The sequence below is a fragment of the Mustelus asterias genome, chromosome 6 (assembly GCF_964213995.1).
Source record: "Mustelus asterias chromosome 6, sMusAst1.hap1.1, whole genome shotgun sequence".
Classification (NCBI taxonomy): Eukaryota; Metazoa; Chordata; class Chondrichthyes; order Carcharhiniformes; family Triakidae; genus Mustelus; species Mustelus asterias.
In genome coordinates this window covers 66,796,718-66,868,806 of record NC_135806.1, presented here as the reverse complement: position 1 = coordinate 66,868,806, position 72,089 = coordinate 66,796,718, and positions in this window count along the sequence as shown.

The following is a 72,089-nucleotide window of genomic DNA, read 5'->3' as shown; positions in this document are numbered from 1 at the left end:
CTTTCTGCAGGAGAGAATTCCAAACACTAATAACCCTCTACAAGAAGACATTCCTCCTCATCTCTGTTTTAACTGGGAGACCCTACAAGGGAAAACACCCTTGCAGCGTCAATCCTGTCAAGCCCCACAGAATTTTGTGTATTTCAGTAAGATTGGGGTGGTGATGGAAAGCAAGATGTCAATAGTCACACCACCAAAAGCTTGCTTATATTGTCAGACAGCAGGATGAGTATGAGTTGGGAGTTGAGAGGGATCATAAGACAGGTTTATAATTGTCCTCAATGTTCTCAATGAAGCTGGATGCTGTAGGTACCATCACAGCGGCCCTCATATTGCAGATTGCCATCTCCTCTGTGGAGATCAGTAGATGTAAGCATTCTTATCCTCTGCTCTGCTCCCTTCTGTTGTCTCCCATCATGCAGCAGAGAGGGTAGAATTTCAGTGTTTTTATTAGAATATCAGTGATTATGTTGCACTTCTTTTTCTTTATTCTTTCATGGGGTGGGTGTGTTGCTCGCAAATCCAGCATTTGTTGAGGATTCCAAATTGCCCTTGAAATGAGTGGCTTGCTGAGCCGTTTCAGTGAGCAGTTAAGAGTCAACCACATTGCTGTGGGCCTATAGGCCAGACTAAGTAAGCATGGCAGATTTCCTCCCCAGAATGAATCAGATGGACTTTTATTTAAAAAGTAAAGTAAAGTTTATTTATTAGTCACAAGTGAGGCTTACATTAACACTGCAATGAAGTTACTGTGAAATTCCTCTAGTCGCCACAATCTGGCACTTGTTCAGGTCAATGCACCTAACCAGCACGTCTTTCAGACTGTGGGAGGAAACCGGAGCACCCGGAGGAAACCCACACAGACACGGGGAGAACGTGCAAAATCCACACAGACAGTGACCCCCAAAGTTGGGAATCGAACCCGGGTCCCTTGCGCTGTGAGGCAGCAGTGCTAACCACTGTGCCACCATACTGCCCATGAAACTAATCGGTGATAGTTTCGTGGTCACTATTACTAAGACTAGCTTTCAATCCCAGATTCATTAATTGAATTTAAAACACATTAGCTGCTATGGTGGGATGTGTTGGATGATATGTCTGCAACGTTTCTGCAATGTTTCCACTCGTCTCTTACAAAGGTTATGGCAGGAGAGCAGAAGAATTCTGTGGGACTTTTATAACCAGACATTCATGTACAAATGTTTTCAGAGATAACAAGTGGATAATCAGACATCACTAGGACACAAATGCACTATTGTTAAGAAATACGTACCTTTAGTTCATAGGTCAGGAACTCTGGCACCCCTCATGTCTCTGACTTCCCGGGGGCCTCAAAGGCCTCCAGTGCTACCAGAGAGACCATCACGCCTGGTCTCCATTACTGGGGACTACATGTGATCCCGGCTGGTGTGGCCCTCCACCGGCGGGGTCAGAAGCATTAGTGGGCCTGGACTATACATCTGGGCTCGCTAAAGAGGTGCAAATCAGTATTTGCATATTGTAATCAGCTTTGCACTGGGAAACAGCTAATGAAGGGGGGTGGAAGGATTCAGGACAAAGTAAAATTCAAGAGCAATAAGAGAAATGTAGAGCAGAGTAGCAATTTGGAGAAAAGTAGAGCGGGCCAGGATTGGACTGAGAACTTCACAGTGGTAAGAGGGCATTCGTAAATAAGGAGACATCAGGAAAAATTGAGAATGAATGATAAGATTAAAGGTATTATTCATGTGTGTGTGAAACATTCACAAAAAAAGAACTAATAGCACCGATAGACAGAAATTAATGGGTTTAATGGAGATTACAGAGAGGCCTTTGCTGAGTGACCAAGTTTGAAAACTAAATTCAAAAGCAAAATGCTGCGGATGCTGGAAATCTAATATAAAAACAGAACATTCTGGAACGAGTCAGCAGGTCTGGCAGCATCTGTGGAGAAACTGAGTTAACAGTTCAGGTAATCTTTTCTTCGAACTGAGAAAAGTTAAAAATGTAATAAGATTTAAGCACCAACAGCCTGTGATAGGGTGAAAGGAAGCAGCGATTAAGCATGGAAAAACAGTTGAAATAGAAGGAAATCAGTCCAATGGGGCTGAATAGGCTGACATTAACTGTTCATGATTATGCCTTTCACACCTTCTTTATACATATATTTTGTTTCTTTAATTGTCCCATTACTATTCCTTTTGATCTTGCACCATGAACCCATTTGTAATTTAATTTTAGCCCTACCTTCATCTAGTCCCACTATTGCTGAAACACCCAATAATCTTTTTTAAATTTCTAAATTTGATGATAATACTTTCCTTGCTGGTCTTTCATATTTCCCCCTCCCTCGGCAAACTCCAAATGTCTGTTGTTTGCATCTGGTCTTACATTAAAGCATGCTCTCCCACAATCCAGACTTTCACTCAGAATCCACTGGATGGCTGAGGAACTTCAATCACACCTTCATTTTTGTTTGTTGTGCATGTAATTGTAATTTCAGAATGTAATCCTACATTTAATTCACTCTTCTTATAGGTTTAATAGATGACCAGAGATGGGTCTCAAATGCTATCATCGAAATTTGACAGTTATTAAGTTGACCATCATCTGTCATGTCCAAGGATCTGATACAAACCGCTATACGTTCCTCTGGCATAACCAACTCTGCACATATATTAAAGCAGAGAGTTGACTCATATCCTGTGTGTTTTTTATGCTAATGCATTGCATCTGAAGAACTCGAACCTTCCTGCTGATAGTTATAATTTTGTTGGATCTTCTGTATTGACAGCCAACATATTCAAGAAAATCAACTCTTTAATCTGCAAATTTGATAAAACACAGGATTTGAAGTTAGGCAGACACTTTCCCTTTTCTTTCTTCTCTCGAACTGTTATATTATCCTTGTCTGGAATCTGCTTAATTTGTCCTGAGGCCCCTGTCAATTGTGCTAGGCACCAGTGTACGTGGAATGAACAGACAGCCTTTGGGGCATTTCCATCCCATTGAAGGAACCTCAGAAAGTAACCTCAACCATGAAAATGCATATTTTATGTTCAATTTTCTGAGACCTTATGCACATAACAGATGTTATGTATCTAATGCGAAAAGAATAAAAATAAATCTCCCAAGCCCTAGATTAAATCACAATGCAGCAGTAGTCAGTTGTGTCTCCAATTTTTGTGTAGTGATTTGAGTAATGTCTCCATTAAGTCCTGAGGCAATTGTTTCACATACCAGATGGTGAGGTACAACCATTTCACGACACCTCAGCCGTCAGTTCTCATAAAGCTCTTGTGGTGTCCAAATTGAGGGATTTTCCCCATTTCAGATGTTTTGGTGCATTCCTTCCTTCTTCACACTTTAAAAAAAGTTTAAAATGTATTAGTGTCACAAGTAGGCTTACACTAACACTGCAATGAAATTACTGTGAAAATCCCCTAGTCACCACACTCGGATGGATGCCTGTTTGGGTACACTGAGGGAGAATTTAGTGTGGCCAATGCACCTAACCAGCATGTCTTTCAGACTGTGGGAGGAAACCGGAGCACCCGGAGGAAACCCACGCAGACACGAGGAGAACGTGCAGACTCTGCACAGACAGTGACCCAAGCTGGGAATCGAACCCAGGTCCCTGGCGCTGTGAAGCAGCAATGCTAACCGCTGTGCCACCATACCACCCCATTTGTGAAAAGGCCTGGTTGTCCTGTTGAGTGAAATGCAAATGTTAATTCTTATATGAAGCAAAATAGCTCAGATCACAAATTAGGCTTTTTATTAAAAAGGATGGATGAATTATGTGATAAGCTAATCTTACAGTCCTTGGCCAGAGCACAAGATGTGGGTAGAGATCCGGTTAGGGACCAATAACATTTTGTTTAAATTAGACAAAGTTTGAGATTCAAGATGCTTACTGAGTGAATACAGCTGGAAGCTTCCATGAGGTTTGAACAAACAAAAGTAAACTTTACAAGTTTAGAAAGATAAAACAATTTGCAATATCTAGCTTATATTCTTACATTCAGGGTAAGTTTAAGGTGAATGTGAATTAATAGGCAAATTGTATTCAGACACACCACACCACACAATCGATGACAAACGTGACCAAAACAGATGTGAACCAGCCAATGGCATAAACTTTTCTCCTGAGGGTTTTCAATCTCCACATTTGAAGATCTTGCCTTGGAATTCTCTCCAAAAGTCATTCTTACTTGGACATCTTCCTCAAGAACCCACCTCACAGGGTTACAATTTCACCTTCCGGGATTCCTTTCCCCGAGAGCTCCAATTGCACTCAAGCTCCACTTTGCAAGCACAATTTCAGATCTTCGGTCATGCCAAGCAGACCACTGCTGCTCCAGAGGGGCACTCTTGCCCCAACCACATTCAGCATGAAGTCACCAACATTTGCCTGTCTTCTTGGATCTTCAGGGCTTCTCTCGTGCTCACTTTGCTTTTCCCTGAAGTCGGAGCCTATTAAACTGTTCCAGTCTTTAACTTCATATTTGTTCCCTCTGGCTTTTGTAACCTCTTTCTGTATCCACCCCCCCTTCCCCTGCCACATTGATTTGGCACCTTTAGCCTGCCCTCTCTTTGGTACACATAAGATGGAGTTCCCTACCAGGATATCTGACCTGCCTCTTCACATCATTTCCCTTCAGGCACGTGCATATGCCCAGTTCCTGGCTTAAAGAACACAGAATGACCGAATAGCACATGAGCAGCCATTTCCCAGTCGGCACACACGTGCAAAAGGCTCAAGGTTCATCGGAAATCTTGGCAGCGTAAACCTGATACTGCCCCCTGGGGAGCCTGGTACTGCAGGCCTGGTACCCTGGCACTGTCCACTGGGCACTCTGTCACTGCCAGGCTGGCACACTGGCAGTGCCCAGCAGGGGGAGGTGGTCAGGGCTGGCAATCAGGAGGCCAGCGACCGGAAGGGGGGAGGAGCATGTCAACCAATCTCCCAGTATGCGCAGTCGCCCCCTCAGCAATCTGATGCCAGTCTCTCGGGCGGAATTAGGCTTCACCTCCCCCCCGCGCATCAGCGTAAATCCCCTGATGGCCTCTGTGCTGCACAGAGTGCCGCAAATTCATTTAACTAAGCTCGCCCAAAAATGCTGGGCACTGCATTTTTTGGAGGGGGGAAGATCAGGCCCTATATGTGCATTCTACTGCCTGTTTTTTGGAAAGATATATGTACACCACTTTATCAACCAACTTAGCTGTCAGCCATAGCTCAGTTGGTAGCACTTTCACTTGTGTCAAAAGGCTGTGGGTTGCAATTCACTCCAGAGACTTGACCCCAATAATTTGCAGGGGAATATTGACCTAACACTGTGCTGTCGGTGATGTTAAAATGCTCTCTTAAGGCAGATGGATAATATTTCATGGCACTATTTGGAAAGGAGCATTGGAGTTATCCTTTGCATCCTGGCCAATATTTTTACCTCAATATATATCATAGAAATAGGTTATCTCATTATTATCACATTGCTGATTTGCAGAAGATTGTTGTGCAAAAATTGGCTGCTGCATTTCCAAGCTGTTTGGATACAGCTCCAACCCTGGCTTCTACCTGGCACTGTGGAAAATTGCCCAGGTATATTAGAATCATACAAAAGCTACAGTGCAGCAGCAGGTCATTCAGCCCATTGAGTCTGCACCAACTCTCTGATGGAGTATCCCACCCAGACCCTTTCCCCGAACCTCTTGTATTTACCCCGCGATTCCCCCCTAACTTACACATCTTGGGACATTAAAGGGCAACTTTAGCATGGCCAATCAACCTAACCCGCACATCTTGGGACTGTGGGAGGAAACCGGAGCACCCGGAGAAAACCCACGCAGACACAGGGAGAATGTGCAAACTCCACAGAGATAATGACCCAAAGCTGGAAATGAACCCAGGTCAGTGGTGCTGTAAGGGAGCAGTGTTAACCACTGTGCCACCGTGCCGCCCATTTGTGTACACAAAATGTAGGACAAATCTAACCTGGCCAATTGCTTCCCCATCAATCTGCTCTCGAGCATCAGCAAAGTAACGGGAGGTATCAAATGGTACTTACCTCAGAAATAACTTTCTCACTGATGCTCAGTTTGGGTTCCTCCAGGATCACTCAGTTCCTGACAACATTGCCACTTTGGTCCCAACACGGACGAAAGATCAGAACTCTGGAGGTGAGGTGAGAGCGACTGCCCTTGACATTAAAGCAGCATTTGACTGAGTGTAGCATCAAGGAGCCCTTGCAAAACTGGAGTTAATGGGAATCAGGGAACGCTCTCCATTGGTTGAAGTCATAGGAAGATAATTATGCTTGTTGCAAGCGAATCATCTCAGTCCCAGGACATCACTGCGGGGGTTTCTCAGGATAGTGTCCTAGGCCCAACCATCCTTACCTGTTTCATCAATGACTTTTCCTCCATAATAAGGTCAGAAGTGGGGATGTTCGCTAATGATCGCACAATATTCAGCACCATTTGTGACTCCTCAGATTGTGGAGCAGTCCATGTGCAGAAGGACCTGGACAATATTCAGGCTTGGGTTGATAAGTGGCAAGTGAGAAGCGCCAGGCAATGACCATCTCCAAGAGAGAATCTAATTATCTCCCTTTAGCATTCATAGAATCCTACAGTGCAGAAGAAGGCCATTTGACCCATCGAGTCTGCACCGACCATGACCCACCCAGGCCCTATCCCCAAAACCCCATGCATTTACCATAGCTAGTCCCCCTGACACTAAGGGGCAATTTAGCATGGCCAATCCACCTAACCCGCACATCTTTGGGCTGTGGGAGGAAGCCGGAGCACCTGGAGGAACCCCAAGCAGACAAGGGGAGAATGTGCAAACTCCACACAGACAGTGGCCCAAACCGGGAATTGAACGTAGGTCCCTGGAGCTGTGAGGCAGCACTGCTAACCACTGTGCCACCATGCCGCCCAATGGCATTATCATCATTGAATCCCCCACTATCAACATCCTGGGGGTTCTCATTGACCAGAAACTGAACTGGACTAGTCATAAAAATATTGTAGCCACACAGAGCAGGTCAGAGGTTGGGAATTCTGCAGAAAGTAACTCAACTCCTGACTTCCCAATGTCTGTCCACCATCTACAAGGCATAAGTCAGGAGTGTTATGGAATACTCTCCACTTGCCTGGAAGAGAGCAGCTCCAACAACACTGAAGAAGCTCGACACCATCCTGGACAAAGCTTGATTGGCACAGCATCCACCACCTTAAATATCCACTCCCTCCATGCACAGTGGCAACAGTGTGAACCATTGACAAGATGCACTGCAGCAACTTACCCAGACTCTTTCGACAGCACCTTCCAAACCTGCAACCTCTGCTATCTAGAAGGATAAGGGCAGCAGTTGCATGGAACGCCACTGCAAGTTCCCCTCCAAGTCACACACCATCTTGACTTGGATCTTTATTCTCATTCCTTCATTGTCGCTGAGTCAAAATCCCACCGTAGATGGACATGGAATGCAATGGTTCAAGAGGGATGCTCACCACCAACTCTCGAGGGCAATTAAGGATGGGCAATAAATGTTGGCCCAGCCAGTGATACTCACATCCCATGAAAGGATAAAACAAGTCATTACAACAATGATTACAATTAAAAAGTAGTTAGTTGGCTTTAAATCGCTTTGGGATGCCTATAGCTGTGAAAGACACTCTAAGGTTTTTCCACCCCTGTTTCAGGAACAGTGGGGCCAGCGAAGAATCGAGCGGGAGACCCAAAACAGTTCTTACACTGACAGCATTTCCCTGCTCGATTGGCCCCACCTTCGCCAATGATCAGGGTTCCTTACTTTAAAAGTCAGGATCCCCATTTACATCTGTTTGAATATGCATGTTTGAATATACATATCAGGCATTTACACCCACGCTGTCCCCCCCATGTTAAACTGTCCATTCATGTTGGCGTGAGGGCATGTCATCGTGAATCATGCCAAGCCCTCCATGACGTACATTGGAAAAAGCGAACCCCCCAGGTGTGCACAGGTGAGTACAGGGGGAAAATGTCATGCCCGGGCAATAACCTTGCACTGGCCAGGCACTGCTTCCTGGTACTTTCCCCAGCGCTGCCACCTAGCACAACCCCTAGCAGGGGCAGTGGCATGGTGATTCTGTTGAGTGGGGGGGGAGGTGCCAAGAGTTCGGTGGTAGTGGTGGTGGGGGGCAGTTGTGTGAGGTGGGGGTTGGGTGGGGGGTGGATGTTGGGGGCTAGTTTCAAAGGTTCAAAGGTGCCCTAATCTTTTAAAAGCCGAAGTTGCTGGTGGGGCAGACTCAATCATAGCCCAGCCCTCCAGCGTGATGTTGTGGGACCCGCCCCTTCCAATTACTTTGACAAAGTGTTTAAAAATACAGCAGGAAAAGCTGGCAAAGCAACTGGTGGCTGCCCCCTGCTCTTTCAGCCCAAGACATAGAACATAGAACATTACAGCGCAGTACAGGCCCTCCGGTCCTCGATGTTGCGCTGACCAGTGAAACCAATCTAAAGCCCATCTAACCTACACTATTCCAATATCATCCATATGTTTATCCAATAACCATTTGAATGCTCTTAATGTTGACGAGTCCACTACTGCTGCAGGCAGGGCATTCCACACCCTTACTACTTTCTGAGTAAAGAACCTACCTCTAACATCTGTCCTATATCTATCACCCCTCAATTTAAAGCTATGTCCCCTCGTGTTAGCCATCACCATCCGAGGAAAAAGGCTCTCACAATCCACCCTATCTAATCCTCTGATCATCTTGTATGCCTCTATTAAGTCACCTCTTAACCTTCTTCTCTCTAACGAAAACAACCTTAAGCCCCTCAGCCTTTCCTCATACGATTTTCCCACCATACCAGGCAACATCCTGGTAAATCTCCTCTGCACCCTTTCCAACACTTCCACATCTTTCCTATAATGCGGCAACCAGAACTGTACGCAATACTCCAAGTGCGGCCGCACCAGAGTTTTGTACAGTTGCAACATGACCTCCTGGCTCCGAAACTCAATCCCTCTACCAAAAAAGCTAACACACCGTACGCCTTCTTAACAACCCTATCAACCTGGGTGCCAACTTTCAGGATCTATGCACATGGACACCCAGATCCCTCTGTTCATCCACACTACCAAGTATCTTACCATTAGCCCAGTACTCTGTATTCCTGTTACTCCTTCCAAAGTGAATCACCTCACACCTTTCCGCATTAAACTCCATTTGCCACCTCTCAGCCCAGCTCTGCAGCTTATCTATGTCCCTCTGTAACCTGCCACTTCCCTCCGCACTGTCTACAACTCCACCGACTTAAGTGTCATCCGCAAATTTACTAACCCATCCTTCTATGCCCCCATCCAGGTCATTAATAAAAATGACAAACAGCAGTGGCCCTAAAACAGAACCTTGTGGTACACCACTAGTAACTGAACTCCAGGATGAATATTTCCCATCAACCACCACCCTCTGTTTTCTTCCAGCTAGCCAATTCCTGATCCAAACCATTAAATCACCCTCAATCCCATGTGTCCGTATTTTCTGCAAAAGCTTACCATGGGGAACCTTATCAAACACTTGGCTGAAATCCATATACACCACATCAACCGCTTTACCCTCATCCACCTTTTTGGTCACCTTCTCAAAGAACTCAATAAGGTTTGTGAGGCACGACCTACCCTTCACAAAACCGTGCTGACTATCCCTAATCAAATTATTCCTTTCCAGGTGATTATAAATCCTATCTCTTATAATCCTTTCCAGACAACAAAGAACAAAGAACAGTACAGCACAGGAAACAGGCCCTTCGGCCCTCCAAGCCTGTGCCGCTCCTTGGTCCAACTAGACCAATCGTTTGTATCCCTCCATTCCCAGGCTGCTCATGTGACTATCCAGGTAAGTCTTAAACGATGTCAGCGTGCCTGCCTCCACCACCTTACTTGGCAGCGCATTCCAGGCCCCCACCACCCTCTGTGTAAAAAACATCCCTCTAATATCTGAGTTATACTTCGCCCCTCTCACCTTGAGCCCGTGACCCCTCGTGAACGTCACTTCTGATCTGGGAAAAAGCTTCCCACCATTCACCCTATCTACCCCTTCATAATCTTGTACACCTCTATTAGATCTCCCCTCATTCTCCGTCTTTCCAGGGAGAACAACCCCAGTTTACCCAATCTCTCCTCATAGCTAAGACCCTCCATACCAGGCAACATCCTGGTAAACCTTCTCTGCACTCTCTCTAACGCCTCCACGTCCTTCTGGTAGTGCGGTGACCAGAACTGGACGCAGTACTCCAAATGTGGCCTAACCAGCGTTCTATACAGCTGCATCATCAGACTCCAGCTTTTATACTCTATACCCCGTCCTATAAAGGCAAGCATACTATATGCCTTCTTCACCACCTTCTCCACCTGTGTTGCCACCTTCAAGGATTTGTGGACTTGCTTGTGGACTAGGTCCCTCTGTGTTTCTATACTCCTGATGACTCTGCCATTTATTGTATAACTCATCCCTACATTATTTCTTCCAAAATGCATCACTTCACATTTATCCGGATTAAACACTGGACAACACTGGACAAACTGGACAACACTGGACAAACATCCGGACAACACTGAAGAAAAAATTCCAGCCACTATATAAATGCAAGACTTCTTTTCATGACCATCATTACAGATTGGGGGTATTCTTTAGTCTCTGAACATTGAGATTCTTATGAGAGCAGATCCATTGTGATTCTTTTACTCTACATTTGATGTTATATCAATATGAGAGCAACAAACTGGTCACTTCCCTGCCTCTCATTCCAAAAACATGCTAAAATATATTTTAATGTTGTTTCTTTTTGGAAGCTGTTACAATTTATTTCATTCTAGACTATTTCAAACACTGCCACCTTTGTCAGGCTTGCTGACTAGAATACAGACACCTTGCTGTCCAAATAAGGAAAGTCCCCTCTGATCATACATGCACTGTATTCTTTTGCAAATAGCAGCTTTGACTATCCAGCAGCAATATGGCTCGTAAACAAGGTCATTGGCAACATGCTGCATACAATAGACGACATATATAAACACTATGGAGCAAACATTAACTCAAGCATTGCTATCAGTCCCTATACCTGTCTGTGTTTGCTTACTGAGCTCTTGACAATTGTATGTTTTGAACAACATAAAAGCACACCGGCTTGTGTCAATATTTGCTAATCAAAGTGGGTTCTTATCCACACCAGCTGGACCTCCTTAAGCAAATATCTATCAGGCTTTTACATTTATCTGTGAAACCATTTGTTGAAATGCAGACACTAAATCGACTTGTGTGCTTAACTATTCAGTAGCTCTGGAATCTGTTAAAATAACTGGACAGGATTTTCCCGAAATGTCAAACATATTTAGTCGTGACCATGCAAACAAACATCAATCATGTTGTTTAACCTTTAACTGACTATTTGTTAGCTTTTAGACCTAACAACCTGATAAAAACAGCGTTCGTCAGTAATTTTATCAGATGGTATATCCTTCAGAAACTGGGACAGTGGATAATTGACATGGGATTTCATTGGCAGATTCCTCTTTCAGCTTCTTCACTTCCAGACATTAATCTTTTAAGAAGATGAATATGTGATACAGAATCTGTCAGTCATTATCTGTGGAAACAGTCTTTTCTCTCGGTTCCTCTTAGTCATTAAAAGCCCCTGAAGATAAAGAGTCCATAGTAACTTCAGCAAAGGAGATCCAGTTCCCCATGCTTGGCACATCAGTGTTAATTGCAGATGCAACTCTTTTTCCCAGCGTGTTCTGTAGCCATCCATCACTGATACCTCTTCAGTGAAAGATGCACACAGTAATATGGTAAGTCAGCAATCAACACACAAGAATCATGGTATAGGGGAAAAAGCGCCCCAAAAACACATCAAACATATGGGATACAAGTGGGAAATTGCATAGACGGTGATCAGAGTAATTGCATCAGGATCATACCGGTTTGTATCCTTCAGCATAGACTCCTGTTGGAGTTTGTGCGATCATTGGGAAGGTAATGCATAGGCATTGAGTGAGGTGATGTAAGTGTTACTTAGGGAATTCTTGCAGTTGACCACAGGTGAGCAGAAATTCATCCAGTCACTCACCAGCCCACCTGAAGAGTTTTACACCCACACATTCCCCCTCCCCCCTCAACCACAGACCCTCAACCAGGGTGCTGTTCTGATCAATCTATGAGCAAAAGGCCTGATTCAGGGAATTTGCAAAATATATATTTGTTCTTCTGAGATCTAGGGCAGTAGCCGCAAGCCTTGCAAACCCCATGTGATGCTGACGTGTGTTCTTGTGGAGGCTAGTCTGCCTCGTCTCACTTGAGTGAGCAGCTTTGTCTAATACACTGGAACCCCATCAAGGCCAGCATTGATAACTCTGAGGTGAAGAAATCACCACCGCAGCCCTAGTCACATCTTGGCCGGTCATTTGCCTTGCTTTGCTCCTTACAGTGCAACCCCAGCATTCAAGGGCAATAGAAACTGAACATAACCAGGTTATTCTCATTTCCTTGATGGTTTAGCTTTGTAGAAGATTAAGAGAAGATCCACACAGTATTCCAGGTCTGTGTATTCCCACTTCCACCTCTCTGCTTCATACTGTATTGCAAGATACTTCACAATGACTAGTGTGCAACAATGTTCAGAGTGGAGAACATTGCTGTGCTGTTCATCTGACACTTAGGAGTGAGACTTTGAAATAAGAATATAAGAACATAAGAAATAGGAGCAGGAGTAAGCCATCTAGTCCCTCGAGCCTGCCCCGCCATTCAATAAGATCATGGCTGATCTGAAGTGGATCAGTTCCACTTACCCGCCTGATCCCTATAACCCCTAATTCCCTTACCGATCAGGAATCCATCTATCCGTGATTTAAACATAGTCAACGAGGTAGCCTCCACCACTTCAGTGGGCAGAGAATTCCAGAGATTCACCACCCTCTGAGAGAAGAAGTTCCTCCTCAACTCTGTCCTAAATTGACCCCCCTTTATTTTGAGGCTGTGCCCTCTAGTTCTAGTTTCCTTTCTAAGTGGAAAGAATCTCTCCATCTCTACCCTAAGCAGCCCCTTCATTATCTTATAGGTCTCTATAAGATCCCCCCTCAGCCTTCTAAATTCCAACGAATACAAACCCAATCTCCTCAGTCTCTCCTCATAATCAACACCCCTCATCTCTGGTATCAACATGGTGAACCTTCTCTGCACTCCCTCCAAGGCCAATATATCCTTCCGCAAATAAGGGGACCAATACTGCACACAATATTCCAGCTACGGCCTCACCAATGCCCTGTACAGATGCAGCAAGACATCTCTGCTTTTATATTCTATCCCCCTTGTGATATAGGCCAACATCCCATTTGCCTTCTTGATCACCTGTTGCACCTGCAGACTGGGATTTTGCGTCTCATGCACAAGGACCCCCAGGTCCCTCTGCACAGCAGCATGTTGTAATTTCTTTCCATTTAGATAATAATCCAATTTGCTATTATTTCTTCCAAAGTGAATAACCTCACATTTGTTAACGCTATACTCCATCTGCCAGATCCTCGCCCACTCACTCAGCCTGTCCAAATCTCTCTGCAGACCTTCTACGCCCTCCACACGATTCACTTTTCCACTTATCTTTGTGTCGTCTGCAAACTTTGTTACCCTACACTCAGTCCCCTTGTCCAGATCGTCTATATAAATGGTAAATAGTTGAGGCCCCAGTACCGATCCCTGCGGCACGCCACTAGTTACCATCTGCCAACCAGAAAAGCACCCATTTATTCTGACTCTCTGCTTCCTGTCGGTTAGCCAATCCCCAATCCACGCTAACACCCTACCCCCAACTCCGTGTGACCCAATCTTCTTCAGCAACCTTTTCTGAGGCACCTTATCAAACGCCTTTTGTTTGATATTGGCAACGAACATATTAACATATTCATATGAATCTCTCCTGTCCCAGATTTTAACAAATGTGCTTATCCAATTAAAATGACATCACCCGGTGAAATTTCAATCCACGTGCTTTTTTCACATTTGGCTTTTAACTGAGAAAAGTTACCCCACTTTCATTTTTTCTAGATCTATTCTGAAAGCAGCTATCTTCAGAGGGGCACTAAAACCAGATTAATAGTCCATTAACACTTGCTACCAGAAGAGCCTGCCCATTTTTGGCACTAAAATTTGTGAACTCTGCAAATGATTGCTCTTGGAAGTGCAAAAAAAATGTGATATTAGGAGAAACATAAAACAACAAGGAAAGAAACATGAAGAAAAACATTTTAAAAATGGAAAAACGATATCATGCTTATGGAGGTGTAAGTTGTTGCAAACAATGTATAGATTTCCATCTGTATTGGTGAGTATTCAGTGTCAACCATTCAATCATGGTGATAGCAGAGTCGGCTTAAAGTTTCAGCATATTGGACTCGATCTTCCTAAGTTCCAAGCGTTATATACAGCAACATATAGTTTGCTCTTCACCAAAGTGTGTACATTCTTGTTGCTGAAGTTGAATCACAGGATGAAGTATTAGAGTTCTGGTGTGAATCGTCCAATTTAAAACTAAAGGTGAGTTACATTCAGTTGTAAATTAAGCAGGCCACATATATTTTCTCATGTTTAATAGTTATTTGTCCTGAATGAAGATTCTCATGGTATAGATTGGGATCTTGTGATTTGATATCGGTACACATTGGAAACTAAAAAAAATTGATTCATAAAATTGGGTAAAATAACCTGCCCAATTCCACCCAATATGTGTTAATGTTCATCAACCGTTTGATCGTCGTCATCAGTGCAATAGCATTTACATAAATTCAGCACTGAACCAAATGCAGAGTTCAAAACGACCTAATTGTAGCCAATGGGTGAATTTCCAAATGTAAAAATTTGTGTTATTCAAATTGCTTTGGATTGGAATGCAATGACTCTATAGACAGCTGGTGTCATCTTACTGTGCTTACTCCAGTCCAACGCCAGCATCTCCACGTCATCTATTCTGACATAATAACTGTCCCTTTGCATGCATGCGTAGACATTTACTCATCCTCTTGTTGGTTCTCGAATGTCAACACAGGTAATGAGTAAACAACTGCTGCCTTCAACTGCAGCCACATTTACAAAGCAGATATTTTGCTGCCTGAAGGAATACAGCAGTATAGCAGAAAAGCACAAACTGGTTCAGGGGCCCTTCTAATCTTGATGCAGATTTTCTGAATGGCCTTGTACAGAGTGGAATCTCCATTCTCAGGAGAATAAGAGTGAGCGGGGAATAGGAGTGAAATTGGGTGTGACAAATGAGAGGTTCCAGTGACCTCTGTCTCTTAGCAGCTGGTACATTCATTAAAAAGAGGTGCAACCAAGGCCCGGGAAACGTGCACAAGGATTTGGGCACCAGGGCTCGTGCTCTGAAGGTGGGGATGGACTCAAGTTGGCTCAGCTGTTTAATTTGCCTCCTACCACTAGTGCGCAGCTTCAGCTGAGTCTGCGACAACGATGGCCCTGAGTACACATGCACGGGGAAGGGAAGCAGGCAGAGGAACCCTAACGGTTTCATGTGGTGGGGGTACTACCAGCACTTGACTGATTTATTCACTTCACTGGGGCGATCAAACCTGTCAAAATAGATGCTGCTTGAGTTAGTTTTTTTCAGTGGAGACCCTTTGCGATTTCAGACTTCCAAAGAGCTGAGTGTATTTCTTACCTTTATTTGCATGTACAACTATAACATGCAGCTTTTCAGTTAAAATAATTTGTTTACATGTGGTCATTACTTGAACTGCGGCATTTTTGGAAACGGATGTGTAAAAGTCATGGGGCTTGGCTTTAAATGGGTCTGTCACCTGTGCAAAACCTACTGCTCTCAATCAAATGTGCAGGGTGCTGACAGGCCCCGGGTGAGGGAACTCTTTAAAAATAACCTGTTGCAGAATTTAAATCCTTTCTGAAGATTTAATGAAATTTTGAATTCCAACTGCCCCCCCCCCCTCCCGCCACCCACCCACAAACATCAACCCCGCCACCGCCAATGGTTTTGTTGGCTGCTTGAGTGGGATGTGGAAATAATAAGTGATACGCCACCTAACCAACTGAAGGAAAAGGTGAAGGTGAAAGAGAGAAGACCAAACAAAAGAAAATTGATTGCTGAATCTTGAAAGGATGAAAAAACATGCATGATTGAGGGAAATGTGGGGTAGGAGGGAGGGGGTTGGTGCGGTATGGGATCCAGTAGCAGGAGAGACACCGGAACACATGATTTCACTCCCAGGCTCTGTCTGCTATCACAGTGAAAGTGGGGATTTCCCCAACAAGCTAATTAGAAGTTTGCACTTGCAGCTTGGAAGCATCACTCGTAGAGATTAGCTGCTGGCTTTGAGCTCACAATGATGTAAAATGGGCTGACTCCAAAGACACAATACAAAATATCTACATGAGAAATAGAATTTGGTTTTTAGCTGCCATAGAATATAAAAATTACTACATAAATCTCTTTTCCTTCGTTCAGTAAAACCAGAGCGATTAAAGGAATACAAATCTCATCCGGCAATTTATTACTCTTAATGGAGCAGACCAGGACCAATTTTCACTTTGTAACTGAAAATAATGCTCCAGAATTATTATTTTCTCCTACTAATCAATTACCAAATAGGCCTCATCCTTGTTTTGCCAATAGTATTGGTAACTTAATCCAGCAAAAATTATCACCCAGGTAACATTAAAGTCTTGTTGTTTATTCTATTCATGGAATCAAAATTATTTGAGATTGAAAGTCAACTATTTTACTTTCATTAATCTAACTTGTTATTACATTTTATTGACACGGTGCAACTAACAAATATATCTATTAAAACATAGAGATATCCAGACAAGGAGAGCGTCACTGTAGTGAGCCCTTTCAGACCTTACTGAAAACAATAGATTATGCTTGAAAATGCTGGAAGCAAATAAACTAAAGAAAATAGAAAGGGCACAATGTCCGCATCCATCTCGCTCTGTGCTGTTACATATGTAATTGAGAATGACAGCTATAGTGTCTCAGATACTTGATGGAATTCAGGAAACTGGCAAATAAATACCGGGTGAATTTCAAATTTCAGATCATCCTGACTTAATTTTGATCTGGATGCAAATTTCACAATATCTAGTGAGATTAACTGATTATAATCAATTAATAGTACTTATCAAACATTTTGAATTGATAATTGACTGTTGAGGTAAGGCTGCAATAGCACTCATTCATACTATAAACACAAAGGTCCAGATATTTAACTGCAAACAATTATTTGTGGTGCTATTCTAATCACATGTACATGACAGGCAGCTCAAACTGCCTTATATTGTAGAGCCTGAACTTTTATTTCAGGCTTAATCCTCCTCTTCTGGTCCAGGGATCCTTTTGGGTAAGAACTATACTGCATCCAGTGAAACGATCATTCAAAACAAGATCATAGTTCCATTGTTGAGTAGATATAACAAATGTTAACAACTGTGATGAGTACAGTTAAGCTTTCTTCAGACCTCACTTTTGTTTGCCATTTTTTTCTGTAATAATTCTGTTGTAGTCAACAAATTTAAGAGATCGATTTGAATTGCTGAGTCCTTGGCATCTTCACATCTCAATGGATGGATAGTATCAGTTTTCTCTGCAGCCTGAAAGGTAACACCCTATTTGTCAGCACGGTGGCATCCTTTCTGGATGCATCACAGCTTGGTATGGCTCCTGCTTTGATGAAAACCGCAAGAAACTATAAAGCATTGGAACGTAGCTCAGTCCATCATGCACACCAGCCTCCCATCCATTGACTCCATCTATACTTCCAGTGCCTGCATAATAAAGCAGCCAGCATAATCAAGGACCCCACACACCCCGGACATGCATTCTTCCATCAGGAAAAAGACACAAAAGTCTGAGATCATGTACCAACCAACTCAAGAACAGCTTCTTCCCTGCTGCCATCAGACTTTTGAATGGACCTACTTTATATTATGTTCATTTATGAACGGTATGCTTTGCATGTATAGCACGCAAGAATAGCTATAATACTTTTCACTGTATACTAATACATGCGACGATAATAAATCAAATCAATAAGGTGTTCATTTCTGTCTTTTTCTGACATCCACTAGATCAAAGATACGGCAGGTGTGGTCCTTGATAGATGCTGTTGGAATAATATATAATTATTTATCTTTGTACTTTTTTACATTTGCTGTGGATGTACCAGATCCAGTTCAACATATATATACAAAGTGAATCCAATTATAGAGTGAGACTTGATGCAATGCCCTAATCAACACACTAGAAATAGTCATATTTCTGATATTGGCAAAACGTACGGATTGTTTTTCTCACCATCTTTGGAATATAGCTGAGGATCTTGAAGTTAGAAGCTGCTTTAAGTTATATATGATGTTTATTTTGGGGAATATTACACTGTTAGGCATCCTTATTCTGTCTTTTGTTGCTTGCTTTTCACCCACTAAAGGGTTGATATGTTTTAGAGCACCTTTTATTAACATGGTTGTGAGTCAACGGCAGTATATAACTGAGTGACCAGAACACTTTATAGACCATGTGTGATTTGTTTGATCCATACTTCACTCACATGGAAACGGAGCAACAATTAGATGCACTAACTAAGGTCACTCCATTGCATCCTGTCATAAATTCAAACTTGGCATTCATTTCAACATACTAAGGAAAAGGTACTAAATGCAAACCAAGCCATGATCAAGTTTCTTTTATATCAATTTACGGGATGTGGGTGTCGCTGGCTATACTAGGGGCGGCACTGATGCTTCACAGTGCTAGGGACCCGGGTTCGATTCCTGGCCTGGGTCACTGTCTGTGTGGGGTTTGCACATTCTCCCTGTGTCTGCGTGGGTTTCCTCCGGGTGCTCTGGTTTCCTCCCACATTCTGAAAGACGTGCTGGTTAGTTGCATTGACCTGAACAGGCACCGGACTGTGGTGACTAGGGAAATTTCGCAGTAACTTCATTGCAGTGTTAATGTAAGCCTTACTCGTGACTAATAAATAAACTTTGCTTTACGTTTATTGCCCATCCTTAGTTGCCCTTGAGAAGGCGATGGTGAACTGCCTTCCTGAACCGCTGCAGTTCCTGAGTATAGGTTAGGGAGGCAATTCTAGGATTTTGACCCAAAAATATGTTGACTGATTCTTTGTCTGAACATTTCAAGTAATTTTGGACATCAGACAATGCTAAATCTAAGAGGCATTGCTTCTACTGCAAAATTGAATAAACTTTGTGAAGTTATAAGCAATCCCAACCAAGATTGGTGCACAGAAATGCTGGGGTTTAATTTGTCTCCTAGCCAATCTTTATTTATAAGCAAGGACAATTGCTGTTCAGGAGACCAATGTACCTCGACATTGATTAATAAACTCCATCAAAAATGTTTTAACAGATAGGAAAAAAACCACACAGATAAGGAAGGTTGATGGTTGCCAAAATGTGCTTTTTTTGAGAAATTGTTCAAATAGTTTGGCCAAAATTCTCCAAAGTCATCTGTGGCTGGGGTTATCTGGTCCCGCTGCTGTGAATGGAGATTTGGCTGAGTGCCAAATTCTCTATTCTTGCTGGCAGCAGAGACAGGGTGTCCAACATCAGAGAATTCCGGCCTCTGATTCCAATTCTTTCTGCAGGAAGCTATGGCATTTTGAGGCTTTATGTATTTTGAATTGTTTGATGTAAGCTACTGTATTTTGGCTTAATTCTCAACCATTCCTGATTGTTTTGACCTGGCAAAAATAAGCCAATGTATGCAGTGGGAATTCAAAGTTATCTTACCTGAATGATAAATAAAAGTGATACAAGGACAAAACCCGAAACTAGTTTAAGTGGATGTACAGTATCATCATCAAATCATCCTCCTCATCAAATGGCAGTCATATACAAAATTATGTTTTGAATTTTTTTTCGTGGCACTCGTTGATTGTTAGAATTCAAGGAATGAAGTAAGCCATCAAAGGTCACCTAAAAAGATTCACACCTTGGTGGATTGTGAATTAGAAAGCCAATCAATTTTAATACAGATACATCTTCCAACACCATTCATCTTATCTGCTTCTCTGCGATTTTCTAATTACGTGTGATGATTGCCAAGTTAATGTTTGTTCAGCATCTGCTTGGTCCTAATATCTCATTCATAACAGGGTGCTTTATCATATCAATGGATACCATAATCTTATTGATCACAGTTTGACAACTGAACATCAATATCTTAACACTTCATCTCCATCTAACAAAGCAAACACTGGGGTTAAAATTATTTATAATTTACTTCAGTTTTGGAGCCAACTACATTCTTCAGAGCTGGACTAACGTGTGTGATAGAGAACTAAACATTGTGTTCCAGGAGTTTATTCCAATGTATTTCATAAAAATTCAAACTTATGCCAACAGACCTATATAAAGAAACATATTGGCTCAGGCTTCAATAAAAACAGAAACACTCAGCTGACCTGGCAGCATCTGGTCTGTGACCTTTCATCGGAATTGAGAAAATGTTCCAGGTTTTGAGCAGGCATCAAATTCTGTCAGAAGCTTGGCTATGTCTCAGTGAGAGGTGCTGAGCACCCTGCAAAGTCCCCAGATAATGACTGTGTGCAGGAGGCATTCATGTGCTCCTACTATGAACTGCTGGACTGCCACAAGCATATGTGTTGTTTGTCGCCACAGGCAAACTAATAGTGTTCATCTTTCTACTTGAAGGAGAAGACAGCACACAAAAATAAGGAAAGGACCAGGACTGGTGGAGGTGTGCCGTACTTCACATCCTCACCCCATGGAGGAGGAGGCCTTGGTGATGACAGGGCACCAGGGTAGCTGTGCAATTGCTGAATTAATGGTATGCAGTACCAACCCAAGAGGGTGAGTTAATGATTGTCAGGTTACAACGGTGCATCTAGCACTCACAAGCCATCACTGGACCCATGGAGGTCCATTTCAGGCATAGGGGATGAGGAAATGTGAAGCTCTTAACCCTTTAATTATTGTGCTCTCTCATGCAGGTCAAGCTCAAGCCAAGGGATGGCTCGGGAAACTGAGCCAATCGGGCACCTTTGAATAGAAGGAGGAACATCAGAGGATGCAGTGCCATATCACGCCTCTGTGCCCTTCACTAACACACTCTCACATCAATGAATATGCATTCAGGTTTAGATTCAGTGTCACATCCTGGTGAACATGTAATAGGCGTGCCTGAGCAGGTGACGGAGACACTGACAGCTGAGGTCACTGACAGTCAGAGTAGTGACCAGGCTGACCAGGTGACCAGGCCGAAGACGTGCTTCTGGAGTCACACCGATCAGGCAACTGCTGGCACTCCATTCAGAGGTGAGGGAATATAGAATCCATAGAATTCCTACAGTGCAGAAGGAGGCCATCCGGCCCATGAAGTCTCCATTGACTTTCCGAAAGAGCATCTTACTCAGGCCCACATCCCATCATCCCTGTAACCCCACACATTTGTCATGGTTAATCCACGTAGCCAGCACATCTTTTAGACACTAAGGGGCAATTTAGCCCTGACACAGACACAATTTCACGTTTTGGTGGCCAGGGCCTCAGATGGAAAGCCTGCCCTTTCACCTATAACGGCTATTAAGGGCCTTTTCCTGCCTAACCTCAATTTTTAGGACAGAAGTCCCACTCTCTGCCAATTAATGCTCAAGTGAGCATTAAATAATAATGGGCTTCCAGGAATCAGCAGTAGCTCTCCCACTCACTCGCCATCCTTGAAATTCTGCCCATGAAAATATTTAACCTCAATCTTTCTGAAGTAATGATGTGGAGTTGCCGGTGTTGGACTGGGGTAGGCACAGTAAGTAGTCTTTTTTTTGCGGCATCTGCTGTAGAGCTGGTGTATGAGATGGTTGAGGAGTGTGAGAGAGATGCGAGAGACTACTTCTGAAGTAATAGTTAACAACTATCAGGAATGTCTTGCCCTTGAGCTCAAAGCTTCATTCTGAGATATTCAGAATGTGGATACCATCAGTGTTTTGTCTTTGATCTTGACAATAGATAATGCAAGTGATTCAGAGTGAAAGCATTTCCACGGATGGTTTTGAGATCTCTGGTCACTAAATGAATTTTGTGCTCTAGCACAACATTATGTAATGCCTAGATGTCCAGGTGTATATTCTGAAGGATCTTGAATCTAAGGACTCTTGGTAACTCCAAACTTTCACAAATGAGCAAAGTCATCCATGATAATGAGGTATCTTTGTTGCTCAAAATACTGTTTAAGGATGAGATTGTTTGGAACACAATCTGGCCATCCATTTGTACAGTAATCTCCAATTTTAGCACATTCCTCCCCTACTTTTTGTGCCTTTTGGATTCCATTCAGCTTCTGCAGTTGCTGGTATGTGGGTTGTGGTTAATCATAGAATCCTAGTGTAGAAGGAGCCATTCGGCCCATCAAGTCTGCACTGACCACAATCCCACCCCGGCCCTATCCCCATAACCTCATGCATTTACCCTTGATGCACTCCCCCTGACTCTAAGGGGCAATTTAGCATGGCCAATCCACCTATCTCGCACATCTCTGTGGGAGGAAACCTGGAGGAAACCCACGCAGATATGAAAAGAATGTGCAGACTCCACACAGACAGTGACTCAAGCCAGGAATGGAACCCAGGTCACTGGCGTTGTGAGGCAATAGTGCTAACCACTGTGCCATCCCGATGAGGTAAATGAGTCTATATCTTCAACAAAATTTAAATCCTCCTGTTGAGGCTTCTCAACAGGAATGCATACCAATTAATCTGCTGTTGTTTGCCTTGCTCATGTTTGCCTGGTTGCTTCATTACTACTCCTGGGCAAATTTGTTGCTGGTTTTCTCAAGATTTTCCAATTCATCTACTTTATAGATGAATCTATAAATCTGTGCAAGCTTTTCAACGTGACACTGAACACTCTTGATTGGGAATCACATACAAGGTTTCTATCTTCCTTTGTACAGAATACCTCCTATCCCAGAGTCGTATGGTTGATGGCTGGAGGATGTCTTGCTTGAGCTTCTGAATTGAAACTTCTGCTCCAGTGTCTAATTTGAAGTTAGTTTTATGTTTGTTCACCATAATGTCTCTGCTCAAATATTTGTTCTTGTAACTACTCCTAAGGATGGAACTCCATTATCTTTTTCATCTTCATCTTCTTGAATGCTTGACAACGTTAGTTGTTTCTCCTTTAGTTTTTGTGTTGGGGGATTTTTACTGTGGCATACTTATTTAATATATTCTGACAGGAATGGCACTCTGCATCTTTTGGTGGGCATTCTTCACGCTGCTGCAGTCTTTTCCTGTCACAATGAAAACACTGAATAATGGCGAAAAGCTCTTCACACTTTCCCAGTTTTGGATTAGGTGCACTGATACTTCGATATCTTACAAACTGCACTGTGTCAGCCATTATTCTCCATGAGATTTCTCTGTTGCCTCAAATAATTTTGCTTTCTCACTTCTGCTGCTTATTAACTGTAAGAAGTTTAACAACACCAGGTTAAAGTCCAACAGGTTTATTTTGTAGCAAAAGCCACAAGCTTTCGGAGCTCTAAGCCCCTTCTTCAGGTGAGTGGGAATTCTGTTCACAAACAGAGCTTATAAAGACACAGACTCAATTTACATGAATAATGGTTGGAATGCGAATACTTACAACTAATCAAGTCTTTAAGAAACGAAACAATGTGAGTGGAGAGAGCATCAAGACAGGCTAAAAAGATGTGTATTGTCTCCAGACAAGACAGCCAGTGAAACTCTGCAGGTCCACGCAACTGTGGGAGTTACAAATAGTGTGACATGAACCCAATATCCCGGTTGAGGCCGTCCTCGTGTGTGCGGAACTTGGCTATCAGTTTCTGCTCAGCGACTCTGCGCTGTCGTGTGTCGCGAAGGCCGCCTTGGAGAACGCTTACCCGAATATCAGAGGCCGAATGCCCGTGACCAGACGCTGCGACAACAGATGAATGAACACCGCTCGACAATCACCAGGCAAGACTGTTCTCTTCCTGTTGGGGAGCACTTCAGCGGTCACGGGCATTCGGCCTCTGATATTCGGGTAAGCGTTCTCCAAGGCGGCCTTCGTGACACACGACAGCGCAGAGTCGCTGAGCAGAAACTGATAGCCAAGTTCCGCACACACGAGGACGGCCTCAACCGGGATATTGGGTTCATGTCACACTATTTGTAACTCCCACAGTTGCGTGGACCTGCAGAGTTTCACTGGCTGTCTTGTCTGGAGACAATACACATCTTTTTAGCCTGTCTTGATGCTCTCTCCACTCACATTGTTTCGTTTCTTAAAGACTTGGTTAGTTGTAAGTATTCGCATTCCAACCATTATTCATGTAAATTGAGTCTGTGTCTTTATAAGCTCTGTTTGTGAACAGAATTCCCACTCACCTGAAGAAGGGGCTTAGAGCTCCGAAAGCTTGTGTGGCTTTTGCTACCAAATAAACCTGTTGGACTTTAACCTGGTGTTGTTAAACCTCTTACTGTGTTTACCCCAGTCCAACGCCGGCATCTCCACATCATGCTTATTAACTGCTCAGCTTTTGATAATATCAAATCTTCCCCGACTACAGAAAATCTGATAAACTCTCTTCCACAATACCTACAACAATGTGCTCCCATATTACTTTGGCTTCAGGGCTCCATATTTGCAATTCTCAGTTACTCTCTATAAATCTTTAATGAAGGAATCTATGCTCTTTCTCCCAGCCTTCGGGTGCACCTATTGAAATTTGCCATTTCTAAAATGGTGTTCCTTCAACGACTAAAATAAGTACTAAAGGCTTTGATAATCTCTTCATTTGTCACCATGGGCCCGATTTTACCATCAAGTTGTGCCCGTTTTCAGGTGCGAAAACTCAGTAAAGTCGGGCGTGAGGCGAATAGCGCGATCCGCGCCCGCCTCCCCGCCGGTTCCCCCTTTAACAAGGCCTGAAAACGGCCACGATTGGGACCACGCTCAAAACGGGTGTGACGGCCATTTAAATGCATTTGCATGCATTTAAATTGACTTAATGGGCTGCACACTGAACCTTAACGGCACTTCCCCCTTTACCACCGCATTCACCCATCCAGAATCGGCATGAAACAGACATGCTCTACAAAAGTCCGATTTGGGCACCGCAGTTTGTGAGGAGGTAAGTGCCGAGCGCCCGATGGCTCTCTGCTGGAGATCAGTGAGGGGGAATCAGGGGGAGTGGCCCGTGATCAGTCTGGGTGGCGGAGGGTGTGGGAGGAATAAGGGGATCAGTAATGTTGTGGGGTGGGGCAGTGTCTGTGGGGGCCAGGAGGAGGCATTATCTGGCCCGGGAGCGATGTGGCAGGGGAGCCGCAGTCTATCATTTATTTTCTGCGCACACGTAGTTGGAGGCACCAATCGGAGCGGCAGGATTTCGGGTGCGTTAAGCCCCGCCCACAGGCTTCTGAAGCGCAATTCAGAATCGCTGATATTTTTTCAGGCAGAGTGCGTATGGGGGTGCCTGAGAATGAGTCTAAAAGTCGAATCTGAAACACTCCCAGTTTCAAGTCCGCCCAGCATTTAGAATCAAAATGGTAAAATAGGGCCCCATGTCTATGGCCTGTCTAACTATTATAGAAATCATAGAAACCCTACAGTGCAGAAGGAGGCCATTCGGCCCATCGAGTCTACACCGACCGCAATCCCACCCAGGCCCATATCCCTACATATTTACCCGCTAATCCCTCTAACCTACGCATCTCAGGATACTAAGGGGCAATTTTAGCATGGCCAATCAACCTAACCTGCACATCTTTGGACTGTGGGAGGAAACCGGAGCACCTGGAGGAAACCCACGCAGACACGGGGAGAATGTGCAAACTCCACACAGACAGTGACCCAAGCCGGGAATCGAACCCAGGTCCCCGGAGCTGTGAAGCAGCAGTGCTAACCACTGTGCTACCATGCCGCCCTGTTGTCTGCACTTCTGCCAATGGTGTAGAGTAAGGTACTGACCTATTCCTTGTTAGACTTCTGTGCTAGTTCCAAAGCTGTTCCGTAACTGATAAAACCGCAATGCCAGTTTTTCCACTTCTTGGCTTGATTTGGGCCTTTCACTTGATCCTCTGATAAAGGTTGGATTTTTCCCATGGCTTTGCTTCAATTGTGGCTTTTTTTGGAGTTCCATTGACAATTTTTTGTCCTTTCCCTGCAGTTGTTTCCCTTGCTGCTTCTTTCAGTTGCTGGGCTATTGATTTGTTTTGTTTGTCAAGTTTTGTGCTGTCATCGTCTGTTATCATCGTTGTGGGTCTTAGATGAGGTTGTTCATGGTTTGGTTTTACAGATACTGCTGGAGGCAATGCTGTTGGTAAACTTTACCTTTTATTGAACATTATATTAACTATGTATGGTACAGGCTTAGCGCAAGGCTCTACATAGAACAATCTCTCAACATATACTGTTGTCATGGAATCTTATGTCATTGATGAGATCGACTATATATTTACATATTTAATATTGACCCTTTATATTACCTCTCCCCAAGTCACTGACTCTATCAAATACATTATTTATATTATTCTACAGCAAACGCGTTTTTGCACTTCAGTGAGGTGCTGCGTGGCCAAGACAAGGCTTTTCTCCATTCTATTTCAAATGGCAGATATAATGTCCAGGCTACTGGTGATGACCAGCATGCATTCAGTTGCATGGTGTGACTGATTTTCCATAAAGATGGCAACTCTTGCCATGGAAGTGGAAATCAGTATCTAAAATATCATGGGCATTCATGGCAGAGACAGACAGTTCCACTAGTGGCATGGGCGGCACGGTGGCACAGTGGTTAGCACTGCACCATTGACACCTCACAGTGCCAGGGACTAGAGTTCGATTCTTGTCTTGGGTCACTATATGTGCGAATTCTGCACATTCTCCTTGTGTCTGTGTAGGTTTCCCCTGGGTGCTCTGGCTTCTTCCCGCAATCCAAAAGATGTGCTGGTTAGGTGCATTGGCCATGCTAAATTCTCTCTCAGTGTACCCGAACAGGCGCCGGAATGTGGCGTCTAGGGGATTTTCACAATAACTTCATCGCAGTGTTAGTGTAAGCCTACTTGTGACACTAATAAATAAACTTAAAAACTTAAACTTTAAACTTAAAATACTCCTTCCAGTCATATACAGTGCCTCTGGAAATGCTGGCAGAAGCTCAAACATATTGGGCAGGATTTTATGGCCTCACTTGTCCCGAAACAAAAAAATCCCACCCGAGATCAACGGTCCTTCCCATTGTCCATCCCTCGCCTGCTTCGATTTCCGTGGCAAGTTTGGCAGTAAAATTCCAGCTATTCTGTTGGTGCTCCATTGTAACCCTCTTCACCAATGATCTCTGGATCTCAGCAACTGCACCAAACTGAGGAGAGTTTAGTGGATCTTGTGCCCTCCGCCAAGACACTGTTCTGGAGAAGAGTCATATGGAGTCGAAACATTAACTCTGTTTCTCTCTCTCCACAGATGCTGTCGGACTTGCTGAATTTATCCAGCATTTTCTGTTTTTATTACATTGATATCACTGTCTCTCGTACCTGCTCCTGCTCACTTATAATAGGTGACTGATTATGTCACAACCCAACTCCTGCCTTGTGAGTCTGAGCTTCCAGAGGGTGAGTATGAATCATGTGATGGTGCCTACTCAGAGGATTCTTCATCTTCATTTTCCATCAACTCCTGAGTGACGCTTGCCAGTACTGTGGGAGATGAAAGACATGAATTAAAATGACAAGGTGGAATGGTTCAGAAAGCCTCATTGTGCAGATTATCACATTTCATTGCCTGCTAACATCAAGTGAACACGAGTGAATGTAATATATCATGTGGCTGTGTGATACCAAGGGATCGGAGAGATCCCCATCCCTCCATCACCAATGGCCATGCACGCCAAGACTCTGCATTGATCTCTGCAGTGAGAGTCATGCTGACTGGAGGTCCAATCCCCAGCCCGCAATCTAAATTATACTGAAACTACAATGTACCTTTAATTGTCATCAACCATGTTTTAAAAAGAAAGATTTACATTGGTATAGCACCTTTCACAAGCATTTTTCACTTTTCATCTCTCAAAGCATTTACAGCCAATCAAGTACTTTTTGAAGTGTAGTCATTATTTTAATGTCAGAAAGGTTGCAGCTAATTTGCAAACATAAATCTCCTTCAAACAGCAATGTGATAATGACCGGATGATCTGTTCTTGTTTTTTGACTGAGGAATAAGTATTGGCCAGGACACCAAGGATAACCCTCCTGTTTTACTTTGAAATAGGACCACCCAAGCAGGCAGATGGGCCTCATCTCATCCAAAAGACGGCAGCTCCAACAGCACTCCTGCAATTTTGCATTGGAGTGTCAGCCTGTGAAGGAATCTGTATAATGAAATCCTGCCGTAATGAGGGGTTATGAGGTTAAATATGTTATGGAAGCTTAAAAATTAGAAAGGGGGCATTGGTTTATTGGAGGGCCTTCCCTGGCTTGGGAACCTGTTCTTCTGTATGCACACTGATCCTCTCCCCCTGCCGCCTTCCACATAAGTTGGCAAACACAATAATGGCTGCCAGCTCATCTTTAAATCTTGCCTATTTTGCTCCTGTTCCACCTCTGTTCCCCTTAATCAGGTGCCCAATGTGCACCCGACAACAAAGTGACACAGGGTTAGGACCCTGAAATGCAGCCGACATCAAGATCCTGACCCCAGATACAATTGTCTGCATCTTTGACCTTGGACATAAGATGTGCTCATATTGCTTTGGCCTCCAGAGAAGCTATTAACTTCTTCCACACCGCATAATCTTGTTCATATTGACAAAGCTTCAAAAGTGCACCTTTCATCAAATGATATTAAACAATGGTCCTTCTGCACTCAGCTCTCGCTCCTATTCCCTCGCTGTTAATCAGTTGCACAAGCTGCTTCTGCTCAAATAGGTTTCCTCCCCGCTATGCCTCTCAGCTTTGACATCTTTAGTGGCAGATTTACTACTGATTGCATGTCTTATCTTCAGGGAATTCCTCTGTCAATCAGAGGAATGATGATCTTATCCTTTCAGCCAGAAAATTTTTTTTTTTATTCATTCGTGGGACATGGGCATCGCTGGCTGGCCAGCATTTATTGCCCATCCCTAGTTGCCCTTGAGGTGGTGGTGGTGAGCTGCCCTCTTGAATCGCTGCAGTCCATGTTCTGTGGGTTGACCCACAATGCCATTAGGGAGGGAATTCCAAGAGTTTGACCCAGCGACTGCCATGGAACGACGGCATATTTCCAAGTCAGGATGGTGAGTGACTTGGAGGGGAACTTGCAGGTGGTGATGTTCCCATTTATCTGCTGCCCTTGTCCTTCTAGATGGAAGTGGTTGTGGGTTTGGAAGGTGCTGTCTAAGGACCTTCCAAACGGCGGCACGGTAGCACAGTGGTTAGCACTGCTGCTTCACAGCTCCAGGGACCTGGGTTCGATTCCCGGCTTGGGTCACTGTCTGTGTGGAGTTTGCACATTCTCCTCGTGTCTGCGTGGGTTTCCTCCGGGTGCTCCGGTTTCCTCCCACAGTCCAAAGATGTGCGGGTTAGGTTGATTGGCCATGCTAAAAATTGCCCTTAGTGTCCTGAGATGCGTAGGTTAGAGGGATTAGTGGGTAAATATGTAGGGATATGGGGGTGGGGCCTGGGTGGGATTGTGGTCGGTGCAGACCCGATGGGCCGAATGGCCTCTTTCTGTACTGTAGGGTTTCTATGATTTCTATGACCTTCGGTGAATTGCTGCAGTGCATCTTGTAGTTGGTACACACTGCTGCTACTGAGCGTTGGTGGTGGAGGGATTGAATGTTTGTAGATGTGGTGCCAATCAAGCAGGCTGCTTTGTCCTGGATGGTGTCAAGTTTCTTGAGTGTTGTTAGAGCTGCACCCATCCAGGCAATTGGGGAGTATTCCATCACACTCCTGACTTGTGCCTTGTAGATGGTGGATAGGCTTTGGGGAGTCAGGAGGCGAGTTACTCACTACAATATTCCTAGCCTCTGACCTGCTCTTGTAGCCATTGTATTTATGTGGTGAGTCCAATTGAGTTTCTGGTCAATGGTAACCCCAAGGATGTTCACAGTGGGGGGGATTCAGTGATGGTTACACCATTGAATGTTAAGGGGCGGTGGTTAGCGCGTCTTTTATTGGTGATGGTCATTGCCTGGCTTTTGTGTTATTTGCCACTTGTCAGCCCAAGCCTAGATATTGTCCAGATCTTGTTGCATTTGAACATGGACTGCTTCAGTATCTGAGGAGTCGCGAATGGTGTTGAACATTGTGCAATCATGACGAACATGATAGAGGGAAAGTCATTGGTGAATTAGCTGAAGATTGTTTGGCCTAGGACACCCCCCTGAGAGACTCCTGCAGAGATATCATAGAGCTGAGATGACTGACCCTCCACAATCACAACCATCTTCCTATGACTCCAGTCAGCAGAGAGTTTGCCCCCTGATACCCATTGATTCTAGTTTCACTAGGGCTCCTTGATGCCACATTCAGTCGAATGTGGCCTTGATGTCAAGGGCTGTCACTCTCACCTCACCTCTGGAATTCAGCTCTTTTGTCCATGTTTGAACCAAGGCTGTAATGAGGTCAGGAGCTGAGTTTTCAAGTGCCAAAAAAGATTCCACTTACAGATCCTGTGACAGAACCTACAGGCACTGCTGTACATTTTCTTTTTGTTCCTAGTCATTTGTTCTCCAATGCAATGCATCCTTCAGAAAGACTCTCATTACAACTGCATCAGTTCTGGCTCAATGGTAGCATTTTCACCTTTTAGTAAGAAGGTTGTGGTTTCAAGCCCCACACCAGAGACTTGAGCACTCATCCAGCCTAAAGCTTTAGTGAGGTACTGGTTGCTCTGTCGGATGGGCCATCACTTGGATAATACACTAAACTAAGGTGGCATGTGAAAGATCCCACAGCTCTCTTTGGAAAAAAAGCAGGGAAATCCTGCTGTTACATTAAACTCTCACCTTCCTTCACTGGGAGACCCATCAGGATGCCCGCCTTTTGGATCTACCATGTTGCTTTCAGGCTGCTTCTGATGCTGGTGGGTGGGCTTTGGTTTGTCTGATCCTCGGCTCCCTCTGTTGGTCAGGCTTTCTGAAAATAATCAAGTAGCCAACTGGTGGCGTTCAAATGAGGCCAGCAATTCAGGTCTCTATGTTACAATATACAACACCAGACATATCCAAAAAAGGCGTCAACCTGGTGAATATACGACACAGGACTATATGAATGCTAAACAACAGAAGTAGAATGAAATAGACAGAGATAAGCAATCCCATAACCAATGGAACACTCTGCAATCCTGGCATGTAGTCATGAATGGTAATGGACAATTAAGCAACTAACCAGTTGATGCTGTAGATTGTAATATAGAGACTGAATTGCTGGCCTCATTTGAATACCACCAGTCAGCTGCTTGGTTATTTTCAGAAAGCCTTGCTGACCAACAGAAGAAGCCAAGGATCAAACATCCCAAAACCCACCCACCAGCAACTAACCAGAGAAGGAGGCTTCACAAATATCCCCACCCTCAATGGTGGGGGAGTCCCGCACATCAGTGCATAAGACAAGGCTGAAGCATTTGCAACCATCTTCAGCCAGAAGTGCCATGTAGATGATTTACCTCAGACAACATTCCCGCAATAGTACGAAAGACTTGTGCTCCAAAACTAGCCATGCCCCTTGTCAAACTGTGGCAATACTGCTACAACACTGTCATCTACCCGGCAATGTGAAAAATTGCCCAGGTGTCCGCAAAAAGCAGGACAAATCCAATTTGGCCAGTTACTGGCCCATTAGTCTACCCTGGACTATCAGCAAACTGATGGAAGGTGTCATTAACAGCACTATTAAGCGGCACTTACACAGCAATAATCTGATTACAGATGTCCAGTCTGCATTCCGCCAGGGCTACTTTGCTTTTAACCTCATTACAGCTCCAACACCATTCAAGAAGCTTGACGCCATCCAGGAGAAAGCAGCCCACTTGTTTGACACTCCATCCACACCCTGAAACATTCACTACATCCACCACCAATGCACAGTGTGTAACATATACAAGATGCAAAGCAGCAACTTGTTAAGGCTCCTTTGATAGCAATTTCAAAACCTGCAATCTCTGCAAGCAGACTGATGGGATCATCATCACCTGTAAGCTTTAAGGGTGGCATGGTGGCACAGTAGTTAGCACTGCTTTCTCACAGCACCAGGTACCTGGGTTCAATTCTGGCCTTGGGTGACCGTGTGGTGTTTGCATATTCTCCCCATGTCTGCGCGGGTTTCCTCCAGGTGCTCCGGTTTCTTCTCACACTCCAAAGATATGCAGGTTAGGATTTCACATGCTCAATTGACCCATAGTGTCAGGGGGATTAGTGGGGTAAATATGTGGGGTTAAGGGGATAGGGCGTGGGTGGATTGTTGTCAGTGCAGATACAATGGGCCAAATGGTCTCCTTCTGCACTGTAGGGAATCTATGATTCTAAGTTCCCCTCCAAACCACACGCCATCCTGACTTGAAACTATATCACTATTCCTTTGGTGTCGCTGTTTCAAAATGCTGGAACTCCATTCCTAACAGGTGTGGCCAGACCAGATAGACTGCAATGCTGGAAGAATGCAACTCACCACCACCTCCTCAAGAGCAAGTAGGCATGAGTAAGAAATGCTGGCCTAGCTAGTGATGCTCATACCCCACACAAGTATTTTATAAAGTCCTTCAAAGCTTGCAATGCAGGGGAGAAAAGGAATAAAAATTGCATGAATTGGCAATATTGTGCATATTACTAGTGGAATGGCGATGCATGCCCTGTGTCATAAATACAGCTATGAGTTTGGTTTAAGTCACAGTGTGATTATCAATCTGCAAACCAGGATTATTTGCAGCTCCTCAAGTTTCTACATCTCCCATCCACCTGCTCATCTGCAAACCCCTTCAACAAATATTTGAATTGGATGTATATTTTAAAGACTGCACTGTGCTCTGTAGTGTATTGCTTAGATCAAACAACTGACGCATTAGCTTGTAAATAAACAGGAGAGTCATTCTCACTGGCATGTAGGCTGATTTGTATGTCTTTTTCAGGTTTTCTACAATTCTTCCGCCAAAGCCTGGCCCAGATAATTACCAAATTTAGGAGTAACGGCGAGTCACTGGGATTAACGTAGAATTCTCATTAAGTCTCCTATCAATTCAGAATTGGAAATTTCAGCCTACAAGATGTGCAGGGGATGATATTCTGTGGAGTCTCCCACTATTCTGCTGAAATTTCCGAGTTTAAGTGGAAAGGAGACATATTGGGAACTGTGCTTAATTCCAATGGCTCAATTTTACTGCAAAATTGGATAATTGTTAAATGTGGGGTGTAGTACTTAAATTGTATAATCCCACGTCACCAGGCCATGACTAATTTAAGTGACGAGAGAAGAAAAATGAATTTTAACTCACGATCACGAACCTACAGAATTATTAACTGGTAATCAACAACTTTAACATATAGATTTTTTTTATTTATTCTTTCACAGCTTGTGGGCATTGCTGCCTAGGCCAGCATTAATAGCCCATCCCTAGTTGCCCTCGAGAAGGTGATGGTGAGACATCAGGGCTGTAGAGATCATAGGTTTGAAAGATGCTGATGAAGGAGTCTTGGTGAGTTGCTGCTGTGCATCTTGTAGTTGGGTTACCCCAAGCTTACCCCAGTCCAATGCCGGCATCTCCACATCATCTTGTAGTTGACACACATTGCCTGTCACGATACGTCAATGGTGGAGGGAGTGAATATTTCAGGTAATGGATAGGATGCCGTTTAAGCAAGCTGCTGTCCCGGATGGTGCCCAACTGTTTGAGTGTTGTTGGAGCTGTATTTATCCGGGCAAGTGGAGAGATTTCCAACACACACCTTACTTGTGCCTTGTAGATAGTGGACAGGCTTTGAGGAGTCAAGAGGTGAGTTACTCTCTGCAGAATTCCCAATCACTGACCTGCTTTGGTAGCCACTGTATTTATATGGCTGGTCCGGTTCAGTTTCTGGTCAGTGGTAACCCCCTGGAATGTTGATAGTGGAGGATTCAGCAATGGTAATGTTAGTGAATGTCAAGAGAATATGTTCAGATTTTTTCTTGTTGGAGGAAAATTATGTTTACTGTTTTAGTTTTACAGAATAGATCAGTTTTACAAATACTCCAGTCGGGGGGCTTCAATTACCAGAGCATATATTAGAAAATCATAGTGCAATTCCAAAAATGTTCAATTTTTTAATTTAAATGGATAGAAAATTATGGCCTGGAGCTTGCAATTTCCCAATGTGCAATCCTGTTGGGCAAAACTCCAGGAAAGTACATTTGTAAGACAACTACCATAAGCTTCTCATAGTTTAAAATTAAAATCTGTTTCATAGCAAATACAACACTCAAAGAGTCATAAAAGCTTCAATAATGTGTTTGGAGAGATTGGATCTGGGTGTGTGCGTGCATGTGTGTGTTTGTGGGTGAACAAGTCTTTGATTTTCTTTTTAAAAGACAACCGCAGGATTACAACTGACAGCATTTAATTCTTATCCTCCATCCTTGAGAAGATAGTAGTGAGCCTTCTTCTTGAACAACTGCAGACCATGTATTCAAGGTACTTCCATCTTGCTGTCAGGGAGGAAATTCCGGGATTTTGATCCAACAATGAAAATGGAAGAGTGATATATGTCCAATATATATCTGATGACAGGTCCCAGACCAAAACATGAAAGCTGCTTCTCTCGCTGCAGATGCCCCCATTCCTACTGAGTATTTCCAGCATTTTCTGTTTTTATTTCAGATTTACAGCTTCTGCAGTATTTTGCTTTTGATATATACCCAAGTTGGGCTGCTATGTACCTCCGAAGGGAACCTGAATGTATTGGTGTTGTTATGATATGGCAGGTGCTAATTGCCAGGCTGTTGAAAACCCCAAAGGGAAACTTTGACAAGGTATCACAATGATTTGCATTTATATTTTATTATGAGGAGGTTTCTGCACTGAAGTCAGGAGCAAATATTTTGGAAATTGTAAATACTACATTTAAACCTTTATTAAAAATAGAAAAGAAAACTTAAATACACAAGATTATATTCACACAGTTAACAGTAGTGCTACAAATATTTCCCAAAAGAGTTCTGCTTAGCTAAACTCAGAGCTAAACATCCCTTTTAGGCAACAGTCCTCATATATTACAAAGAACAAAGAAAATTACAGCACAGGAATAGGCCCTTCGGCCCTCCAAGCCTGCACTGACCATGCTGCCTGACTGAACTAAACCCCCTACCCTTCTGGGGACTGTATCCCTCTATTCCCCTTCTATTCATGTATTTGTCAAGACATCCCTTAAAAGTCACTATCGTATCTGCTTCCACTACTTTCCCCCGGCAGTGAGTTCCAGGCACCCACCACCCTCTGTGTAAAAAACTTGCCTCGTACATCTCCTTTAAACCTTGTCCCTCGCACCTTAAATTTATGCCCCCTTGTAATTGACTTTTCCACCCCGGGAAATAGCTTCTGACTATCCACTCTGGCCATGCCTCCCATGATCTTGTAGACTTCCATCAGGTCGCCCCTCAACCTCTGTCGTTCCAGTGAGAACAAACCAAGTTTCTCCAACCTCTCTTCATACAAATGCCCTCCATACCAGGCAACATCCTGGTAAATCTTTTCTGAACACTCTCCAAAGCCTCCATTGGTATCCCATCTTAGCCCTGCTCATCTTCACTTCAAGGTTTGCATTCACACCAACCCCTTTTTGACGTCCTTAACTGTCTTCAGTCTAATTAAATTAGTCACAGCCATATTTTCACTACAAAAGTTCTACTAAGATAACCACAAACAACCACTATTGCCACAGGGACGTATTTCACTGGCTTCTCCCTCTCTCACTTGATACTGGGAAAAACAAAGCTTGTGTCAAAACCTCGCAGATACAACACTTGTCTTCTCTGAGGGTAACTACAGGCTGCTTTCTTCACAACTCTGTTTGAGCACACATGCTCTTCAAGATCTCAAAGGCACACTAGTTATACAGTTTTCAACCTCTCTTCAAATATGTTTTTCCTCTTTACCTTTAAATCTATTGTCTTTACCTTCCTTTGGATGTTCCCAGAATGTATAAATCTTTCATGTTAGTCTATGGTCAATTACTTTTGGGTAAAATAAACGTAATACTTTGCTTTATTTATTTAGGATCTTTGCGAAATATACATTTTCCTTTTGAAATACAATAGTTAATCTTCAAGTTGCCCTTCTTACCTTCCTAATGCAAATCTCTACTCATGCTGCTCACTGGTATCCCGTCTTAGCCCTGCTCATCTCCACTTCAAAGTTTGCATTCACACCTGACCCCTTTTTGATGTCTCTGTCTTCACTCTAATTAAATTAGTCACAGCCATACACACACACACACACACACAAACCGATTTCTCAGGGCGGGATTTTCCATCCATTCCTGCTAGCAGGATCTTCTGGTCCCACCGACAACTTCCCACCACGGGTTCACCGGCAGGAGAGGGTGCAAACAATAGGAAACTCCTTTGACAGCAGTGGGACCAGAAGATCCCACCACCGACCAATGGTGGGCTGTCTCTGCTGCTGCAGAACACACCACGGGGTGGGGTGGGGGAAGAATCCCACCTATTGTATACCATGGTGATATTGGGAAAATATTGAAAAATATGATATTTTGTCACAGTGTTCCACAACACCTGCTGCCCTTATAATTCTAGATGATTTTTAAATAATTTTTTTACTCCATTCTTAAAGTTACAAAGCCAATGCTTAGAGTGGATCAGGCAGACCTAATCCATTCCTTACTTGCTCCAAACACTAAATCCAATTCATGATCCCCACAAGAGAGACACACAAGATCCATGCTAAGAAGATAAGGCATTGCACCCCATCCTGAGCTTGATCGGACACTTGATCTTAGCCAAAAAGCCAAGTCACTGGTTTAGAGGGTGCTGTTGAAGAATCATGTGCTATCTTGTAGATAGTACACACTGCTGCCGCTGTGTTGTTGGTGGAGGGAATAAATGTTTAAACTGGTGGGTAAGTTGCTGTTCATGTGAAAAGTTGTGTCCTGGATGGTGATGAACCTCTTACATATTATTGCAGCTACACTAATCCAGGCAAATGCAGAGCGTTCCATCATACTTCTGACTTAGCATTGTAGATTTTGGAGAGGATTCAGGGTAGATAATCCACTAATCAAGGAATCTTCTTCATCCTAGTCCATCCCTCAAGATCGTGGATGACTTGCTTCCACATCAGCTCAGTGGGTTCTGAAATAGCTGATAAGTCCAGTGTGTGATCTGCAGACTCTGCCATATGTGGGTAAGGTGGTGTTTGTAGCTTTGGATAGATGGGTTGTTTGGAGGTTTGTAAGTTCCCTCTGCTGTGTCTGCATGCTCCTGAGAAAGTCGCTTGATATATTCAATACCTTCCCGAATGAGATTTCTCCATTTTAGTTAGTCACAATCAAGATCTCCAATGAGTCTGCAGGGATGTTTGACCTCTTTGGTGGTGCTTTGAGGACAGCCCTAAAGTGGTTTTGCTGTCCTCCTGGGAGTCTCCTGCTGCTGTATGAGTTTTGAGCAGGGCTTTGATAGTCTGGTGTCAGGCATATGAACTACATGATTCACCCAGCAGTGTGGTTTTGGATGATTAACGTCTCAATGTTGGGTAAGTCTTGGGAGAGGACACTGTTGCTAGATTCACCGGATTTGAAGGATCTTGCAATGGCACACGAGTGGTATTTCTTCAGCGTTTTGAGCTGTCTGCTGTAGGTTGCCCAAGTCTCTGAATCATATGGGAGCAAGGAATCACTGCTGCCCAGTGAATTATGACCTTACTCTTGGGTTTTAGATCCTCAAATACTCTATTATTCTGTTGGCCGAAGGCTGAGCTGGCACATTGGAGGCGAAAGTGAATTTCATCATCCTGACCTCCTCCCTGGGGCTGAAGAAGTCTTTCCAAAGTCACATTGTATTTTCTGCCCATCAAGAGGCACCCCCAGACATGATTTTCACTGCTTGACAATTTCAAGAAAAGTGCAAGAAACAGTACCAACCACTGTCCATTGCCTTTTAGACCTCACAAAAGTAATTGGGCAGGATTATCTGGCCGTTCACGCCAGTGGGATTATCTGGCTAATTCTCCATCCTCACCGGCAGTGGCGGCAGAGAATGAAAGGCTGGAGAATTCCAGCCATTGACTTGGTCAACCACAAATGCTATGGGGTATCCTCCGCAAATCTGGCTGCCCTTGGAAATTTGTCACCATAATCCACCTGCTCCACAATGATATTCAAGCCGTGATTCTCACCAATGGAATCACCACAAACCCTGTCTGAATGAAAGCTGAGGTTAGGCAAGGCTGCGTCATTGTACCAACTCTCTTCTCTACTTTCCTCGCTGCAATATTGCAATTTATCAACAGGCTTTGACAATAATAAATAATAATAATAATAATAGAACAGACAGGAAACTATTCCACCTCCACCACTTTCAATCCAAAACCAAAACCCCTCCACCTCAGTCATGGGGCTTGAGAATGCAGATGATGCTGAGCTGCAGGTCATTGTCTAAGCTTCAGGTCATTCTTCTCTGAAGCATATGAGAAGATAGGCCCTTCACTAAACACCCAGGAAACATAAGGTCCCCTTCCAAACCACTCCCACAGTAAATCATCACCTCCATTGATTAAGATCAAGGGCGAGATCCTGGAAAATGTCGACCATTTTCCATATTTTCCTATCAACTAAGGCAGACATAGACAACATGGACAATAAATCACAGAGTACATTTTGTCCGAACTGTTCCTGAAGCTTCAGCATTTATGTTATCTCATGAAACTACCAATAAGATTTGGAGAAAAGTGTGTATGTTGATTGGCATAATACATGTAGAAGATGGGCTTGATTGTCAATTGGGGTGCACATGTGCAGGAAGTGGGCAGGACAACCGCACAGCCACTCTTATCCATCTAATCATAGCCAGAGAAACACTTTCAATGGCTTCTCTTCCTGTTCTTGCACTGTTATCTCTGGTGTCCCTGAGGATGCGCGTCCCTGGCCTCGGCAACATCATCCAAAGGCACAGCTTTATAACATGAGCAAGCTGTCAGTTATCCCAGTAGCAAGTAAATCTTTCAGATGAGACATTAAACCAAGGTAGCGACTGCTCTCTCAGACGTACCTAAAACTCCCCTGGCACTCTCCAAGAAGAACAGGCAGACTCTCTCCAGAGTCCTGGTCAATATTTGTCCATCAATACCATTGATAGGCTGGGGAGTGGCACTAGATATATTGCTCCTTCAGATGGCTAGTATAGACACAGTGGGCCAAATGGCCTCCTGTGCTGTAACCATTCTGTGTTCCTTTGATCCTGAACAAACATCACTAAAACCAATCATCTGATCATTTATTCCATTGCTATTTGTGGACATTGCTGTGGGAAGTTGGTTGCTACATTTCCCTATACTACAACAGTAATGACACTTCAAAAATACTTCATCGACAATGAAATACTTTAGGCTGTCCTGAGGTCATGAAAGGTGTTACATGAATGCAAGATATTTCGTTCTTCCCTTCAGTGCCACATTTAAAAGTTGGGTGTGCGCCCGCAAGTCTTGAATTTCAATTTTGAGTTTAGTTAAATATAGCCATGTGAGCAGAGGAGGCTGGGGTCATTCGATAAGGCAATATCATTGATGCTTACTAAATTAGCAGTTGCTTCTCATGCAGCAATTAAATCAGAGTAGCACAGGGCCGGCTACTAGGATAAGGTCACTGGCCACCACTGATCTAACACTATTGCTGTTTATTTCACCATGACTATGGTGGTTAGCTGGAGAAGAACTATAACTGAACTGAACAAAGACTGATATTTGGAGAAGACAAACAATGTTGAGACATTAGAAAGGGGAATCAAATCAAGCATCAATAAAAAACAGAATAAATAATAAGAACTGGCTTGTCTAGTATAATGACAAGGTTGGAATAGAAGCAATAGATGCGTTTATAAATATAGTGCAATGAAAGTGAATGATCTAGATTGACATATATCCTTGTAATAAATACCTAAACCATATTGTCTTGCATGTTGGCCCCAAATGTCACATGGTGATTGTATAATTTTTACAACAATAGAAATTAGTCTGGGCCCATCGATGCCCAAGAGAGCTATTGGCACAAGAATGTCACTGATCAGTTCACTTCTTCATCCATTGCAGTATGATTGACATAAAGTCAATGTAAAGTAAGGGCAATCAGCTCAAAGGAGAGGCAGGGAAATTATCTGTCAGCCTTTATAAAGACAGTTCTAGCTTAAAATTGCAGCAGCCAGAGGCAGAAGCAGGTAAATAAGGTAAACACTTGGCTCAATAAATTGACTGTCAACCAGCTTATCAAATGTTTCATGACTGCTTTTATGCCACTTTACAAGAACATTCAACAAAGGAAAACCTGGCAAAGAAGAGACAAGAACATGGCACAGTGCCAGTTCGAGGATGTTACAATTTCACACAATCTGTCCTGTCATCAGCAGGATAGAACCAGATGCTTCATTTCAATATTGAAATCAGTCTCAAAAAGAAAAACCAGCGTTTGTATATCGTACTTGACCTCAAGATGTCCCAAAGTGTTTCACAGCCAGCTAAATACTACTGACGGGGAACCGCTATTATAATGTTGTGTCTACTGTTCACATTTTAAAAATCCAGATGCTTACATTTGTTAAGACTAGTCGGAGCTTGTGCAACTTTTGGTCAATATTTCCAGGCCGTGAGCTGTGTAAACAGTAGTCTTTAATGGGACCCCTTAAGGACGCCCAAAAAATGGTCTCAGATCTTGCCTTTTTTGGCTTTGAAAGGAACAAAAACAAAGCAACGGTGGCATACATGCCAACTACCCACACCACTGCCCTGCCACTCCTCCACCCCACCATCACCGCCACTTCTGCTCGCCTTCTCCTGTAACTCAGAGAAATGTGCTGGGTGAAATTGGTCATGCGCCAAGAGGCAAGTTACATTGCAATGTCTGATTTGTATTCACAGCTCACAAGAATTATGATGATGAGGCCCAATGACAAATTCGGGACAATTCGTGATCCTCTCTGTCCTGGTCTGCCCTCATTATGCATTATCCATCGCCACCTCATTATGCATCCCATAGAATAGTATCAGTTCCAACATTGATGAATTTAGGACCCAGTGCGAATAGGAAGTATGCAGTTTATACAAGGTTTCCAATGACATGTATCAATGTTTTACTGAGATTCCCAGACATCATTAAGAATCCAACTTCAAGCTATTTAACCAGTATATGACACTAATGCATTGTTTGAAGAATTGGAATGAAAAGATTCCAATTGATCCATTCTAGTGAATGAAAATTCAGTTAGCACTGGAGCAATGAAGTTACATCTCCAGAGGGAAATCAATCAATGTTTTATCAAAACTGGTATTCCTTTTTCAGATTTTGCCAATAAGCAGATTTAATGTTACATCGGAGTAAAATGATAACTCTGTTATATACCACAGTAATGCACATTGGGACATTTCACCACATTGAAGGTGCTACATAAATGCAAGTTGATTAGTCGTGGTCTCAATTAGCTGTGGAGTGTGTTCTGTTTTGAGCCAGTGTGATCAGATGATAGCAGAGCAATGAGAGGATCGAATGAGTTGGGAACAATGTACATCAACAATGGTAATAATTGAACAGCTAGAAATAATTAGATCTTTTTTACTGTATGTGTCATAATCTTGGAAGATTAGACATTTGTCTTAGAAAACTGTATCGTGACTTGGAGAATGGGAAACCTTACCTTGTTGCATTTCTTTTCACTTATCTACAGTGGTATTTTATTGCATAAATATGCATATCCATTTGTAATATGGCTTTTTGTTATTTTAGTCTCGGATAAATATAAAAGAAAAATGGGCCCAATGGTGAAATCTAAAATAGATGAAAGAGAACCTGTTAAGTAACTAAATTATTGGCTTATTTTTCCCTTTGGTCCATTCACCTCCAGATGGTATCCAGATACAAGTTAGAATTTCAGTATAAGATTAACTCAATCCATCCCAATAGACGAGTGATATTTACATGCAGTTATTAACAACAGATTGAGTCATCTAAGAGCTGGTATCCACATCAGGAATTTCAAGGTTGCAAGGCAAACAATTCAAGATGCTGAGGCCGACATGAGGTATTAAAGATTGCCGCAGAACAGCAAAATCAATATAATTTTTAATATTCCCTGAATCGCTGCAATGAAGTTTTATTTTCTTAGGCGGTACAAGCCTGGAGATTACTCTCAATAATCTTATTGTTCCATTAAAATGTCAGAAATAAAATTTGATATGGAAATGGTAAGCACGAATATGATAAAATTGGCAGCAGGCATTTGCAGCATAGGATTGAGTAATTATTCAAATGGCTTCAAAATCAATGGGATGAAAACCTGGCTGGTTTAACAATGGGCAAGCCATCCACTCCAATGTTTACTGCCATGGCCATGAAAGTGAATACTTATTCCCTTGTGCCTGTGGCAGCCCATGCATCATTAATTGTTTGGGTGTCATTGTTCGTCAGGGGTCCAAATAGCAGCAAAATGATTTGTCCTAAGTAAAGTGTGAACTCTTTTCTTGAATGTGCCTTTCTGGCTATGCCCCAATGATCCATGCATTCCACAGATGCCTTCTCTTCTCTGACTTCTCTCTGAATTATGCTCCTCCAATTTTTCCCTAGAGAAAGGTGAGCTGGAGTGTAAAAGTCCTTATTTAAATTAAGGGATAGAGAAATGTCTTTTCAACCTCTATAAGGTGCACAAGCTAATGGGCCAGCGTGAGTATCAGAAATGTCTGAAAATAGGGCTGAAGCCAAATGATAAAAATATTCATCAAATTAAACTTCCTCCTTGCATTAACTTCAATGTTTGGCATTGCACTAACTGAAATGTTTTGCGATATTGTAATTCCAAATTTTGGCCTAACTGTTTGTCTCACCATTTAGAAGCAAGTTAATCCTTTTTAAAATGCTAAGTCACATCAATGCTATCCTCTATTCTTTCACTCAGCACAAGATCTACAAAATGTTAGCTTACAAGGAAAAATTATTCTGCATTCTTAATACAGTTTTTTCTGATTTGGTAACCAACAGGTTTCTTGGTGGAGATGGGAGTTCTTATAGGGTATAAATACTACAGTGAAACATGGGTCTGAATATTACAGGGGAGGTAGATGGTTCGTTGCTTATATATCTCTTGTATTGTTTACTCTTCTGCAATAAAGCGTATAATGTTTAGAGATTCTGATTCTAGCCTGTCTCGTATTTAACATTCTCCCAGATCATTAAAAGAACGAAACAGAACGCCTTGCCACTAGCGGGGGCATGTAAAATGTTGCCCCTGGTCCTAGGGACAACAGGAATTTACATTTATGTCATGCCTTTATAGATAAATATTCCAAGGTGCTTCACAGAAGAATTATCAAATAAAATTTGACACTGAGCAACATAATGAGAAAATAAAGCAGATGACCAGAAGCTTTGTCAAAGAGTTAGGTTTCAAGTATTGTCTTAAAGTGGGAGAGAAGGCTAGGAAAGTGAAGAGATACTTGCAAAGACAGATAATTGTAAAATACAACATTCCAAGACAGTCCCAAATAACTCGGCCTTTGAGGTACTGTCCGTTTTGTTGTATGTGGTGTAGCCTGGCCTATCCCCAAATCCTGTGCAGCAGCAGTGACCCGGGCCATCTTCAAATTTATCTGGAGATCTAAGATGGATCATGTCCAGAGGAAAGCGATGCATAAATCTCTGGAGATGGGAGGGAAAAATGTTCCCAACGCCACCCTCATCCTAATGGCCACCTTTGAGTGTGGCTGCATCAAGCTGTGTGCAGATCCTCGGTACACTAACAGCAAGTACCGCTACTTTTTGAGGTTCTACCTGTCCCAGGTGTAGCAGAGGATGGGTCTGGCCACACTGCCGCGGAACGCTCCAAGTAGTTGGACTGTACCGCAGCACCTGTCCTTTGTGGAGAATTTATTCCAGAAACACACCTTTGACCATATGGCGATCAAGCAGTGGTCAGTGCATAATGTCCTTGAGGCCCTGAGAAAAAAGGAGATGGTGGATCCTGTCGGATGGTTCCCTGAGCAGACTGTCAGTGTCATCTGGCAGAATGCCTCATCACCAGAACTTTCAAACAAGCACCCAGACCTGGTATGGCTGGTGGTGAGAAGGGCACTTCCTGTTAGATCCTTCATGCACACTCGAGGTCTCAACACCACCACACGCTGCCCACGATGCGGTTGTGGGGGCGATGAGACGGTCGCACACTTCCTTGTGGAATGTGCCTTTGCAAAGGTGGTCTGGAGAGAGATGCAGTGTTATTTGTCAAGGTTCATCCCGAGCAGTTCCGAGACACAGGACTCTGTGCTCTACGGGCTGTTCCCAGGGACGCACACCGAGACAAATATCAACTGCTGCTGGAGGGTCATCAACTCGGTGAAGGACGCACTTTGGTCCGCACAAAACTTGCTGATCTTCTAGCGCAAAGATTTGTCCTTGACCGAGTGTTGCAGACTGGCACATTCCAAGGTCCAGGACTACGTGCTGAGGGACGCTCTCAAGCTTGGGGCAGCCACCGCAAAGGCACAATGGGGAAAGGCCACCATTTAAAGCCTTTCAACCAAGGCAGACCGAGGGCCCAGTAACTGTAGAACACCCTCGGACTGCGTAACTGTGTGCTAATCTGAAAAACAACAGCACACAGTGAAATCTAATGAATGTATATAGTTTGAAGAACTGGACTGTAATGAATGTAATGTCTTGTAACTGAGCGCCGTAAAGTATTGTAAATATGACTGGTCTTTTTTTGCACTGTTTGTAATTATTGGAAATGCTGTTTTGCAGTGGTTTATTTCAGAGTATTTATGAATATATTTTTGAAATAAAAATAAAATAACTCGGCCTTTTGGCTAAGATTAAGTGTAGTTTTGGCATCCTGCACTTGGTTGAAGTCATGAGGTTACACTGAGGCTTCATTTGAAGCAATTTTTTAAAGCGGCATTTAGGCCTTTTGGCTAAGATGCAAATGGGATCGAGCCTTGGAAGAGGTGCAATGCCTGCTCCAATCAGCTTGGATCATGTAGATCAAGCCCAAGACAAGAAGTGAGAAGCCTGTCTTGTCAGCTTGGATCGGGAATGTCTCACTTGCTGAGACTTTGAATTGGACTTTGATTGGATTGAATTGGATTTAAACAAAAAAAGAAATTACATTTATAAAGATACAAGAAGCACTCTAAAGTAATGATTCCTCAAAAAATAAAGATTCAGGACAGCCATCATTATAGCAAACCCTATTTACTTAGAACACAGGACAATGTACCTGTCAACCTCTTGATCACTTTCCAAATGAGTAAATAAGCTTTTAATGACAGTTTTCTGATTCTAAAATTTTGTTGCTGTAGCCGAGTGAGATGTGATCTTGTTGAAACATTCAAGATTCGGACATGCGGATACTGAAATGTTGTTTCCCCTGGCTGGGGAAACTAAAACAAGATGGCATAGTTTCAGGATAAGGACAGAGATGAGAATAAATTTCTTCACTCAAGGGGTTACGAATCTCTGGAATTTTCTACCCCAGAGGGTTGTGGATGCCTCATCGTTGAATTTATTTAAGCTGAGATAGACAGATTTTTGGTTGCTCATGGAATTAAAGGATATGGGGAGTGTTTGGGGAAAATGGAGTTGAAGCTCAAGATCATATTGAATGAGATTGGACTTCCCCTGCTCTTGTTGCTTATCTTCTTATGTTAAACTGGGCTAATATTTCATGTCGATGACCTGTCATCAGAATAATTCTGATGTAAGCTCATCCACCTAAAGTGTTAAGTCTGGGTGAATTTTACAGGGGGACATATTTCTGATGGTGGCCACAACAAGATGAGAGTGGGACTTCCGCCCCTCAGACACCCCTCCTGAGTAGTCCCAGTACCTTCCAAACACAATCGTGGCTGGTGCTGGTACAACAAGCAGTCCTGAGAAGAGAGAAGATGAATTCGGGACGTCAGGTCAGTCTGGGCATTTTGGTTTGGAGAGGGATCTGGGACCTTAGCAAGTTAGAGGTGTTGGATGAGCTATTGGACTTTAGAGGGCAGCGGGGGAAACAAAGGTAGGGATAGTATATGGGAAGGCCCCCAATGAACATAGGGGACCCTCTAAGAAAAGTAATTCCGCTTCCTTCCCATCTTTTAGCTGGAGTCGTTAAAGTTGCAGACTGGCCACCTTCCCAAACATCATGGTGGTGGAGGCGGAAGGTGGTCCTTAAGTGGTCTTTAATTGGCAATCTAAGGGCCTCAGTAAGCTAAAGGGTGGGTAGACTGCCTAATGCCTTGCCCCCACCCCCGGGTATAAAATTCCCTGCCTGTTTTTCTCTCCACTAATGTTGCCTGATCTGTTGAGCATTTCCAACATTCTTTGCTTTTACTATTAATTGACAGCTGTTTGTGCGGACACTCTGGAGGAGCAGGTAATCACTGACAGTAATGTCTGGCAGACGCCAGAAGTTGCTGGCAGTTTTACATTTGTAATGCCCAAGTTTCACTGTCATTAAAACAGCCAAATCTGGGTCATTATGATCCTTCTCATTAAACAGAGGATTACCTTGTGCATGACTTTCCCCATCAATGGCATATTTACTGCCGTGTTGTGGGTGAAATCGAGATGCTGATATTGGTAATTTATTACTGAAAAGTGACTTGCGAAGAGCCATAAAACTTGCTATTAAGCAGCGTGCAAGATGATGTTGCATCTGATAAGATGTTATTGCTAGGCCTACTTATCTTTCAGAGAGATGCCAGGTTTTTTTCTATGGCCTTGTCCCCGGTTTGCCAAAGGGACAGTTGAATTAAAATCCAATACTTGTTTAGCCTGCTGTCAGCAAAGCAACGGAATGAGGTATGATCAAACAAATTGAAGCACATAAATAATCTCTTTGTTTCAAGGTGGTCACTTTAATCTCACCATCGCACACATCCCAACAACACCCCCACTTGAGCTTCCTATTGCCTGTTCAGTAAAATGGGAAGGTTAAACATGATAAACGATTAATTCATTCTTTGCCAATGTCAATAGCTGCTAACAGATTGTGCAACAATAAAGTAGAGCAAGAGAGCCCTTCCAGTGTGAAAGCAAGCTGCCACCTAGAGTTCAGAGTTCAATGTTCACCTTAACTCCTCTGTTTAAGCAGTTATCAATCTGCAGGATTTATTTTAAAGAAACTGGAAACTTGCAATTTATAACAAGCCCTTCTTTCACAGTGTGTTTGCGTTCACTTTCATTTAACTGTTCTTTTGAGTGGGCCATTGTATTGTCATCTATTGTTTGACATCCTCACCAAATACAGTCACAATTGATATATTTTTATTATTCCATCCATACGTAGAATTGAGCTTTTTACAAAAAGCTTATAGATTGAATTTATTTTCATTGATAGAGGGCATGATTGATATTTAAGATGCCAATGGTCATAAAAGTGTGGTTGCAAGTCGGTTATTTAAGTTAAAATATGATCACGTAGCTGGAAAAGTTCAGAATGCATTGTTAACAGTATAAAAGTTGGAAATTTGATGTAAATGGGAATTCAGTGCACATGGAAGAGGCAATGTTACTTTTTGCCTCCAATACTTGTAATGGTTCATGTGAGAAATAAATATTTAACTTCATCTACTTGCAATATTAGTAGATCAAGTAAAACTATAAACTAAATATATATATATATTTATGATGTATATAGATTAATTAAATAAACATATAAAACAAGATTCGTTAGGGATGACATTATAAGTGGTCAACTGCAGCATGTGGAAATGTCTAGAGAGCATATTTCCTTGGCAACCACATATGCAGTAAATGTCTGCATCTTGAGGAACTTCAGCACAAAATTGTTAAACTGGAGTCTGAGGTACAGACTTTGCAGGGCAACAGGGAAGATAGAATTACCTGGACACTCCGGTCCAAAGCACAACCCTTAACTAGTAGTAGAGGTCTCACTAGTGGTCGGGGCAGGATGGCACGATTGCGAGCCAAGCAGGTAAGACGACCACAGGGAAAGTGTTGCAGGAACATTGGTCTTTGTGTTTACCCAGCAGGTACAAGATTCTTACTATCTGTGCAGATGTGTAAATGAATGTGGTAGTGATAGGCGACAGTGTAAATGCTGTTCTCTGCCATTGCAATGGTGCTGAGGTATGGATCTGAAACCCTAAGGTATATTGTGAAGTTGGACTAGACCCCAACTATTTGCTCTTTTTGGCATTAATGTGAGGATATGTGATATTTCACTCCAGGCGGAATTCTACTGACTAACTGGGAAGCTTTTAGCAAAACAAATTTTATTTAACAACACAGTTTAACTATAACAAATGAATTAGCTTAACATTTACAAAGTGCACAATGCTCAAACATGACAAGATAGATTTTGTAACTACTAACCTATCCCCATGAGTTCCAATTCAAGCAATATTCCTCTTGCAGACTTAAACCCTTCTTCAAAACCAGTTAGCAATACACAGGTTTATGTGCTTGTACTTAGGTTGCCAGTCCTAGAGCTCTGAGAACTTCTGAAGAGAGAGACAGAGTCACGTCTTGCTTCTTTCTGAACCAAGCAGCAAACTACTTGTTTTTAAAAATGAAAGAGAAACCATGCATCTTCCTTGAAAGCTTAGCTCCCCCCATTAACCTTTCAAGTTTAAAGTTTAGTTTATTATTCATGTCGTAAGTAGGATTACATTGACACTGCAGTGGAGTTACTGTGGAAATTCCCTTGTCACCACACTCCGGCACCTGTTCGAGTACACTGAGGGAGAATTCAGCATGGCCGATGCACTTAACCAGCATGTCTTGCGGACTTTCGTCTTTCAAGGTGAGGGGGAGGAGGTTTAGGAGGGATGTGAGAAAAAACCTTTTTACCCAGAGGGTGGTGATGGTCTGGAATGCGCTGCCTGGGAGGGCAGTAGACGCGAGTTGCCTCACATTCTTTAAAAAGTACCTGGATGAGCACTTGATACATCCTAACATTCATGCTATGGACCAAATACTGGTAGATAGGATTAGGTGGGAGTTCAGGTGTTTCTCACATGTCGGTGCAGAGTCAATGGGCCGAAGGGCCTTCTCTGCACTCTAAAATTCTATGAATCCATGATTAGCACATGACTCGGTCCCTCTGATTCAATCTAATCAAAACTCTACTCTGAAACCCCAAGGGAAACCTAAGTAAACAGAAATGCATTAACTCTGCTTAAACAAACATAGCAATAGCTAAAATGAATTATCCTGCAGCCTCAGCACAGAGCTGCATGTTTTTATTTTCAGATAAATTTACTCCTTGCAACAAAAAACTGCCTCTTACGAGAAATATGATATATGTTTTAAAGGCAGAGTATCATCACAATGGGAAGTTCCAAAGTTTGTGTTTCCTACCTATGCCAGTAAATGTAACTCCTTTATTCAAAAATGGAAGGAAGCTGGAAGCTACATGCCTAACCTAACATCTCATAGGACAAATGTTAGAAACCATCATTAAAGATGTTACAACAGGGCACTTGGAAAAAAATCAAGGCAGTAAGACAGTCAACATGGTTTTGTCAAAAGGAAATCATATTTAAGCAATTGATTGGGGATTTTTGAAGGAGTGCTGTGGATAAAGGGGAACCGATGGATGCAGTGTACTTAAATTTCCAGAAGGCATTTGGTAAGGTGCCACAAAGGTTATTGCAGAAAATAAAAGCTCATGATTTAGGGGTAACATATTCACTTGTGGGCAGCCTGACCCCGTTGGAGTGAAGGGGGCAATTGAGGCCACCAAAGGGTGCCCCTGGGCATTGTCACTTTGGCAGTGCCAGCCTGGGCCTCCTTGCGCTGCCCAAGAGGCAAAGTGCAAATGCCCAGGGAGTACATTGGCACTGCCCACCAAGTATCAGGCAATGCCAAGTGGGAGGGGCCTAATGGGAGCAGGGTCTAATTGGCTGGGCGATTGGTGGGGTGGTGGGTCCCGCTGCCACTCTGCACTCAGGCTGAGTGACAAAGGGCAGGAGGCCAGAGATCGGGGCTGGTCATTGGGATTGTGGCAGCCTGCTGGGAGAGTTGGGGCTGCAAGGGGGGGGGAGGGTGGGGGGGGTGGCCAGGGCTCCGGTGGGTGGCCAGGGCTGCGGTGGGGGTGAGGCGCAGATCGAGGCTGGCACAGACACACCGGGAGCCCAGCAATCGGGCTGTGAGCCGGGGGGGGGGGGGGGTGGGCGTCGGAAGGACTGCGATGCGAGGTCGCAAGGTTGGCCAGTTCAATCGCTGGCCAGCGTTCAGGAGGTCAACAGTGCGGGGCCACTGCGCATGCGCCAATCTCAGCATTGACAGATTGGTGCATGCGCAGTGGCCTGTTCAGTGCTCTGCTGCCGGCCTCTCCAGCAGGAATAGGCCCCACCCACTGATTTTCAGCATGATCCACACTGAGGCACTCTGCAGTGCACAGAGCGGGAGAGTCATTTTGAAACTCCCTCTGAAAAAACCAGCGGGATTTACTCCAATTTTTACGCAAATTCGACCCAGAAGTTTTTTGAGAGAATCGCCCCCAAGGAGTTGGACAGAGATGAGGAGAATTTTGTTCTCTCAGGAGGTTGTGATTCTCTTCCTCAAAAGGCAGTGGAAGCAGAGTCTTTGAATATTTTTAAGGCAAAGTTATAGAGATTCTAGATTAACAAGGGGGTGAATGGTTATTGGGTATAAACTGGAATATGAGTTTGTGGTTACAATCAGATCAGTCATGATCTTATTGAATGGTGGAGCAGTCTCAGGGGGCCGAGTGGATGACTCCTGCTCTCGTACGTTTGTTCATCTGACAGTGTTGGGTTCTTCACTATTTGCAGTGCCTTGATCAATGGCAGGTGGTCCACTGATTCCATTCCCATTAGACCTTGTAGAGGTTTGATACAAATTAGGCTATTTAAAAGTCAACTACATTGCTGTCCTTTCCAACCACAACCCTTCCCTAAAGGACATTAGTGAACTAGATGGGTTTTACAACAATCAATAATGGTTTTATAGTCATTATCACTGACACCAGCTTTTAATTCCAGATTTACTGATTGAATTAAAATTCTACCCCATGCTTATACTGGGATTTGAACTCATGCCCCCAGATAATTAGCCTGGGCCTCTGGATTACTAGTCCAGTGAAATTACCATTACACCACCATCTTCCCTTGATCACTTGGCAATGAAAGAAACAATACTGGAGCTGGTAAATTTAAACTTGTTTCTTTCATCCTTGTCACTCAGAGCTATGCTGAGGTGGTATTAGTTTCTCTGTGTGGAATAGCTTTTATTCACAGCGTTTTAAAATGTGTGCTCCGTGCTGTGGCTTCCAGTAACTTCTGCAGATTGTCTTATTCTTTCTGAGTTCACACCCAAGCTTAACTAATGAAACTTATTGAGCATCAGTAATAAACATACTCACATAACAGAATAATTGAACAATTGAAAGCTATACTGTCCTCCCTCAATGCCTTATTCTACTTATCTTCCTTCGGAGCCCCTTTCCACTCTTCCATGCCCTTGCCCAATTCTTTCACCCTCTCACTCCTGATTCACTCTTGCTGGTCCAGACCTTCCATCCAAGCTGCTACTCTCCTGCTCCCCTCCTTTGTCATGATGTGGAGATGCCGGCGTTGGACTGGGGTAAACACAGTAACAGTTTTAACAACACCAGATTAAAGTCCAACAGGTTTATTTGGTAGCAAATGCCATTAGCTTTCGGAGCGTTGCTCCTTCATCAGATGGAGTGGAAATTTGCTCTCAAACAGGGCACAGAGACACAAAATCAAGTTACAGAATACTGATTAGAATGCAAATCTCTACAGCCAACCAGTTCTTAAAGATACAGACAATGTGAGTGGAGGAGGGAGCATGACTTAATGCTCTCTCCTCCACTCACATTGTCTGTATCTTTAAGAACTGGTTGGCTGTAGAGATTTGCATTCTAATCAGTATTCTGTAACTTGATTTTTGTGTCTCTGTGCCCTGTTTGAGAGCAAATTTCCACTCCATCTGACGAAGGAGCAGCGCTCCGAAAGCTAATGGTATTCCCTTCCTTTGTGCCATAGGATTCAACAAAGATAACTGCTCACTTGAGGCATAAATGCACAATGTTGACTGATGTATGCCACCTTTAAATAGATAATAACTGGGTGCCAAAATGTTCCCATGTGCCTCTGATATATTCTTGACAGTAAGTGTAATAACTCAGGAAGCCCGGCTGGAAAGGAACAAAACCTCAGCAGGTCTGACAGCATCTGTGGAGAGAGAATAGAGTCAACGTTTCGAGTCTGGATGACTCTATGTCAGAGCTTGTCTGTTGGGAACATAACCATGTTTAACACCAATACAAAGCTAGCTAGGAAAGTAAGCTATCAGGCCAAAAAATCTGCAAAGGAATGTAGATCCATTAAATGATTGGCCAAGGCAGTGACAGATGAAATCTAGGGATGAAATTTCCGGTCCTGCCAGCCGCGGAAATTGTCATGGGCAGGATGGACAATTTGACGGATCATTGAAAGGTTTGTTGACCTCAGGCAGGAATTTCTGGTCTTGGGGCAGAATGGATGGAAAATCCCACCTACAATGGGGGAAATGTGAGATTATTTACTTCAGTCAGAAGATAAACTGAACATTTTTTGAGTAGTAAGAAATTATTAAATGTTAATGTTCAGAGAGATTTGGGTCTTCTTGTATAAGAATCACAGAAAGTTAATGTGCAGATCGGGCATGCAAGTAGAATGGCAAATTACATGTTAGCTATTATTGCGAGAGTGTTGGACAACAAGATCAAGGAAGTCTTGACGTGGTTCTATGAAGCTTTGGTGAGACCACTTCCAGGTCTGCCACTGGACCTCATGTCACTCATGTTAAATTCCTCCTGCGTACACAGTAGCACAATTCCAACAAAGACAGGCAGTGTTACTTTGATCAGTTTCTTTAATAAAAAAGGGCTGGGTAAATATACAATAAAGAATGGAATTGAAGGTTATATAGCTAAGTACAGACATAGATGGAACACTATAGTTTTTGTGCTGCTAAGATTGTGAAACTGTCATGTGTAAAGCACGGCTGGTCAGGATTGACTAATGGGGATTGTAATGTGAGATTGATATCATGGAGTTTCGCTCAATTACCTTTAGGTGTCAAGGAGAAATTTCACAGAGCTTAATCTTCCTGGAAGTTGTACCTGTGATTATTCACCTCCCTCACGAGATTAAGTACATTGGGGTAGATACTACAATAGAACAAATTGCACAGTGACTGCTAGAAAGATTCCATTGATGAGCAATTAAAGCTTTCTCATTCCAGATTTTATATTCATAAAACAATAACAAATACTCTGAAGCTAATGGATAATGGATTGATTCGTTGCAGTTTCCAAACACTGAAACAGCTGTGTTTTGAACATGAGACACGATCATATGTGGAAAATAAAGAAGTCCTATAGCTATTATTTACATTAGTTCATGATGCCATGGAACAAATGTTCATTGTGTTGAGCTAGTTCTGTTAGATTAAAATCTTGAAATTCTGAGATTGGTGCTCAGAGTGATTCCTGGGACAGAGCAGTGGCAATTTAATTCTATTTTGCCTATCCTGTACCTGATATAGGAGGGTTGAATCATCGAATCATAGAATCCCCACAGTGCAGAAAGAGGCCTTTTGGCCCATCGAGCCTGCACCAACAACAATCACGGCCAGGCCCTATCCCCATAACCCCACATATTTACCCTGCTAGTCCCCCCTGACACTAAGGGGCAATTTGGCATGGACAAATCAGCCTAACCCGCACATCTTTGAAACGTTGACGTAGGGAACAAAGAGCAGAAATATTCCATTCCTAAATTATTTTCTTGAGAGACAAATTCACACTCAATAAAATTCTCAATGATTTTTCCCATCAAACTACATAAAAGATATACGTGAAATACATTTCAGTAACATGATGGATAACTCCATCCAGGAACTTGGCCAACCACTCATGAATTCACTACTTGTCAGCTTCATTAATAAAGATATTTGTCATATTATTTATGCTCCCTTGACTTATCCACTAAAGCCTAGAAATTCTTGGCAACCCACAAGTTTTCACCATTGGGAACAAAAGAGCTGAGTATTTGACAATCGTAAATTTAAGAACTCATTAGTTTCCTGTCCACTCTGCAATTTGCACTAAGTTGTTGGCCTAGTTGGTTGTCAGTGATTCGCTTAATTGCAACAACTTCATTACAGAGACAAAATTGATCCAGCTGAGCAGCTAACAGGGAAGGCATGATAGCTGAGTGAACATGGTGCTACGCTCGCAACATCCAGGGTGGAATTTTACCGGCAGGTCTGCCCGAGGTTCGTACAATCCCACCCGAGGCCAACGGAGAATGCCGTTCTCCGAGCCTCGCCCACCCCCTAAATCGGGACAGGCGTGTCAGTAAAATTCTGGCCCCAAAGTCATGATTGCACTGATCACTAATAAATTGTGAATTCAAATCTAATAAATTTGGTTATTTGTGACAAGAAAAAATTGTGAAAACTATGGAATTGTTGTGGAAAACCCAAGTGGTCCATAAATGTTCTTCAGCACTATCTCTGCACATAACTCCAGTCCCACACTAAATGGTTGACTTGTGATGCTGTCAGGGCAACTAGATAGGAGCAATATATATTGATTTGCAGTGTTGCCTACATCTCAAGAACATTTTTTTTTAATGTAGTTATTTTCCCACCTGTTCCCACAGTGCATTCAGTTTACCCATTTAAAATGGGTGTTAAATGCTCGGTGGAATGAATTTTCTTAAAGCTGTCATACTTTTTTATATTTTGCTGCCATTGTATTTGAAAACAATGAGGATTCCTTTTATTGCTCTCCTCTCACAGGGTTTCATGAGGGAGGACAAAGGAAAACAAACAAAAGATGTCATTTATCTCAGCTGACGCCAAGGACAGACTGGCTGCATCCACCTACACGCTACCGACAGTACCGACAAGCCTATGCACAACTATCTTGGGATGATGGATGAGAAATGCCTCTTCAGATTCAAGGGAGCACTCTGCTATCTGCTGCAAGGAGACATACAATCAACCTCCAACATAAGGGCAGCAATGGCAGTGGCATTCAAAATTAGCATTTCTCTTAACTTCCATGCTGTTGTGCTTAAGTTCCCACTGTGTTCCTGGCAGCAGATGTCTCTGGAGTAATTTTGTGCTCCAGTGCAGATTACGATCCAGCCCAGGCTTCTTCCAAAACACACAAGCTAGCAAAAGGCAGTAAGTGTTGTTCTGCGGGATTAGTGCTGGGACCACAGTTGTACCTCTTTTACATAAACTGAACTTTGAAAATCAGGAGTATAATTCCAAAAATTGCGGGTGACATCAAATGGGACTACGGTTAAAACAGAGAAGGACGCCACAAACTCCAGGTCGACACTAATAATTGTGCAATGAGTGTACAGTGGCAAATTAACTTTAACACCGATATGTTAATACATATTGGGTTGATACATTTTGATAGGAAGAATAAGAGCACCACATCCCTCTTGGAAAATAAGTACCCAAATGGGTTGGAGGAGTTGAGGGCTCAGGAGGTACAAATATACACATCACTAAAAGTGACAACACAAGTTAATAAGGCTATTTTTTTTAAAAAGCAAGCATTGAGGTTCATTTCCAGAGGGATAGAATTGAAAAGCAGAAAGCTCTGTTCAACTTTCATTCAAGCGTCATTAGACCACATTTGGAGTACTATGAACAGTTCTGATTTGATATTATAGAAGGCATATTGAGGCAGTCCATGCTGCTGACATTTTTGCCTTCTCTGCAGAAATGGAAGGAGTCTACTTGCAGACAAGAGCAGGTGACAAGCTCTATAATTTTTCAAGACTGAAAGTGAAAACAAAATCACATTGCATCCCGATTAGAGCACTCCTCTACACTGATAATGCTACACTAGTCGCCCACACAGAAACTCAGCTACAAAGGCTTACGGATGATCTCCTCCATGCCTGTAACTTATTCTCCCTTACCATAACTGACAAGAAAAGCATGGTCATGGGACGAGATGTATCATCTCTGTCCCTGTTCACACTAAATATCACCTCACTGCAAGTGGCTAGCAAACTCTGCTACCTTGGGTCCATGGTGAGAGAAAATCTCTCCCTTGATGTAGAACTTGATACACACAGTGAAAGCAGCTATCAACTTTGACTGACTCACAAAACGCACATGTAATAATACCAAGCTGACCCTGAGGACCAAGTTGATGGTCTAGAAAGCCTGTGTTCTTGTTGAACAGCTGTGAAACATTGTGATTCACAGTTATCATGTAAATCTCAACAATTTCCATCATTGCTGCTTGCAGTTATATAGAGCTATATCCTGGCAGGATAAAATCACAAATGCAGCAGGTCTCTGATAGGCAGAACTCTCAGGTTTGTGGGCAGAACTCTCAGGTTTGTTAGCACTCATCAAATAGAGGTGGCTTTGTTGGCTCAGCATATCTGCAGGAGAGAATATCCTCGCATAACCAAGGAGGTGCTGTATTGTAATCTAGCCAGAGTCAGACGACCAGCCGGACACGTAAAATTCTGCTTCAAATATTTGTGCAAACATTTCATGAAAGTGCTAAATATCAATTTTAGCAACTGGAAGTTACTGACAGAGGAAGATGGTGATAGCTCCTGTGGGCTGGCTTGTATCACCACGATGACCAGTGGCTACAGTGTTTTGCCAACAGATGCCAACACTGAAAATAACCCACAACAGCACCTGATGGTTCAAGTGCAGCATTTGTGGCAGAACCTGGCTGGAACTGTACGGCCATTTATGCCAGCAGGATCTTCCGCTCCTGCCCAAAGATGCACACCCATTGCTCATTTCCCAGTGGCAAGGGATGTATTCACCAGGAAACCCCATTGACAACAGCAGGGCCAGAAGATCCCACCACCAGCCAATGGCAGGCCACTTCCTGCTGCCGTGAAACACACAGCAGGTTGCTTGGTAAATCCCGCCACCTGTCTCACAAGGATTGGCATCTTCAGCCATCAGCAAAGCTACACTATATGAAGACACCCCATCTGAAATGGATTTGTTCACTGAGTGTCTATCATCTTCCATAGATAGAAGGACACCAGGACTAGAGGCACTGGAGAAGATGCAAAAATGATTTACTATGCTCATACCAGAACTGAAAGTCTATAACCATCATAAATGATCAAACAATTCTTTTCATTGGAAAAGACTGAGAAGTCTGAGGGGTAACCTGATTGAGGTCTTTAAGGTTAGAAAGGGTTTGATAGAATAGACATGGAGAAGATATTTCCACCTGAGGCATAAGAACTGGCATCATAAATACAGGAGAGTCATTGATAAATCTGATGTGGAATTCAATAGAAACATCTTTACCCAGAGTGTCCATAGTCTGCGGATCTCGCTATCGCAAGGAACAATGAGGGGCCAAGCATAGATGTATTTCAGGGAAAGAAATACACAAGGAAAGAATAGAAGATGTTAATGGAGGTAAATTAAGAAGGGTGCTGGGAGGCTGATGTGGAATATTAACATTGAGACGAACCTGCTGGGTGATTAGACTTGCTTTGGGCTGTAAATATTATGCAATATTATGTGATAGTGGCTCCTCCACACATTCAACCAGAGTTTGCAAAACATTTTGGACACGCTGAAGTCACTGCTAACAATTCATTGACAACAATTCCACTTTAGAATCGCCATGAAGTCTAAATCACTTGTCATTGCAGGGAAGAATGCAGCCAAGCTAATTGCCTGGCTAACAGATTTCTGCTTCCGTACTGCCACCACATCTTGGTCCTTTTCAACGTATACACTGAGACTCACCTGTAATTTCTGTGACCAGTGTACATAGGAACCTAGGAATTACTCGATGAAGAAAGATCAAAGTCCACATGGTCAGCTTTCTCTGTCCTGCACGATACAATGATAAGGGAGTGGTTGCCTAATCACAATTACACGAATCATCATGTAACCATGTTTGTGATTCTGATAATTAGTGAGAATGGTGCCGTCAGATGAATAATCAGATATGCCATTGCTGGTCGAGGGACAAATGCTGTTCAGACAATGGGAGGTTGCCTGGTTGATTTTGAATATTATAATGGGGTATTTAGCTGCAGGAGCAGAACAAGGACAGGGATCAAAGAGCCTTGTTCTCATCACTTATTTGACTGGCAATACTGCTGACAATAAAACACTCCTTCTGTACTGTACTTGTACTCCAATTACAAGCTTTAAAATTGCATTGAGTGAAACATAAATGTTTATCCTGTAGCCTTTCATGCATCATTTGGCTAGGTCGTATTAGTCCTCTACCTCATCACCATCATCCAGCTGTGTGGACTGCATTACTTCTTTCCATTCTTATCCAGCTAATCATAGTATCACTTGCAATGACTTTTCTTCCCATTCCTACACCATTATCTTTAGTGTGTGTGTGTGTGCCCCAGGACCTATCCTTGACTCCCTCCTAGTTCTGACTTCCATGCTGCCCCTCTGCAACATCATTCAGATACACGTCAGTTTCCAGATGTGCACTGACAACACCCAGCTCTACCTTGTTACGGACAGGAGGGGGACTAGTTTAAACAGCCCTGATTTCTCCTCTCGCTACCCATCCATAAACAGAAAGATAATTTTTGATTTCCCCAACCCCTCTGTTTGGAGGGATCCAATCCTTTATTAATAACCTCACAGCAAACTTGAGATAAAGTAAAATAAGAGACTTGGGGCAGGATTTTACAGCCTCGCTTGACCCGAGACAGGAAAATCCCACCCAACGTCAACAGATCTTCCCATTGTCCGCCCCTCGCCTGCTCCAATTCCTGTGGCAGGCGGGGCAGTAGAATTCCAGCATTAGAACATAGAACATAGAACATTACTGCGCAGTACAGGCCCTTCGGCCCGCGATGAAGCGCCGACCGGTGAAACCAATCTAAAGCCCCTCTAACCTACACTATTCCAATATCATCCATATGTCCCTCTAACCTACACTATTCCAATATCATCCATAGTCCAAAGATGTGCGGGTTAGGTTGATTGGCCAGGTTAAAAATTGCCCCTTAGAGTTCTGAGATGTGTAGATTAGTGGGTAAATATGTGGGGGTAGGGCTTGGGTGGGGTTGTGGTCGGTGCAGACTCGATGGGCCGAATGGCCTCCTTCTGCACTGTAGGGTTTCTATGATTCTATGATTCTATGATTCTATGATATGTTTATCCAATTACCATTTGAATGCTCTTAATGTTGACGAGTCCACTACTGCTGCAGGCAGGGCATTCCACGCCCTTACTACTCTCTGAGTAAAGAACCTACCTCTAACATCTGTCCTATATCTCTCACCCCTCAATTTAAAGCTATGTCCCCTCGTGTTAGCTATCACCATCCGAGGAAAAAGGCTCTCACTATCCACCCTATCTAATCCTCTGATCATCTTGTATGCCTCTATTAAGTCACCTCTTAACCTTCTTCTCTCTAACGAAAACAACCTCAAGTCCCTCAGCCTTTCCTCATACGATCTTCCCACCATACCAGGAAACATCCTGGTAAATCTCCTCTGCACCCTTTCCAACGCTTCCACATCTTTCCTATAATGTGGCGACCAGAACTGCAATACTCCAAGTGCGGCCACACCAGAGTTTTGTACAGTTGCAGCATGACCTCATGGCTCCGAAACTCAATCCCTCTACCAATAAAAGCTAACACACCGTATGCCTTCTGAACAACCCTATCAACCTGGGTGCCAACTTTCAGGGATCTATGCACATGGACACCCAGATCCCTCCGTTCATCCACACTACCAAGTATCTTACCATTAGCCCAGCACTCTGTATTCCTATTACTCCTTCCAACGTGAATCACCTCACACCTTTCCGCTTTAAACTCCATTTGCTACCTCTCAGCCCAGCTCTGCAGCTTATCTATGTCCCTCTGTAACCTGCCACTTCCCTCCGCACTGTCTACAACTCCACCGACTTTAGTGTCATCCGCAAATTTACTAACCCATCCTTCTACGCCCTCATCCAGGTCAATTATAAAAATGACAAACAGCAGTGGACCCAAAACAGATCCTTGCGGTACACCACTAGTAACTGAACTCCAGGATGGATATTTCCCATCAACCACCACCCTTTGTTTTCTTACAGCTAGCCAATTCCTGATCCAAACCACTAAATCACCCTCAATCCCATGTGTCCATATTTTCTGCAATAGCTTACCATGGGGAACCTTATCAAATGCTTTGCTGAAATCCATATACATCACATCAACCGCTTTACCCTCATCCACCTCTTTGGTCACCTTCTCAAAGAACTCAATAAGGTTTGTGAGGCACGACCTACCCTTCACAAAACCGTGCTGACTATTCCTAATCAAATTATTCCTTTCTAGATGATTATAAATCCTATCTCATAATCCTTTCCAAAACTTTTCCCACAACAGAAGTAAGGCTCACCGGTCTATAATTACCAGGGTTGTCCCTACTCCCCTTCTTGAACAAGGGGACAACATTTGCTATCCTCCAGTCTTCTGGCACTATTCCTGTAGACAATGACGACACAAAGACCAAAGCCAAAGGCTCTGCAATCTCCTCCCGAGCCTCCCAGAGAATCCTACGATAAATCCCATCCGGCCCAGGGGACTTATCTATTTTTACCCTTTCCAGAATTGCTAACACTTCCTCCTTATGAACCTCAATCCCATCCAGTCCAACAGCCTGCATCTCAGTACTCCCCTCGACAACACTGTCCCTCTCATTGGTACGTAACTTTCCTGTCCCACCTGCCAAGGGAATTATAGCGGGTGAGGGGTGGACCATGCAAAGGCCCATTGACCTCAGGCAGGATTTTCTCATTTTGGGGTTAGCATGGCTGGAAAATCCCACCCTTGGTTTATTTTACAGATGCACGTCTCTGCTCAACACCTCACTGACCCTGGGTCTGGGTCATGTGCTGTCTTACATCATCGCTGTGTGGGTGGTACTGGACTCAGTCTTGCATTAACCCTCTATGTGCCAGATCTCCAGACGACAATCACAGCCACATTTTAATATTTAAATTGCCAACCCATATTCTGGTAGATGTCTAACCGATTACTCCCTACCTCATATCCCACCTGCATTAAAACCAAAGGCTGACGGATTAGAGATGGGTTGGGGTCGGGAATTCAGACCTTTAACAATTTATCCTCCCACTGCACACAAACCTATTCAGTTTTTGAGGGGTTAAAGCTCTCCACTATTTCCCTTTGCTCTTAACAAATTTCCATTGATCTTATCCTTAAATTTCTATTCATCTAGATCCAAAGTTTTTTGTTGTGGGGTAGGTGAGAATTCCAGAATTCTCCTACCCTGTCTGTGAAAAATTTACAACCAATTTCACTCCTAAATGGCCAAGCTCTTGATGGACTACTTTATTAAGACGATGCCCCCTCGTTTTGGATTCCCCTACTAGAAGAAGCAGTCTGCCTGGACCTCTCGAGTCCCTTTACCAAACAATTAGATTAGATCATCTGTTAGCCTTCTAAACATAGGGGAGTACAAAGCAATTTAATGAAACCCCTTTATCCTGGCATAATTCTGGCGAATCAGCACTGTACCCCTCCAAGACTAATACATTCTTGCTGAAGTGTGATGCCCAAAACAGAACACAGTAATCCACAGGGAGTCTGATCAAGGCTCTGCACAACTGAAGTATTACTTCTTCACTTTTGAATTTATATCCCTGGAGATAAAAGTCAACATTCCATTAACCTTTTTGATTGCTTTTTGTACTTCTGCACTAGCTTTTGGTGATTTTGCACATGATCATCTAAATCACTTTGTTCTCTCACATTATCGAGTCTCTCCCTATTAACAAAATATGCCCACTTGCCATTTTTGGATCCAACCTATATGACCTCACACATCCCCAAATTGACATCCGTCTGCCGAGATTTTCTCCACCCTGTTACTTTATAACTTGTTTCTTCCATCTACACGACTCACTGTGCCTCCTAACTTAACATCATGAGCAAACTAAATTATTCAACTCCCTGTTCCTTCAGATGTGTCTTAAAAAGCTGAGGTTCCAGGAAAATATTTGTCACCCGTTGCCAGAGGATGCTCCTTTTAATCTTGTCACCAGCCAGTTACCAACACATGTTTCAAGGCTGTCTCCAATTCTGTGTGCTCTCATTTATGATAATAACTTATGTAGAACCTTATCAAATGCCTTCAGAAAGTCCCAAAAGCAACGTACATAGGCATATCCCTGTTCAACACACCAGTGGTTTTCTTGAAAGAATTCAACACGAAATGTTAGACATGAACCTATCCTTCACAAATCTAATCACTCGATCACTTTTTCTTCTCTCTCCTTCCTTACATGGGGATGGGGATGATAGCATCAATAATTTTTCAGTCCAATGTCTGAATCTGGATTATGTCTGACATCTCCGCAATTTCTTCCTCTGTTTCATTTAATACTCTAGAATAAAATCCATAAGGTCTTGAACTTTTGTCTATCTTAAGTCCCATCATACATCATTCTATGTATATTGCTTATAAGTTCCAAAGATGTGCAGATTAGGTTGATCGGCCGTGATAAATTGCCCTTAGTGTCAGGGGGGCTAGCAGGGTAATTACGTGGGCTTACGGGGAGAGGGCCTAGGTGGGATTGTTGTCAGTGCAGGCTTGATAAGCCAAATGGTCGTCTTCTACACTGTAGGGAATCTATGATTCTATTTTCTCCATTATCATGCTGTTAGATCAATTAAGCTCCTCCTCTTGACTAACGTTTTGATTTCCTTATAACAGCTAATTCAAAACAAATGGAGAATGCTCATTTAATCGGTCTGTCCTTTTGTCCTTGGCCATTATCATCCCTCAAGCATTTATCATCATTGGGTCCACATTCCCTTTCATCATTCTCCTTTCTCTTAACGTGTTTAAGAAAACACCAGCAGACACAAACAACTGATCAGAATTTCTACTTTATTCAAAAAAGATGTTCCTCAATTGACATGCTGCGAGAAAATTTCATATCAAATATTAGCACATGACCACTTTTAAATTACTAGTGCTCCCAAGTTCTGTGTTTATATCATTACTATGGTTTTGTGTGACTAATCCTGTGAATTAGTATATGATAATCTTGACAAGAATCAAAAACAATTACACTAATTAATTTTGCTGTGTGCATTTGCATCTCAACAGATACTCGTGGAGCTTTATAGGTAGTTGAAATAATAACACAATTAATGAAAGGTTATTTTTAAGATGTCTAGTTACAGATTCACGATGAAACATCTAAGCTGCTAAATTACTAACCATTTTAGACCTACACAGAATTGGGAGTATATTTGGAAGTGATATAACATAAGGTCAGAAAAATAATAAAGCACATTTATAACAAAAAGGTAAATGCTATATTGATTCAGAAAATAGAAAACTTAGAGTCATTACTCAAGACTGGCTATAGACTAATCAGTAAAGCCCCAGTGAAAAGATTAAAAACAGTTTCAGGAAGTATTTCTTACAGTGATCAATGATGTACTATCCCTAGCTACTGGATCTTCAATAACACTTTTCCCTTTTGGGAAACAATCAATTTTTATAATATGATTGATTCACCATTGAGCACAGTTTCCTTACACTGAGAAAGGCATTTGTCTCCCTTACACTTTAAAGCTGGTTTCAGAAGGTAGCAGAATTGCAAGAGTTTTGGCTTCATATTATTTTTTCTTTCTTTAATATTATGATTGGTGTAAGTAAATAATTTAATGAGCAATTAAGGGATATGCAATGTTTTTAACTTGCTATGGATTTGGGAACTGGCTATTTGAACTAAGAATAAAAGATTCTGTACCTGGTTACAGAAATTTACCAGAGCTCTGACAAAGGGTCATACAGACTCGAAATGTTGGCTCTATTCTCTCCCCACAGATGCTGTCAGACCTGCTGAGATTTTCCAGCATTTTCTGTTTTTGTTTAATGATTCCCTGTTATTACTCAAAGGTCATTGAGCACTACCAGTGCCTCTACCCAGACAACATTCTTCCTTTAAACAACACCATCAAAGCAGACTAATTAATTGACATCTCATTGCTTGTCTGCTGTTAATGTTTTTCAGCTTTTGCTTTTAGCTACATACAAAAGGCAACACATCTCTAAGTAATTTATTGCATGGAAGTGTATGAAAGCTGCTTGACATATTTCACAATGACTCCTCCCTTTATAAATCAGAGTATTACTATTTTTAAAAATGTAGTGGCAGCATGATTAAATTTAAGTTTTAAGTTTATTTATTAGTGTCACAAGTAGGCTTACATTAACACTGCAATGAAGTTACTGTGAAAATCCCCTTAACATCCTTAAGGATGTTAAGGATGTTATCTAACATCCTTATTGTGCAATCACACATGTAGATTATTTTCAAATTGAGAACTTGGGAGTACAGTCAAGTAGAAAACATTTCTCTCACTGAGGGATCATAGGTTTGAATCCAATTCAGACTGATGATATATCCCCTATCCGTGTTATGTTCTTGTTATTAATCAGATATTTCCTTATGCTCATTGACAAAGGTTATTATCAAGAGTGAGCCTTCATTCCCTGTAAACCTCGGTGTAATGTAACAAGCTCCAAAGATCAAATATAAACTTTTTAAATTGAAAAATCCACAAGAGCCTTGTAACTTCCGAGACCCTGGAATGCAGTTGATAAATATTTTTTCAGACCAAGCCTTAGGCTATAAACTATAGCATTTATCCACTAACAATTGCAGATAAGAAGTGGCAAAGACGTTGGCCTGGGCTTTGCAGTAAAACTAACAATGAGGCTACCAGTGTTATTAAAGAGTAAATCAGGCAGCAACAACTGTATATGTGCAGTTAAGTGCTGAAATCAGGAAGTTCATTCTGAGCTGTCCTACACATCCAGAAGGTGCGATATAACAGTTACTTGCCAACAGACTTGCCAATCAAATACTTGGGAAGGGTGTGAAATTGAAGTCGGATAGATACTCACGAAACATACCAGATAAAGCCAAGGGTTGTCCATTCGAGTGTAAGTGAACTTTTAACAACATTATAAGTCTTAATTATTGACAAACAACCCATCTGTTACTCAAACTCAGATTTAGAAGTGCAGAGCTTCTATTCTTCAGATTTTAATTTCTTGCATGTTTGAAAAATATTAAAAATTTCAAGCACTTTCTTTTAGTCTCTGTTTGAGGAACATGGATTAAGAATGAATGTGAAGCAGAACAAGACAATGTTGATAAGCTGAGGCCTAACCCCAAAATGAAAATTGAAGTAAATGGACAAGTTCTAAAACAGATGAAAAGGTGCACATTCCTTGGGCAGGTTATCACAGACAGTGGGAGATGTGATTGTTAAATCCAAAGGAGAACTGAGATAGCCAAGACCAGGAGTGTCAGAATAAAGGACGTATGAACATAAAATAAACTAAACTTGAATATTAGGAAAAGAATGCTTGGGTGCTAAATTTGTCATCCATGTTACATGCCTTGGAGACACAGACAGGAAACAAAGAGACTATTGATAAGCTGAATGCATTTGAGATCTGGGTATAAGAAGAAGAATCCTACACAGACAGAAAGACTAATGAGAAAGTGCTTGAAATGACTGGAAAAACAAGAAAAATGACGCATAACATCAAAGCGATAAAGGTATAATACTTCAATTGCATTTATTAGAGCAGATGGTATCAAGAGAGACAGTTAGTGGAGGAGAATATTGATGGAAAATATAGGAGGGGGGAGCAGAGGAGAAAATAGATGATAGATATAGGGTGACATTGTGGCACAATGGTCAGCACTGCTGCCTCACAGCGCCAGGACAAAGATTCAATCCTGGTTTCGGATCACTGCCTGTGTGGAATTTGTATGTTCTCCCCGTGTCTGCATGGGTTTCCTCTGGGTGCACCAGTTACCTCCCACAGTCCAAAGATGTGCAGGTTACATTGATTGGCCATGCTAAATTGCCCCTTAGCGTCAGGTGGACTAGTAGGGTAAATATGTGGGGTTACAAGGATAGGGCCTGGGTGGGATTGTGGTTGGTGCAGACTTGATGGGCTGAATGGCCTCCTTCTGTACTGTATGGATTCTATATAATGAACTGGATTCAGTTGACTTATGCGGAATATGTAAGGACAATGCAGGACAGAAAGAATTGGAGATTCATGGCAGTCAACCTTCTGGGAAGAAGCTGACAACAACAATCAAATGAAGAATTCCTACACCCAGATAAAAGCAAAATACTGCAGATGCTGGAAATCTGAAATAAAAAGAGAAGATGCTGGATAAACTCAGCCGGACTGGCAGCAACTGGGAGAGAGTTAATGTTTCCGATCTAAATGATCTGTAGAAATGTTAGTGCTGTTGGGGAATGTTTAAATTAGATTGGCAGGGGTTGGGGATCTGTGGGGAAATTAAGAGGTGAGAGGAGAAAACCAGGCAGTGGGAAGTAGAGAAGCATTAACTGATAAGGAGGATACATCAGAGAGAAGTATCAAGGTCAGTAGAATACTTGGAGGGCGAGTGAGAAAACAGGAGAGTTTCAGATTCGATTTCTGGGCAAGTTTGAAAATGAAATCTTATGGCACTTGGTACAAAAAAAAGTGATGTGGAGATGCCGGCGTTGGACTGGGGTAAGCACAGTAAGAAGTCTCACAACACCAGGTTAAAGTCCAACAGGTTTTCAATCTAATTTAAACCTGTTAGACTTTAACCTGGTGTTGTGAGACTTCTTACTGTACAAAAAAAAGTGCCAGGATGTAATTTTCGCCAGCAGTGGGGGGGGGGGGGGGGGGGGGGGGGTGGAGCCTAAGCTCACCTGGGAACCTGACTGCTGAGATCTAGGGGGCGCCATTGCACAGACGCCCCGATCTCCCAGAGTATTGGGAGATCTCCTGATGTCTCCCAGCCCCACTCACGAACTTCTAGACCCTCTTCCCTCCGCCATAGATCAGGACCCCCCATGGACATCAGGACTCCCCAACCAACACTAGGAGCCTCTTCCCCCATAGATGTTGGGATGCCCCACCGACATTAGGACCTCACTATGGACATCGGGCCCCCCACGCTCCCAACGGACATCAGGCCCTCCCCCTCCACGGACATCAGGGCCCCCCCTCCACAGACACCACTACCTTCCCACTAATCATCTCCCCCATACATATTTCCCCCCTCCCCCATCACCACTCCTTCTGCAGAGTTGCTCTCCCCCACCTGCCAATCACCCCCCCCGCCCCGTCAAAGTTCCCTCCCCATCTGCCGATCACCATCCCTGCAGAGTTCCCTCCTTCTCTCCCTGATCGCCACCCCTTCTGCAAAGTTCCCTTCCCCCACCACCGATTGCTCCCCCAGCAGATTTCCATACCCCCCCCTCCCTCCCGCTCCAGCAGAGCTCCACCCTTGTTCCCTCCCTGTCCCAGTCATAGCTTCACTCTGGTTCAAAAAAGGTGCACTTCAGTGTTTGGAAACTCTGAAAACTATAGTTTGGGTTAAAATCAATAGTCACTAAGACAAGTGTAGGATAATTAAGGAAAGTCAATGTGGATTCATTAAGGCACAATAATGTTTAACTAACTTGCTGGAGATTTTTGAGGAAGTGATAGAGAAGGTTAATAAGGGCAACATTGTTGATGTATATATGGATTTTCAAAACACATTTGATATAATACCACACAACAGACTCGTGAGAAGGATTCTAGCTCATGGAAAAAAAGGAAAGTAGGTGCCTGGATAAGAAATTAGTTGAGTAACAGAAAATAGTGAATAGTGATAAATAGTTATTTTTCAGATTGGAAGAAGGTTTGTAGCGGAGTTCCCAAGAGGTCAGTTTTGGGACCCTTGCTCTTCCTGATATATATTAATGACATAGATTGTGGAGTTTAGGGCATGGTTTCAAAATTATTAGATGATAAGAAGATTGTAAACATTGTCAACTGCAATGAGGATAGTATAGAACTGCAAAAGGCCACAGACAGTGTTGGTAGATTGGAGCAGACAAGTGGCAAATGAAGTTCAATGCAGAGACGTGAGGTGATCCATTTTGGCAGAAAGAATATGGAGAGATGGTATAAAATAAAGGGAGAAACTATAAAGGAGATGCAAGAAGAGAGGGACCTTGGTATTTATGTACATAAGTCATTGAAAATGGCAGGATATGTTAAGTGCAGTTAAGAAAGCATGTTGTATCATAGGCTTTATTAATCGGGCATTGAGTACAAGGGTAAAGAGGTCAGGTTGAACTTGGAAAATACATTAGTTAGGCTTCATCTGGAGTACTGCATTCAGTTGTGGGCATCATACTTGTGGAAGGAAGTGAAGGCATTGGAGAGAGTAAAAACGAGATTCACAATAATGATTCCAGCAATAAAGACCTGTAACGATGAGGATTGATTGACAAGTTTGGGATTGTTTTCCTTGGAGAAAAGAAGGCTGAGAGGAGACTTGAGAGAGGTGCTCAAGATCCTGAGGGGTATGGACAAGGTAGAGTGAGAAACTGTTCCCGCTCAAGAGAGCATCAAAAGTTCAAACACACTGATTCAAACTAATTGGCAAAAGGAGTACATAAAAGTGATGTGAGGAAAAATGTTTTCACTCAGAGGGTGGTTAGAGTCTGGAACTGACTTCCTGAGAGAATGGTGGAGGCAGGTTTGATTGGGGTATTCAAAAGAAAACTTGATTTCTATTTGGCCTCCTTCTACACTGCAAAGATTCTGTGAGATCCATAATTCTTGTAATAGAACGCATCAGCCCAAAGATCAACATTGATATTCATGTCACTTGATATTACAATGGCACAAACTCTAATAGGGAAACAAAAATTCCAAAATGAAAATTATTTTACTGATTTATACAACTGCCATGCATCACATATCACCACATCTGTGAATAATGATGGAACTGAAAATTGGCCCATGGTAATAAAAGGGGAGTTCTGGAAGTAAAAACAAAGGCCTGGATTTTTTCTGAGACATAATAGACTCCATGGCTTATCCAAAATGGCAGGCAGGACCCAGATATAGAAGTCCTGTCCCCATTTATGACAAATCCATTTTTGCCAGGGTAGGGCAGAGCAGGAGGATGGGGTAGGATATCACTCACACATGTGGGAAACCTCAACTCAACAAAGCCATTCAAACTCAGTGCTGAGTTCAAACTGACCATATTCTCACCGCACCAATGTCTTATCCTGGAGTGTGAGAGTATCAGTTTTTAAGGGTATACTTAAATGTTTTTGAAGAACAGGCTACTGGACTAGACGGGATATACAGGCTATTGGACTGGACGGGATATACAGGCTATTAGACTAGACGGGATATACAGGCTATTGGACTAGACGGGATTGAGGTTAAGAAGGAGGAGGTGTTAGCAATTCTGGAAAGTGTGAAAATAGATAAGTCCCCTGGGCCGGATGGGATTTATCCCAGGATTCTCTGGGAGGCGAGGAAGGAGATCGCAGAGCCTTCGGCTTTGATCTTTATGTCGTCATTGTCTACAGGAATAGTGCCAGAAGACTGGAGGATAGCAAATGTTGTCCCCTTTGTTCAAGAAGGGGAGTAGAGACAACCCTGGTAGTTATAGACCAGTGAGCCTTACTTCTGTTGTGGGTAAAGTTTTGGAAAGGATTATAAGAGATAGGATTTATAATCATCTAGAAAGGAATAATTTGATTAGGGATAGTCAACACGGTTTTGTGAAGGGTAGGTCGTGCCTCACAAACCTTATTGAGTTCTTTGAGAAGGTGACCAAAGAGGTGGATGAGGGTAAAGCAGTTGATGTGGTGTATATCGATTTCAGTAAAGCGTTTGATAAGGTTCCCCATGGTAAGATATTGCAGAAGATATGGAGGCATGGGATTGAGGGTGATTTAGCGGTTTGGATCAGGAATTGGCTAGCTGTAAGAAGACAGAGGGTGGTGGTTGATGGGAAATGTTCATCCTGGAGTTCAGTTACTAGTGGTGTACCGCAAGGATCTGTTTTGGGGCCACTGCTGTTTGTCATTTTTATAAATGACCTGGATGAGGGCATAGAAGGATGGGTTAGTAAATTTGCAGATGACACTAAAGTCGGTGGAGTTGTGGACAGTGCAGAAGGTTGTTGCAAGTTACAGAGGGACATAGATAAGCTGCAGTGCTGGGCTGAGAGGTGGCAAATGGAGTTCAATGCGGAAAAGTGGGAGGTGATTCACTTTGGAAGGAGTAACAGGATTACAGATTACTGGGCTAATGGTAAGATATTTGGTAGTGTGGATGAACAGAGAGATCTCGGTGTCCATTGCATAGATCCCTGAAAGTTGGCACCCAGGTTGATAGTGTTGTTAAGAAGGCGTATGGAGTGTTAGCTTTTATTGGTAGAGGGATTGAGTTTCGGAGCCAGGAGGTCATGTTGCAGCTGTACAAAACTCTGGTGTGGCCGCACTTGAAGTGTTGTGTACAGTTCTGGTCACCGCATTATAGGAAGGATGTGGAAGCATTGGAAAAGGTGCAGAGGAGATTTACCAGGATGTTGCCTGGTATGGTGGGAAGGTCTTATGAGGAAAGGCTGAGGGACTTGAGGTTGTTTTTGTTAGAGAGAAGAAGGTTAAGAGGTGACTTAATAGAGGCATACAAGATGATCAGAGGATTAGATAGGGTGGATAGTGACAACCTTTTTCCTCGGATGGTGATAGCTAGCACGAGGGGACATAGCTTTAAATTGAGGGGTGATAGATATAGGACAGATGTCAGAGGTAGGTTCTTCACTCAGAGAGTAGTAAGGGCGTGGAATGCCCTGCCTGCAGCAGTAGTGGACTCGCCAACATTAAAGGTGTTTAAATGATCATTGGATAAACATATGGATGATATTGTAATAGTGTAGGTTAGATGAGCTTTAGATTGGTTTCACTGGTCGGCGCAACATCGAGGGCCGAAGGGCCTGTACTGCGCTGTAATGTTCTATGTTCTATGAAGAACAGGTAAGGCTTGTAGAACTGTCAAGCTGTCAAAGTATTATTACAATCAGGTGAGGAGGAGTGAACTGGCTCCCCTCTAGCCTAGTTGGTTGGTCACAACAAATGTTGAAGTTAATTTTTCATCAGGATATGCCTTTCCTAAATCAAGCCGCCTGGCCTAAATTTCCAACAAGGCTTAGCAGTTAGTTGTCAGTCACAGTCAACTGATGCATTCTCCATGGCAATGCTTCTACCAGAGTCCACTTGCCAACCAATCAGTATACAGTATATATGTTTGTTGATTTCCATTGCATTGTATTTTCATGAATGTCCTGATGAGTGCAAGATGAAAAACTTCAACAAGAAAATCTCTTTTTCAGCAGTTCTCAAGTTCTGTACTATCAAATGATGAAGAAATTGGTAACACTGAGCAAAAAAAAATCATTTTTATTGAAAGGTTTCACATGTACTGAATAGAGCTAAGTTCTTTGATCCGTAGACTATAGAAGCAACAATAACAAGACATTGCTTCAATATGAGAATGACATCATCTTAACCTGAGCTGTTGTGAAGCAAGTACGGCGCCCAGTATTTAATTCAAACCTTCTTTCATCAAGTAGTTGATACTTCCTTTTCTTTGGTCTATTTTTGGATTACAACAAATCTCCTCTTCAAGTTTGTTTTGATGTAATATCAAGCTCAGAACAGAGGCAGTGATCTCTGTTGTAGTTAAAGTACCATATCTTCTCATTTAAAATTGGGAAAATCATCAAAGGGATCAGATAAAAAGCCATTCCTTAAAGAAGAGGGCAGGTCTGGCTGGAACCGTTCACCCATCCCTGAAAAGGGTAAAGGACCAATCAGGGGTCTGTCAGTGTTCTAGATTGTCACAGAAATGAGTCACAGATCTGATATTTGTAAAGCTAACACATCTATATAGCTTGTCAATTGCATTATGCA